This window comes from Silurus meridionalis, chromosome 25 (assembly GCF_014805685.1).
Source record: "Silurus meridionalis isolate SWU-2019-XX chromosome 25, ASM1480568v1, whole genome shotgun sequence".
Lineage (NCBI taxonomy): Eukaryota > Metazoa > Chordata > Actinopteri > Siluriformes > Siluridae > Silurus > Silurus meridionalis.
In genome coordinates, this window is record NC_060908.1 from 11,196,176 (window position 1) to 11,268,264 (window position 72,089).

Here is a 72,089-nt window from a genome sequence, read left to right on the forward strand (position 1 = left end):
CATATATATATATATATATATATATATATATATATATATATATATATATATATATATATATATATATAAAGAAAGAGAGAGAGAGAGAGAGAGAGAGAGAGAGAGAGAGAGAGATTTTTTGTTACATAAACAAATTATATTGATACATTAATGTTGGAAATATATATGGGCTTGATGTGAACACAGACAGAGAGAGAAAGGAGGCATTTATGTTGTGGCTAAAGACAAACACTTCTCTCCAGCCTAACCACAAGCGGTAATCACACCCATTCAAAGAGGAAATGGGTTTAATTGGCTCTATTCAGAAAGAATCACAATCTACCTGTGTCTCTTTCCCTCCTTCACGCTTGATTAATTATTTTCAAGACGATAAAAAAGCCATTTAATGATGTCTTTTGGTTCTGCCAGGCATTCTTGTAATGGCAGCCATGAATGTATCATTAACAACAATAGCAACTGCTATATTTACATCTCGTTGACAGCACAGCAAAATGTAACTTTTTGAAAACAGGTATACAGAATGTATTAGGGAGAAAACACAGTCAACATAGATATGAGTTATGTACACCCATATGTAGTTCTTGAGTTCTTATAAGTGTTGTCATTGTCATCATGTTACATGTATAATTATTATTAGTTTTTTTTTTGAAGGAATAATTTTCCTTCCTACATATATCTTCAAAAGAAGAGAAAGTCAAATTATTTTCTTCACATATTATTGAACAGAAATTCTGGTCAAAGCACAGATTCAGTCATAATACAGCACCTCTAGGGCAAGTTGTCAGGATCTTTCAGGCACACGGTGCGCACTTCCGGGTCGGCGGCCATTTAGCCGTTTTTCCAGCGCCTACAGGTATTTAAGGACACACAAGACTTTAGCTCAAGGCCAGATTATCTTACCGGCTCCTTAGCCCCTGAGATAACTCTTGACACCCTGCCTGCTCTGGTTCCTGTTCCTGTTCCTGCTCCTGCTCCTGTTCCTTAAAGCCTGTATTTTCTTTACTCCCTGTCACATCCTGCATTTGGGTCCTCCCATCCATTCACCTAGTCACCCTTTCCTGACAGAATAATCTGTCCGTGCACCCAGTCCCGTGTCCTGCCACATTACTGACACAAGTAGGGTTATGGGCTTTGTTTAAGGACCCACCAGTTGTCACTAAAGGGTATAAGTATTGCAGGGGCTTAAATTAAAATGTGTGTTGGATTTACAAACAAGCAGTTAGTAGCCTTATTTGGGAAGTAGGGCAGCCTCAGCACTACTAAGCCACTAATATATTCTGCTCTGGGTCTGCTGTATCATGGCTAACACTGCATTCTGACCTCAGTTTCCTAACAAGCTTTTGTATGCAAAGTAAACATTTTATTGTGCTATGGTTTATATGTGGAAAAAAAGCCTCTCTTGTTTTCCTGCTGACTAGTCATATTATATTGTTATACTGATAGATTGCCTAGTTAAAAAAATAAATTTATTTGCACAAAGAAAATTGGTGGTGGCTTTTTAAGAATGATGGAATGTCATTTTACTCCATCTTGCTACAAGTCCATCCAAATGTGCATTGAACTCAATATCACAATCACAAAAGTCTCTAAAGAATTCAAACAAAAAAGAAAGAAAGCTTTTATTATATGCAAACGTATAAATTTCTTCATTTTTTAATCATCCCCGTTTTGCTACAGGACAAGCTCTTCCACCTAAATGTGCCTGATTCCTCTTGCAGGTTCTTCACAGACTTCTTGTCTGACAGGAAACAGTATGTGAAAATGGGAAAACATGTTTCTGACTTCTGAACCAGTTCTGCCTACCCCAAGGCTGTGTTCTTTCTCTTTTACTCTTCTCCCTGTATACCAACAGCTGCTCCAGTCACCAGTCTGTAAAATTATTAAAGTTTGGGGCTGACACAACCCTCATAACCCTCATCTCCAAAGGGGATTAACCTGCCTACAGGTGGGAAATTAACCATCTGGTGGTCTGCTGCATTCAGGACAACCTGGAGCTCAACACTGTGAAAACAGTGAAGATGGTGATAGACTTCAGAAAAAAACCTAGCCCCACTATCATACTGTATGACTCTGCAGATGACACTGTAGATTGCTTCTGCTCCTGGATTTCTCAGGACCTCAAATAGATGCTAAATATCAGCTCTCTGATTAAAAAAGCACACAAGTAGTTGTACTTCCTGCAACAGCTAAATAAGTTTAACCTAGCAGTCAATGATGGTGCACTTCTACACTTTTCCATCTTTGAGCCCATACCTGCCTCCTCCATCACCAACTGGTACACTGCTGCCACTGCTGAAGACAAAAGCTGTGTCATCCACTCTGCTGAGGAGGTGATTAGCTGCAATCTGCCACCTCTACAGGACCTGTACACTTCCAGGACCCTAAAGTGGGCAGCTAGGGTTGTAGCTTACCCCTCTCACACTGGGCAGAATCCTTTTGAACTACTTTTACTTATCTCTGAATAATGACTTGAACTAAAGATCAGATGAACCATGATGTTTGCACGTCTTTTGTCCCTGTAGTCTATGCCCTCTGCTTTTTTTTTTTTTCCACTTTAAATGTATAGAAATGTATGCATCACAGTCATTCCCAAATCATCTTAATTTTCTCTTTGATGACAGGGAAAAAAATAAAACATGTATGAACTCTCTGTGATATTGTACTGAATATTTTTGCTGTATGTAATAATGCATGATCACAGGCTACACTCAGTCAGTCGCATGATCTTATTAAGGAATTATGGGTTTTTCCCCACAAAATGGTCCCATTTTTAGAAACGCAAAACTTTGATTTTGTTGACTTCTCACTGCCTAATTTAATTGATGGTTACTCTGGGCATTAACCTATAACATATTAAACTCCTTAATAAGGTCTACACCAGTAGAAGAAATTTTGACTATGACTGAAAGGCCCTGAAGCTTTTCCTCTGCTTCTAGAGTAGCACATTCTTCTTTATCAACATGCTCTCTATATATAATCATCCATATTATGGCAGCAGATGCAGTATTTTCTTTTGTTGGCATTTTTCTCAGTAGGAAGTAAGACTTAATGTCTCTCCCACGTCCTGTTCCAAACATATCAAACATCATTCTGTCAGCTTTGTGCCACATTCTGGGCTTTAAAAGGGAAACCAGGCCAGCCTTTGAAGTGGTATGTTATCAGGCACACATGTGCTTTGCATCCTCAAAGAAGCTGGGAGTGTGTGTGCACGCGTGTGCGTGTGTGTGTGTGTGTGCGTGTTCATTTTATGTGAGCCACGTGCCTTTTCCTGTTTCTATGCGTGTGGTCCCAAACTCTAAACCAGGATTTGTGGTTTTTCCTTCTTTCTCCCTCTCTGTCTTTGTCTCTCTCTGTCTATCTGTCTCTCTCTCTCTCGCTCTCTCTTTGTGTGTAAACATGCATAGGTGTGGGTGTGTTCTTGGATTTTATGAAGATTTTGTACCAGAAACAAACTATATCTGAAAAAAAAACAGAAAGTAAGGAACTGGGAGGAAAAAACACAGGAAGAGAATGACATCTCTGCCACTGGTAATGGTGAAATTGTTCATCGTTTTTGTTGTTATGGAAAGTGTCATTTTCTCTCTCTTTCTTTCTCTCTCTCACTCACACACACACACACACACACACACACACACACACACACACACACACACACACAAACACACACAAAAACACAGAGTCAGCCATGCAGGGTATAAAAACATTCAAATCTTAAACAGCTGTTGAATATGCTGCTTCTCTCTGCTAATTATAAACTATGTAGGTTTTTTGTTCCTTACACACACACACACACACACACACACACACACACACACACACACACACACACACCATCTGCTCGCATGCTGCTCAATTAAGGAAAACTCATTTAAGTAATGATAGAGGAGGAGGCCCGCCAGACTTCCATCTTAAGAGCTGATAGCATTTGCTGTCTCTGCTAAATGTGTTGTGTGTTTTATTATTTCAGAATAAATTACGTTTACTCTATTGCACTACATTATCCCATTCATCACTGGTAATCGCTTACACACACCCTTACACACATATACGCAAAGTAATAAGTCTGCTCCACAAAGCCCAGTCCATGCCATTATTGAAGATAAGCTTAAATTGAACAATAAAAAACAGCCAGGAAGAGGACTCAGAGAACATAATGAGCGTTGAGGTCAAGGGAAGAAAGAAAAATACACACATCCTGTGACCACTGTAAACTCTTGTTTTTTGCTAAGCAGATTAAATAATTTTGCTCCTGTCATCCATTCACCTTAAGTTTCTAGAAGGATGCTTTCTGCACACCACAGTTGTAAAGAGTGGTTATTTGAATTACCATCGCGTTTTAATAAACTTGGATAGTCTCCCCTGTCATCTATGATTTTTTTTTTTCATACCATTTAATGTAAACTTAATGAGATCTGTGCTTGAACTAGGAGTGTCTGAAATACTCAAGCCAAACCAAGGCATCAGCAGCCTTGCCACAGTCAAACTGACTGTCATTTGTTTCCCATTCTGGTGTTGAAGGTGAATAAATGATTATAATTAATATCCTAATAAGAAATTTTTCAGTCTCACTCCTTGTTTTAGAACTTCTTAAAAAACACTAAGCACAAGTCAAAAACATGTAGAGACTTCACCGACTTGGTAATCAACCTTTGGATTAGCTTCTAATTAATGTTGTCTTCCTCAAACCTGCCTTGGCCCCAATAAATCAATATCGCTTCCAGCTTCGGTAATTACTCCTCTGCTTCATTAGAGAGCGAGTTTTTGATGCACAATCACTGGAGTTTAGAGAAGGGGAAGCGCCTATGGAGTTATCCAAAGCGTTTGCACATTCCTTTTCCTCTAATTAAAGAGCAATAAACCAAACAGGTTTTTTTTTTCTACTTTGTGTCTCACAAATGGGTTCCAGAAATCCACAAGGTTATATGATGCTTTTCAGGGTTGGGAAGGACGTCAACGACTTTATGCAAACGCACAAACAAATACACCTAAAGCTATCCTTGGCACTGGTGCTTTTTATTTGCACTTCTAGTAGTTTTTCATTCATTTTGTCATGTTCACACTCCACTGATCCTGTGCGTATGGTAGCTGAATGCATATGCTGTCAGTCACACAAATGTGCTGTATATGTACTGGAATGAGTGACTGGTATTGAAATGCATGTGGGAAAGAACAGTGTCAGTAGACACACACACACACACACACACACACACACACACACACACACACACATTGTTTCCTCCCTGAAAACCAGACAAATGGTAAGATTTCATGCCACTTGAACCCTGTCAAGTTGTGACAGAGAGCAGAAAGTGAAATGCTATATCTCATTCTCTGAAATGTTTTGAATAGTTCACTTCCACTTCCTTGCTATACGCTGTATTTAATACATGGTGAAGACGGACAGCTTGAAACACCACTTAAACATGGTTTAAAATCCTCTAGTAAAAGTTGAAGTACTGACTATACTTTTTTACTTGAGTTAAAGAAAAAGAAGTTTGGCCTCTGCTATGTACTTTAGGAAAAAGTAGCCATTGCTACTTCCTGTTTTATTGTCATGCTGGTAACTGGCAACTGGTAACTTAATCGCACATTTTTATGCTCTAAATGTTTCTTAAATTAATACATTTCAAGTATTTAATATTCTAGTCAACAAATATGAATACTTTATGCAAATGTATGTTCATTATTTGTACTCAACTTAGAGCATGAAGACAACATATTCTTGAAAATGTTGGAAAGTAATTATGGTGTTTGAAAAGTATGTAAGTCATCAGGACACCAAACGGAACCTTTGCTATGTTTCCACACAGACGGTTAATGAGGTGATACTGGAGACACTGTATATCTAACTTTCATATGGATTACAATATTTGTTTTTAATTATTTTCAATAAAATTATTACCTTTAATTGGATCTTTAAATTGCTTCTAAAGCATATTAATGTATTTCAAGCTTTCTATTCATATATTTATTACCTCTGTGAGGCAAGTATTCACTGAGATTTTAAGAGTTGAGACTTGAGAGTTTGTTTTATGTATCTGACTGTGAAAAGAGATGACAGATCACGCACCCTGTCTGTTCTCTTTACAAAAGCAAATTAATCCAGGCTGAACATCCACCATATAGAACACAAACAGAGAAAAGATTGTGATCAGGAATGCATACATCTATGGTGTGTGAAAGCTAGGAAATGATACACCAGTGGTAGTTTGAAAAAGTCACGCAATGACAGGAAATACAGAAGGTTAATTAGCTGAAAACGGCGTGCAATGAGAAGAAAAATATTGACATTTCCCCGAACTGATTAAAACTAAAGTAATAAGTCTTGTTTTTAAAATGTAAGAAGTAGAAAGTACAGATATCTGTCTAAAAAAATGTAATGAGTGAAAGTGAAATGTTGTCCGAAAAATAAATAGTTAAGTAAAATATTGATACAGAAAAATCTACTTTAGTACAGTAGCAGAGTATTTGTAACAACCCTGTGCTGCTAGTTAATACCTTTAAATTCATCGGCAAGCCTGACCACCTCTATAAAAGACAAAGTTTTAGCAATTTACTTTTATGGAGTATTCAGTTGTGTCAACACAATTGTTGCTGCCCATCAATCTGGGAAGGTTTATAAGGCAATTTCAATGCAAATTTAGGCTTATAATTTTTCAAACATGGTGTTTTCATTTTGGCTCTATTTTTGTAAATAAATAATGACATGGTTTAATGTCACGTGTCGTTCATCTGAAGTTGTATTTACCTAATTCTAAAACCTGCTAAATACCAGATGATTTTTATTATGTCATGATACATAAAACCATAGGATTCAAAGAGGATGTACTTTCTTTAGGCTTCTGTACATTTGAATGCCATAGCATTTATATGAACCTACATTGGGAAAGTTAAATATTCTAAAAGTTTGAGAGACAGTGGAAACTCCAGTGTCCACCAGAATGCAAGGAGAAAAAATTGAGCGTTTTGTGTGTGTGTGTGTGTGTGTGTGTGTGTGTGTGTGTGTGTGTGTGTGTGTGTGTGTGTGTGGTCTAAATCATGAGCCCCTGGAGACTCACCTCTTTTCTACGACATTCTTCTCCTGTGTTTACATGGCTTACTTCTCTTTCCTTTCTTTCTCTTATCTTCTAATGTATTACAGGTGTGCTCAATCACAAGCAGACAGTTTAGTATTCCAGTCTGGGTGTGTGGGTGTTTGTCTGTGTGTTTTGCCATCCCAGTAATTTACATGTGGAAGTTCTGGATATCACTCTGGTCCATAAGTCATAAGTGTGATATTTCTTCCACAGAAACAGAACTTTACTGTATCATCGTTCATCTTTTGCAACTGCTTGGCAGATCCCAAACCTGGTAACACTGAGTGCACAAATGCACAGTTACACACTCACTCGTACTGTGTGTTTTGGACAGTAGGAGGAAATGGGAGAACCCTGAGGAAACCCACACAACTTTACAGCATGATTATTATTGTTTTAAATAAAATATAAATAATAGTACTGGTTTTTATTTAGAATTTTTTGTTTAGTATTTTTGTTTTTAGTTTGTTTTATTAGCTTTTTTTTTAAACCTGGAATCTCAAATTTTGATCTTTAATTCAGTGAACGTTCATTTTTTCACTGATTTTAGTTTTAGGTTATTTTAAGTTTTTGTAAACTTCACAGAGACAGTAACCTTAAGCTAAATGGAAATACGAGGTAGCAGAATTATGCTATAGGCTGCTATCTATTGAATAAGTAAGAGTCCACAACACAGTACATGATGTATACAGTCTAGCAGCTCATTTTTTGGGCATGAGGAAAACAATTATTAAATGACAATTTGGCATATTTTCTCTATAATTCTCCTTTGCAGTATATAGTGCAGTATATTGCATAACAAATCATTCTGTACAAGATTTAAACACTGTACACACTGTATACACTCACCCTTTGACTTTGATTGTCTGCTGTTCATGTTTTGTGTCTCTTTGTTTGCAGAGCCATGTGTATTTTGTTATGATTTGAGTCTTGCATCCATCCTTTGTCTTACCAGTGGTTTATCTTTCTAATGATTGCTCCGAACATTTTTAAATTCTTCTCTTGGTTAATTTACTCATTTACACTCCCATGTTTTATTGTTTTTCAGTCTCATTGTGCATTTAGTTTAATTTGTTTTCCATTTAAGTTTCTTGTGTCGAACCTCTGTCTCGTCCCCTTTAGTTCTCTAAGTATGGAGTATCTACATCTTCATAGATGCAGAGTATTTTTTTACTTATAACCAGCCCAGTGTGTAAATGCAAAACGTGGGAACCCCTAAAATGACCTCTTCTGTCTGAGAATATTCATGGATGATCATGGGGCAGCACGATTCCTGCCCCAGTGGCTCTCTATTAGTTTGTTGCAGTTCTGATGTTTAACCACTAGATGCAATAATAACTTAAGCAATACTATAGATTTGTATGTGCTTTTTGAAAATCCCATTTTACATTTAGTCCCTATTTACAATTACAATGACCTCCATTCTTCTGGGAAGATGTTCCACTAGATTTTGGAGTGATTTGATTGGAGTGCCCATTTAGCCACATGGGCATTAGTAAAATCAAGTACTGATGTAGGGTGAGTAGGCCTGGGGTCCAGTCAGCGTTCCTATTTCAAGTAAAGGAAAAGTTAATGCTAGTGCATCCAAAGACATCATATACAAAAAAAGTGTTCCTAAAATGACATTTGGTGAAAAACCACACGTGGTCGAAGAAGTCAGGTTTCCTAATGCTTTTGTCCTCAGTGTAAATAGAGCCATGCGCTTGCTGCCCGATGATGCAAAAACATCTAGAAAAGTGAGTAGTTTAACAGAACACTGGTTTATATCTCTGACCATGTTCAGCAACATGTTTTTAAAATAGGGGTGACTCAAGAGAGGTAATTAGCATTTGACAGTTTAAAATGAATGAGAATGTTATGAAGGTTCACAGTATTAGTTGTAATGCTCTTTCCTATGCCCCAGCTACTACTTGCAATACAAACAATGGATGATGATGATGATGATGATGATGATATATGTATCTCATCTTAAATTGCTTTAAAAATCGGCTTGAAGGTGTTTACAAGCTAGTGAAGTTAAACTAACCTCTCCCTGGCAGCTTTGATAATTTATTAATGAAGAGGGATATGCTGTGTGATTAGCTGAGCACGAGTGGAACATCCCTACATACGATTGGCACAGTGACAGTGTGGGAATTCAGGGCACCTCAGGAATCGCACAGAGATTGTGCCAACCTCAACGGAGCCACCACACGTGTTGCCTGGCAACAGGAGTGTGTGGTATATTGTGTTGCTCTAACACATAGGATGTGTGTCTGAAAGAGAGATAGAGACATTGTGATTTTGTGTCAGTGTGTGTTTAGTGCCTGTTTATTACGTTCACAGTACACTTACACCTTCTGTACTCAAAATTATTTAAGACTGAACTCAATTCTGAAATGCACACTAATATTAAGAGTTGCCAAATATTATCCTGCAAGAATCCTCCCATTCAAGCAGGTTTAAATAACTAATCAGCATGAACATGCATCAGAATTACTTTCTTCTCCACTGATTGGTAGTTTACTAGACCATCCTTTGAACTAGTGATGCAAAGTGAATCGGAGTCTTCCTGTGCAGTGTGTGTGTGTGCCTCGTAAAATGTAACGTGGTGTTTGCAGAGCCAGTAAAACTGGTGTTTCAGAACCTGCTGAAAGGGAGTTGCTTTAATGCAAACTGTCTTGTCACTGGGAAATTCACTTCCTGTGTGTGTGTGTGTGTGTGTGTGTGTGTGTGTGTGTGTGTGTGTGTGAGAGAGAGTAAGAGAGACAAAGAATAATTTTAAATCTTGGTGGGGACCAAATATCAATACTGGACTGTTAATCTAAATTATTGGACATTTAACTATAAGAAAAGTAGATTAAACTAAACCACGACACTAATAAATTATATGTATTTTATAAATATGTAGTTAAAAGTTCCCAAAACTGAAACACAAATGTATGTACAAATACACACATAAAAAAGATTGATTGGACACAATGCCCTAGACAAACTACATTTTGATTGATTTGTGGGAAGAGGGAGAAATTAAGTAACTAAATGAGCAAAGAAATATAAGCAGTAAATGTGAAAGAAAAAGGCATAATGAAGGGATTGAGTAAAGAAGGTCTTTTTAAATGGTCCTATTTCAAATCAGCTCCCACACTTTGGAGATAAAGGGACTAGTTGCCATGGTAACACAAGTGTAAAAGGGAAAGTATCTGATGGGCTGTGCCGAGTGGTTTATCCTATGCCACACACACACACACATACACGTGGACCAAAGCACACCCAGAAAAAAAATATTTCAGCCTTTCTTTTACATCTATGCAATGCTCTTAAGATACACACCCAATCTAATACTTCATCCAGACGAAAGGGGGCCTGTCCTCCTGCCCCAAAATATGTAAGAAATGCTCTCCAAAGTGGACAACTAGTGTTCTTAAAGTAAAAAAAAAAAAGAAAGGATGACACACAGGGGATCAATAAGGTCAATACTTCTTTTACAATCAAGAGGAAAAAACTCTTATGCTTTATTTCACCATAAATTTCACATTGTGAAAAGAATCACTTGTACAAAATAACGTTAACCGCCATGGTTGTGACAGAGCAATGACAGAATAACATGACATACAGAAGAGAACGATTACAGCCAAAGGCAGACAATGATTGAAAGTTTTATGCCACGTGCAAGCCTGTGACTCGGCTCTTGATCTTTCAGTCAGGAAAAAAATAAAGAGGGTCAGTGGGAGAGAAAGATAGAGGGGGGGGAGAGGAAAAACAAAACACTTGACAGCTACCAGTTCAAATAGTGTGTGTTGTTGGAGGGATGGAGGAGGGGGGGATTGTTGACCATTGCCTGGGAAACGCTACTTGAGACGAGGCATGAATGGGTTATCTGATTGGCTGAAGGTTTGTGTGTGCAGTGAACTGGGGAAAAAAACGAGGGCTTTCTGTTTGAGACACGAGAGCTTCAAAGGCAGCAAGCTAAAGCGGCACTTCATCGAGAAAGGGAGTAGGTGCAAAGGAAGAAGGTCTGGGAAGGAATGTGAAGCTTGACCTCTCTCTTTATTTTGCCTTATCGCTTGTTTCTAGCTCGCTATCCAATTCTATAGGAGTTTTTCTGCCCCCTTTATTTTGACAAAGATGATATATAAAGACAGCATTAGCTTGACAGAAAAACCATACAGAAATGCTTTTTTTCCCCACTAATAAGCTCTTTATGCTTGTGCTCACACTTTTGTTGGTTCCGTTATACTACGGTACCTTTCTTTTTTATATTTGCCCTACAGAGACAAGTTGCATGATACTAATGTACAAATATAGCGTCTTGTGAACTTTGGAATATAGCATTATCATCTTCATTGCCATTAAAATATACAGTATACAGTTTAAAGAACTCCAAATGTAGCCAGTTTCAGACCAAAAAAAAAAAACCTTCATAACACCATAAGGACCGGTAGCACAGGAAACCCTGAGGAAAGGCAAATGTACAGTCCAATTCCACACTTTCAACTTACATATTTTGGTAATAAAAGATATTAAACTTCAGGCTTAAGGACATTTCAATGTGTCTCCTACAATGCTTTAGATTTTAGAAAAAAGGAAGAGCAAACGTCTATGTAGAGGGTGTTAATAATAATTAACACCTGTCACCATGCTCAGGGACATCAGCGACAGTTCCAGCTGTTCTGAGAGCAGCAGCTGATGTCATGTTTCTTACTCCGTAGCACGTTGTCTTCTTCGGTCATAGCAAATTAAGACTGACACTAAGTTAGAATGTGCTGTGGCAGTGAGCTAAGGCCATGGCTTCAACCAAAATATAGTGGTTCATATTGCCTGTTGAAGTATGGCCAGGTTTTTCAAAAATCATCAAATCGTATTGCGTCTTTAGTATATTGACCTTTTGGTATGGGTTTTGGTGTAGCTGTGTAATTCTAGAATAAATTATAACTTGTTTGAATTTAAACCGTATTGGTTTGACCCTACAGTCCTCGGGTTATCGTGGGTTCTTTTTTTTTTTTTTTTTTTTTGCATCAGTTCACAGTATGCGTTCTTAACCCCCACAATAACCCTTCCCCCATGGGTTCCCAAACCAACTGCTTCATTGTATCCTGGGTAATCTGATGCTACAACATCATTCCTCCCATTCTTATCCAGGGTGATGACCCAAGACCCCAAGTCTGCTATGCTTTTCTTTTCAGGTCAGTCAAACTAGAGATCCAGAATTCTCTGACCCTTCCAAATTCGGCCACGTTACTGCCTGACGTGGACGTGTGTGCAAAAAGAGCAGTTCTTATATAACACAAAGCAGTATGGGCCATGCGTAGCACAAAACACTCGCCAGAAATTCTGTACAGCCAGATTTGCTGAATATGTATGCAAGCATAATTTTTTTAAAGCAATAAATATAAAACTAAGTTCAAATTAATGAGGCAGAAAAAAAATCTCATAAATTAGGACTATGAATAGACAGTTTTCTTTACAGTTCAGGTTGGTGTTGCCATGGAGACATTACCTCTCCGGCAGACAGAACGACTCTCACCTTTCTCTTGCTAGCTTTCTGCCTTTCACATTTTATATCGAGGCCGTACTTGTGAGAACAGAGCCACCAGCAAAAAGTTAAGCAGCCTGATTTTAAACCAATATGTTCTCTTTTCTAGACTTCATTCTGAGGCGTTGACACAACGACAGCGTCTCCGTTGAGAAGAAGAAAAAAAACTAAACAAAACAAAAAACCAACAGCTGCTTTCTGTAATGTTCAACATCCAGCAGAGTTCTCGGTGCACATGCTTATTATTTTTTGGAAGAAGAGTGAATAATATACATCGGTACAGTCAAGTGTATATTTCGCTCAGGAAAACGTGCTGGGACATGCTGATATTTTCCAAATGCAAACACATACACAAACACACGTCTGGTGTGTGGCTGATTGCAGGATGCCTTCTCACAGAAAGTTTAACACCAGGTTAAGTTCCTGTTTGGCAGGAACTGACCAGAGGCAGACAACGGAGACAAGCAGGTTGTCTATGTTTCATGTCATGCTGGGGAAAAAGAAAAAAAAGAGTTTTGTGCCTATGTCTTGTCTCTGCAGTACAGTTCCGCACAAGAAATGGACTTTATGAAAACAATAGAGCACAGTGAAAGATAAGAAAACTATTAGAGTCTTCTTCTTCTTCTTCTTTAGTTTGGAACTCAGTAATCTGTGTATTGTAACTGTGCCTTCCTCCTGTTCAGTTCCACTGGGTTCTTGTTGTGAGATTCACAGTAGTAGTTGAGCTTACACACTATTTTCATCCAGGAACAATATAGTGGTTACAACACACATATGACAAAACAAGCTGGACTCTAATTGCCCTTTTCAGATTACCAGTAGGTTTTGTTTGGTTGTCCAACTAAAAACGTCCCACGACTCCACCAAACAATATAAAAAAAAATTAAAAAAAAAAAAAAAAACCTTTACGCCATTCAAAAAGAAATAAAACAAAAACTGAAAGCTTCCCTGCTGGATATGTTCAGTATTAACATTGTGCGCGTGATGGAGGAAGAAGTCTTTTGATGAATTTGTACAGAAAGCAGGAAATCGTAACAGCTGGAATCCAGGACACTGGCGCAGGACTTCTGAAAAAGAAAACAGACAGCATGTAAGATTTCAAATCATTTCGTTCCGAAATTGCTTTGCCTATTAAGGCTTTAAAACCCACCGTCCTGACAGAACAAACCGTGTTTCTGCGAAATGGGCTCATAAACTATAAAAAACTAGCATTTTCCCAAAAGGCTTCAATTGCTGACACGTTGCAGGGAGAGAGGGGAAAAAAAAATAACACGTCTCAGAGATAAAGTCCAGATGCTCTTTCTCCAAAGCCAGGCCATTTGTTCACCTACTGTTCCTGTCATCCTCAAAGAAAAACATTTGGAGAAGGACAGGTCATGTGCTAGCACCTGTTTGAACAATAACCTTAAACCAATCGCTTTGTGAGTTTGATAACCTCTGAAAAAGAAAAGCCTTAAATGAAGCGCTACTTTCTGTAAGAACAGTCGTGGAAAGTAACAAAATCATTACACTACTTAAGTGATGAACGTCTAACATTTAAAGCATTTCTGACCTTTTAATAGCACTTAGACAACAAACACCAAAAGACGAGTGAAACATAATTTGAATTAGGCTACATCAGGCTAGCATCTGTGGAAGCTAACATTTCAGTGCTAAATAAATTTAACAAGTCAATACTGTATTAAGTGCTGAGGAAAATATCTGTATTCTGTACCTGACGGCTAACTATGAAGCTAGAAATATATATAAATTAGAATGACCTATCTAGCAAACAACAGAGCATGCTAATGAAAGTCCCTCAGCTAGTGTGACCTGTACATAGGTGTTCAGTTAAGCATAGCACCACCATTCTTTTTTTTACTTAAGTAAATTATTGTTGCATCGACAGCACTTTTAATCATTGTCTGTGCGTTTTCAGTTTTTCCTCCCAGACACTCAAAGAGGAACATATAGATTTTAAACAGGATGTAATCAGCTTTTGAGTCTACATTTTCAGAACAATAGCATTATAAAAACAATCTATCAGCCTCACACTAAATTACAGTCAGTGATTATGTTCTTTTGATAAACTGAATGGTTGACTTTATTTTTTTTATTTACTATTATTTAATTGTCACTAAAACATTTAAAGTCCAACAACTGACCAAACTTCCTGTCTTGTTGAATGAAAGACAGCTTAACATAGTAATATTATATCCTTTTTTTCCTATCCAATATGAAGAACATTTTGCTTTCTAAAAAAAAAAAAATCAGATGTTAGACCAACTTCATCTAAGTGTTATGGAGCCTGTGGAACTGTAAATTGTTTGAATGACACATGAAATGTTTTCTGTTTCCTGTTGCAACACATGGTGTTATATCATCACTAAAGCTGTTACAGGTATTAACTTTGAGACCACATTTCACTGTCCAAAATCAAAATATTAAGCATTTGTATGCTTTACAAATCACCGCAAATACTGTGGTTAGTACACTAGCATAAAATAAGGTTTGTTAGTGTTTGTTTAGATATTGCATTATTTTGCTGCCAACTTAAGCTACTTCAATCATGTTGATGTTTCCTCAAGGCTCCTGGTGCAGCAATTTTCTGGTGCTCTAACCGATATAAAACAATTTCTGCGAAGAAAAGTCTGTCTTATTGTAAGATAAAATCCATCCACCTATTGTCAATCAATCCATACACCCACTCATTATCCAACTAAGATATGGACCTTTCCCAGGGATTGTCCTGGAAACAAAGCATTCTCCCAGGCTCAAGTACTGTTTAAAGACAGCATGTAGTGATTTTAGTCAGTGGAACAGAGCTGGGACTAAGGATGGCCTTTCTTCTCCTCCAACCTCAGGTACATGACTCATATATGCCTTGCTTGCTCTTTGTTTACACAATCATTTGCAAATTCAAAAATATGCAATTCGCTGTCCGATTTTTCAGGTAGTTTTTATTTAAAATGCCCCAAAGCACTTGACAATCACCCACAAATTCTGTAAACTGTGCAAAAATGCACATCAGCATTTTTGTAGATTAACATTCTTAACATGTACAGGTATGCCATTTATTAGCTGAGTGAGCTAGACTAGCTACTAAGATGTTTTACAACATACTGTCATGTTTTACAATATGAAAGCTCTGTATTAAACTTAAACACACTTCAGTTAGTTGCAACTGCCTGTTGTGTAAAATTCTGGAACAGCTTATAGGTAACACTATAGATAGTGTAAGAACCCTCTTTGCTAGTTAGCAAAATACATAGCTACAGACCTGTACAAACTGACATAAGCTGGCTAGCTAACCAATCAACACCATTTGGTAAATGTATGAATTGTTGTTAATCGATATGGTGTTACATGTAGTGCAGCCTATACGGTTAGTTAATTTGGTCAGTTAGAAACGTGATTGTGTTCTCTATCCACCATTTGTGCCCATATTATATATTCTGGTAGGATGTGAACTGATAAGAAAAAGCAACTGACTGATTCATGAACTAAGCCTCACAGCATGCGAAGAGAACTGGGCAGTTCTGCTGACTGGCTATAGGATAAGATGTTATGAAGATTTATAATAATGACTGTGCTTCTGTGTGGGTGTGTGAAATTAACCAGGATACATTGATCTTTTTTCAGCAGCAACAGAAGAGGGAGTACGACTGTAGCTATCTTTCTCCCCGAGAACTAATGGGGGGGAAAACTGTCGGATATGCACAGGAGAAAGGCAAAGGAGAAGCTTTGTTTACTCTTCCTTTTCTAGTCCTCCCCCTCTCGAGTCATCCTCTTTTCCTCCGTTCTTCTCTCCTCCCACTCTTTTGGCCAGTGGTGAACCATTTCATTGTTGAGAAGTTGGGAGGGGGTGCAGCTGCTAAGAACACTTCATGGTAATTGAAATGCATAGGAATGTCCCAAAGAAGCAACGCAAAGGACCTCCACTTTGAAATGAACTGCCCTGTCGAGGTGGGCGGCATTCCAGTTACAGATACACACTAACACAATGGGTCACCGAGTAATGATGAATTGAATGCTCAACATCGGGGGGTCGAGAATGAAATAATAAACACACTTGGAGGTCTCACGACTCTCCTGCTTTTTCTTTTTAATTTGACTCACTCCTACTCCCTTTTGCCTGTTATCTAGCTGGTATGAGTGTGTAGGGGTGTAAATAAAAGTTTTGTTTCGTCTACTATAATGCAACTCCCTATTCTTTAAACCAGAAGAAAAAAATATAATTGCAAATCTAATACAAACTGAAAAGGTTCCATTATGTTGCTATGGTTTAATTGTCTGGATAATGAATGAAATCAGATAGCAGCAGAATACAATCAAATAAAAACTAGTTGACAGATACTTATGAGTTTTAGTTACAGCCCATATGCTCTTATACAATAACTTCCTTCCTCAGACATTGTGGAAGTAAAACTCATTGAGAATGTTTGGTCTTGTCTAGCTTGTTCCCTTGTGCCCTTTTTTCTTCCTCTTTTATTCATCCTGCAGAAGATTAAGAAGAAGTCATAAATTAGATGTAACCCTAGACTCTAGACCAACACTACCTTCACACTTCCCTGAACTGCTTTCTTTACTACAGATGTTCTTTACTTCCTTTTGCCTCATTGCCTTTGTTTAATAAGCACTGGCCATTCACTCATACCGCTTTAGTTCTCTCAAGGCATTTGCTTTCTCTAAACCAGATTAGCCACTATGTCTCCTATTAGCATGTTACATATTACCATTTTAACAAGCGAACTAGGCGTAATTATCTCTCGTCTTTACACTCTTTTCTTTCTAATTCTTACCAATGCATCTCTCTGCGCTCCACCATCAAAAAAAAAATTTGTCCCTCAGGGACAATAAAAGTCTTCTATTCTGTTTCAATTACACTTGGTGCTACACCCCATGCATTAATTCATCAGGACATCACTGGGACAACTCCGAAACACGCACACAGATCTTATTAAATCTAAACCAAAGAAATTGTTTCCTAGATAAAATTATGACATGTTTAGAAAGGAGAAAAAGCTCTTGAGATTCTTAAGCTCAAAAAATAAAAATACATACAATATATGGACAAAGATATTAGGAGAACTTTTCCAGCTATATTCCCCAAGCTGTTACCACAAAATTAAAAATGTATTTAATTTTTCCCTAAAAGAGCCAAAACTGCTTAGACATGACAACGACCCTGTGCACAAAGAAAGCTCCATGAGAATAGGCTTAACAAGAAGTGAAAGACCTTGAGTAGCCTGCTATAGTGCTCTGACCTCAACCCTACTGAACACATTTGGGATGAATTGGAACACTGACTACACTTCAGGCTTCCTCACCCTACATCAGTACCTGACTTTACTAACACCCTTGTGGCTGAATAAGCACAAATCTCCACAAGTAAACACCAAAATCAAATGGAACATCTTCCCACAAAAGTAGAGGTTATTAAAAAAAATGGCTACTAAATGTGGAATAGGAGGTTCAAAAATAACAAATAAATCTCATGGTAAGATGCCACAATAATTTGTCCATAGTATGTTGGAAGACTGCCTCCTTTTTTCCACAGTCAAAAAACGGAAGCATTCAAGCAAATAACTTCAACCATATAGCATTGTTGTGTGTGTTTTCTTAAATCATATATGTGTACTCCCAACATCTAACTGACCCGTGGACACTAACCACAGTGTGTAGTATCCTCTAAAGAAGGAACCACAGTAAATTATAGCTATACCAGAAATGTAGCTCTGCTATCATCTCTTTAAAAGGAAAGATGCATCTACTGTATACTTAGAAGTCACCTTGAAAAGCAATGTCTGTCGGCTCTTTTTTAAATAAATCCATTTTCATACCAAAAGTGAAAAACCTTCAAATAACCACATGAAATCAGAGAAGAAAAAAGTTGTAGATACTGAAGGACAGATTTGCAAATGTATTGTGACAGGTGGCTGATATCAAAAGCAAGAGGCCCCTTTGAGGAATCTAATTACACTGTCAATACTAAATTGGCTCTGATTTAATAAGCATATTTGTTTCTATACATAGACGAGGGCATGTATAACATTTCCTAGCAAATAACAATGTTCATTATTCAAGTACGAATTTGTTGCAATTAGAAACACATTTCCAAGAGCTATAAAAAACTTTAGAGATGAACCTCCAATGACTTTTACATAAGCAGACCTACCTTAAAAGATGAAGGAAGGTCAAGGGGACATGCAGCTTTCAGGCTGGGAGGTGTTTCCAGGTGCTAACAAAGGCAGTGGGGATCAAAGAATAGGGTACAGTGGTTATACTGTTCCAGGCATCCAGTGTGGGATCATAGCAGTCTAGCGTTTTGCAGCGCTGCGTTCCAAAATAGCCACCAACTACGTACAGTTTGTTTCCCGACGCCACTGCTTGGCAGCTCATTCGCTTAGCTGTAACATCACCTACTTTAGTCCACTGGTAGGTCTCGCTGCTGAATTTGTAGGCCGAGCAAGCTGAGAACTCAGTGTCACCACCCATGACAAAGATCTGGTTCCCCAAAACAGCAGCTGCTGTGTAACGCCATGGCTGTGGGCAGGATGCTGGGACAGTCCAGTGGTTTTCCCCCGGGTCGTAACACTGGACCTTAGGTAGCTTATCATGGGTTACACTTGTTCCTCCAAAAGCAAATAACTTAAGCTTTACACTGACTACTGCGGCATTGCTGACACCCTCACGTAGTGGTGCAACCATGCTCCACTTGTTGGCAACTGGGTCAAACTGCTCCACCTGCTTTAAAGAGACAGATGGTGAGGCTGGAAGACAACCAGTTGCAGCCGTATGACCCCCAACTACATACAGACAGTGGCGCAGTTCAGCTGAACCATGCCCAAATCTAGCTATTAGCATGGGAGCTGCTTTTGACCACTCTTCATGCAGGGTATCATACACCCAGACATCCTTGGACACACCGTTCTCTGAGCCACGACCACCAGTTACATAGACTTTGCAACCAATAGCACAAGCACTAAACTCTTTCCGTGGACTGGGAATATCTGCCTTTGGGATTATTTCTTTGGCCTTCTGGTCCACTAAATACAGCTTGTCACACATAAAAGTAGGACCACCTAGCAAGAAAAGGGCATGGCTAGTCTTACGGGGCCTGGCACAAGGACTGTTGACCACACCATCATTCTGCAGTATACGTAGCTTGCAGCGGATTGCTTCATCCACCAGCTCTTTGCTCTTTGGTTGCGAGTTGATAAGCTCCTCAGTGGAGACGTTCTCCATGAGGAAGATGGCTGGCAAAAGGGCTAGTCGAACAGTGCGCAACAGCTCTGGTAGGTGACAATGTCGCCGTTCTAAGTCATAGTTCACCCAATTAAGTGCAGATTCATAGACCAACCGCTCATCCTCAGTCTCCAGCTCTTCATGTGAGAGCAACTGGGCTATCATGTCCTTGGGCAGTTGAAGGAACTCCTCTGTCTTGCAGATAGCTGGAAAATTACTGAGACACATGCTCCAGGAAAGCTGGGACAGCTGGGTGCAGTGGTGGGCATCAGACAGAAGCAGCATGCCGAGGCAGTTGGAAGGGTGAAGGTTCTTCTCTAGGAACTCTGCGCAGGCATCACGAATGTCCTGGAACTCTAACATGTCACCTGCCTCCAGCAAAGACTCAGCATTTTCTTCATTGATGACTACTCGGGATGAGTAAGCGTAATCCAAAAGCAGTTCTAACACCTGGTTCACACAGATCAACACGAACATTAGACTCAACAAGGAAAAAAGATGGCTAATGGCTATAATGAAAATGGCAGTAATATCTGAAATTTATTTGCAGTACCTCTGGATGTATGGAGTCTCTGAAGTCAACCTCTTTGGCCTGGCTCTCTCTTAGCCCGCCACTGAACATTGCCTCAAAGTACCGACTGCAGGCAGCCAGCACAGCGCGATGGCATGGGAAGGAGCGGTTGCCAGCGTGTAGCAAAACATCTGTGAAAAGCCTCTGCTGCCGCAAGACGTTTAGGTGCATCAATACGCTGTCTGCATACGAGGACTTGTGGAAAAGGTAGATGTTCATTGAGCCAGTGCTGGCTCGAGATTTGCGGTTCTCATGGACACAGACAGACATTTTCATTGAATCCTATAAGACAGTAACAACAGCTGCAGTTAAAACACATGACATCTTAACACAGAAAAAAGTTCATTAACAAATGCGGGAAATGGGAAATGTCAAATGGATGCACAGAGGTCATTGTAAAAAAATTTTTAAAAAAAAATGAAACAAAGGCAATTAATCCAGCAAGCTTGGTGGAATGACTCTAGGTTTGTAGATTAGGCTACCAAAATAATTAGTCACATATGGTTACATTAAATTATAGACATCAGAAAAATCAGATTAGGAAAAAAATGATGTCATTCTGCAAACACACACACAAAAAACATTGGATAACACAGATTCTGTCTCTGATGTCTAGCCCCTGGAATGTGAGCCAGTTTAATCATTGCCAGGTGTTCAAAGGCAGACAGAAAGGGGAAAAAAAAAACGGGAAAAGAGGAGGACAGTATTTTTTGAAAGTAAACACTCCAATGCATAGTATATGGGGGAAGAGGCATTTGGTGCAAAGTCAACATTAAGTGTGTCAGTGTCACCGGCTGCCATCTGCTTGTGCATATAATGCGTGTTCAAATTCAATCTGTCGTCATTTCTATGTAACCGATATGGATCCCTAGGTCCTTGCCGGCTGTCATCATCCCTCCGGGGTTGATGTAATTGTGTTTCTGTCAGTGCTATACACAGCATAATGTAGTTCTTAACCGCTTTACTTCGGTGCCATAAAGTTGAAGTTTCTCCATGCCACCTGATGCTGTCTGATAACGCTTTTAAATGGGGTTAAAGCTGCAAAGGAGCATGCTGTTGACTCAAGTGATACTGCAGCAAAATTCCAGGGGCACACAGTATAGCAAAATGAATAAAATAAATAAATAAATAAAAAATGTACAATGCAATGGTGTAGTTTCATGCATAGAACTGAATTTAGATATAAATAGTGAATAATAAATTAAACTAATTTATTTTATTATACATGATAACTACAGGATATTTATATTGTTATATACTTATTCAATATTTTGTCCTATTCATATACAGTCATCAGGATTAAATGTGTGCGCGCACATATTGCAAATATTAAAATATAAGTCATCCGAGATTAATTAGAGGAGTCTATGCGTATTCATGTCAGATGTGCCTATAATTATTAAGCGTTACACATAATTTGTCGCAATGCATCGTCTATAAGAAGTTTGCAAACTGTTGATACAATTCTTTCCCTTCTGCTCTTGTTTGTTTTCACCGTGCTCGCGAGCCGAATTAGTGTCCATTAAAATGCACGTGCATAAATAAATAAATCAGTCCCGCAGTAACTAGAGCCTAATGAGAGTGAGTGAAATTTAATTGCGACTAAACACACACAAACACAAAAACACGCAAATATTTACCTCTTTGTGACAAAGCAGGAGTTCAATTCTGTCCGTTGCAGTGCGCGTGCATGCCAAAACCGCACAGAGACACGGCGCGTCCGCTGTTTAATCCCCGCGCGCCGGTGTTCCGTCCAGCGCGTGCAACACAAAATGATCAGGTATTTGATCAAAAAATAAAGAAAAGGTCAAGAAATGTAAGTTGGCGTTCCGGTCTTACACCGAGCTCGGGCAACACTTCCTGCTGTCTTCCAGGCGCGTGGAAGTGTGTCTTGTCCGTGGCAGAGGAGGTGTGTTTTAATAGAAACAGAAAGGCGGGGCGCGTGCTGGGAGAGGAAGCAAGAGAGAGAGAGAAACCGAGTTGACATGCAATAGGTTTTGTGATGCACGAAGCTGTTTAGAGATAGAGTGCTTCAACGCACAATCCATAATTTGTATTTGATCTCACATTCAACAAAACCACACTGTTAAAGAAAATGTATTTATTTATTTTTATTAAAACGGAATCCATAACATATTCCCATCCAAAACATTATTTCTTGCTAGTACACAAATGCAACAAAGTTTAATTCTTGAAAAGTGAAGAAAAGTAATGAGGAAGAAGAATTGAGACTTTTCCACAACTGGATGCATGCTAAGTGTGTTTAAAAATCTCATCAAAATAACACAATATTATCACAATAACAGCAGCAGTTCATAGGTACTATTGAGACTAAGTCAAAGGATTTTTAAGAGAAAGGCATTAAAATCTTTGAGCATATGAAAAATGTTTTATAAACAATCTTCTTGTACTTATCTATAATCACACATATACTGTATGTGTCAGTATTTTATCATCATATTTATCTTTAGTATTTTTTTTATCAGAAATCCAGCCCATCTGCATTTGCTCTTAGATTCTAAATCAGGTTGCACAACACTCATTTGGTTCCTTTTTTCATCTAACAAATTAGGAAACTGTGAAAAAGGACCCACACGCACTGAAGAGGCGTTAGGCCACTAAGTCAAATGCAACCTCTGGGGCATCATTTTCTTCACATTCAGCTAGTATTGATTGAAATTGATTGGCAGCCAGCATTTCTAGCATCATATTGCATGTTCTGATATCAATTAATGACTGATCATTTACTAATTATTGATGCATGTTCAAATTCAAAGACGCAAGTCTAGTGTAGTTCAGCTGTGTATTGTTTGCATAACTATGTGCTTATAATTGATGTCATCAAATAAGGACTAGTGATGATATACATGATATCAAAAAACACACAACTAATATACTCAGTGCAAACTGTTGAAATAAAACATTGGCCCTTTGCAGATGAAGCTTCACTCATCTCATTTAAGGTGTAACAGCGCCCCTTGCTGGATAACGTTTAAAAAGTATAAAAAGTGTTTCTAAATATATGCATTCATATCTAACCTTTAGTCTGTGTGACTCACTAAAAGTAAAAGTACGCGTGGCTTTTAATGTTACTTTAATGTTTTTGTATGGATGTTTGTTTTAATTTGCATATATTTTCCTATTTTATTTAATTAGTTTAGTGGCATTCAGTACCAACTGTCCGTAAGGTGAATTGAAGTTTTTCTGATCATTTTTTTTACAGTTTACAAGAGAAAATTACGGTGGCCGAGAAGTGCAAAACACATTAACAAATCCGAAAACAAAACAACGAATGCAAAAACAAAACAACAAATCCGAAAACAAATTAACGAATACAAAAACAAATGAACAAATTCAAAAACAAATGAACAAATTTAAAAACAAATTAACAAATCTGAAAACACAACGACAATTAAGACAAACCGGAAAAGGTAGGTATAGTTTGTGAATGGAAACTTACCGATCATTGGACGATGATTAGACCCACTAGTGTCGATAGATCACCTGACACCTGATCAACAAAGGAAAGTTCAGGAAATGTTGAGAGAAGAATGTGAAGCATTTGCAAAGGATGAGGATGATGTGGGGTGCATCCCATCACTGCAACTGAAAATTAGGCTGAGTGACACGTCTCCAGTAAAACGTACGTATGTCTCTGTGCCAAAACCACTACACAATGGGGTAAAAGCATATCTGGAAGACCTCTTAAATAAAAAATGTAAACAGAAGTCTCACTCTCCTTATGCATCCCCAGTTGTCTGTGTGCGGAAGAAGGATGGCAGTCTTCGCCTCTGTATAGACTACCAGGAGCTCAATCGCAAATCCATCCCAGACCATCATCCCATTAGTAGGGTACAAGACATGCTGAACAGTTTAAGTGGGAGTACATGGTTCTCAGTCCTGGATCAGGGAAAGGCGTATCATCAGGGGTTTGTGGAAGAGGGCAGCCGACCCTTTGCAGCTTTCATAACACATTGGGGCCTTTATAATTGGGTCCTGTCCTCGGCTCCTGCTGAGTTTTAGCACAGTATGGAGGAATGTTTGCTGGGACTCAGAGACAACACCTGACTTCCATACTTAGATAATAACCTTGTACACAGTAAGACATTCAAGGAGCATCTCAAGGATGTCAGAGAAGTACTACGCCGTTACCAGAGTCATGGGGTAAAGCTTACAGCTAAAAAGTGCGAGCTTTTTAAGGCTGAGGTAAAGTTCTTGGGAAAAATAGTGTCGAAAGTGGTTTACACGATGGACTCAAAGAGATTGGAGATTGGTGCGGTACTGTATCAAAGGCAGCAAGGGAAACTGGTAGCCATTGGCTCTGGGTCATGGACATTAACGGCTCCAGAAAAGAATTCCCTAAATACCTATATTACGCCACCTCCTTTGTGGTCTATACAGATAATAACTTATTGACATATGTTTTGTCCATGGCCAAGCTCAATGCCTCTGGAGGCTCTGGAGTAGCGAGAGTCCTGCACAGAAACTTGTTGCTGCCCTCTGATTTCCTACCTATAGACAATAGCGACCAGAAGGAAAACAAATTGCAACCAAAGAGAAAAAGACACACACGTCAAGTGAATATGGTGGCTGAAGAGGATTCAGGAGATGAGAATGACTGGAGATGCTTAAGGACACTGTCGACAAAGCAGCTTGCAGAGAGCACAAGCCAGTTGGGTCCAGAGGAGAATGAGCTCCAGTTAAGAGGTATGGGTGGAGAGCAAGACCAGGAGCTAGATGATGAGCAGGCACTGCCCATAAGGGAGGAATGTGATGAAGGGAAAAGAAACTCAGGAAAAGTTGCAGATGTAATGGGGGATGAAAATGAGATGGCAGATGCGGGAGAAGAGACATCATCGGACAAAGTAGACGATGATAACCCAGCTACAACTCTTCTGTCACAGAGAAAGTATCCTTTCAGACAAAGACATCCACCCACAATATTTACATATGATACATTAGGCAAACCTTCTATTGCACAGAGAGTTATATAATTTCATAGTTGTTGTGTAAAGTATTATTAGCACAACTCATTGTTTTTAAGTAAGAAACAGTTCATGGAGAAAGGGTTATGGACTTATGTTTTAGTTAATGCACATAAAGTACCAGTAAACAGACATTGACACATAGACTGTTAAAATTTGATGTGTAGTTCATTTTAATGGTTGTGTTTTGGATTTATGATGGGTTTAATGCATAAAGTCTGGTTTGGAGAAATGTTTGTGTAAATGCATCAAACTGCTCAATCTGCTGTGATGAATGCTCAAGAAGGCATGTTGTGCTAGCAATCTAACTGTAGGGGGCTCTAGCAGGATAAGAAAGGTGCAAGCAAGGACTGAAAACAAAGAGTTAAGGATGAAGAAAGAAAAGAGTTTTTGAAGTGTGAAAAGGTTTGGAATTAGCGCTTCCTTTTTTTGTAAGCAGAGAGAAAAAATTAAATACAATAAACAAACCCATCTAATCATGCACGTCTGGAACGTCATTTATTTCAGCATGCAACAAAACCATATCCCTTTTTTTAATTAATTTTTTTTATTTTATTATTATTATTATTATAAATTTTATGTGTATATATTTGTATTTTCATGCACCTGTTCTGTGCATTGTAATGTAAATTGTATATGGTTAATTGCTTAATAAAAACATAAAGAAATAAAGAATGAAAAAAAGAAAAAAAAGACTGTTGTCATGGATTCCCCTGCCATGCCCCCCTCGGTGGCTGTCAGGGATCCACCTGCCACGCCACCCTTGTTGAGTCATGCTGCCTCGTTATATCGTGGCGGCTTTGATTCCCGACAGCTGTGGCTCGTTAAGGATAAGACTATATAAACTCACGTTCTCGAGTCACAGGCTGTCGGTTCTTGAAGGTCATGCTGGTGATTCCCGTGGCTGCTTGACCGCCAGCATTCCCCGCTGGTTCTGTCTTCGAACTCCGTTCCCGTGAGGATTATTCTTTGCCGCTGGAGTTTACCTTCGTTTCAGGTTTTTGCTTTCCTTTGGAGATTTCCTTTCGTTGTGGATTACTTATCCCGTGCGGATATACTTTCAGTTCGTGACTCTCCATTTACTGTGTGAGTGTTTTGTTTGAGTTCAGAATAAAGACAATGATTGAGTTATTTTCGCTTCCGCGTCACCCGAACCCGGCTTTGAATTCCCCCGGAAGCTCCGTGCCGCTCCTCACGGTTCAGAACCACTGACGCCGGATCATGCGAGCGTGGCTACGCCACGGCATCGGCGAGTACGTGGAGGAAAATGTTTCCCAGTTCCCCTCCGAACGAGCCAAGATCACCTTCTGTATTTCCCTTCTGTCTGGTGACGCTCTTTCCAAGGCCAGCACGACATGGAGCGCCAAAGGGGGCGATTTTGGCTCATTCGCCTACTTCATCTGGCTTCTATTGGGGATGTTTGGAATGAATGAGGCGGATCTCCACTACAGCCCCCTCGTGTCTCAGATGGCTCCATCCCAGAGCTTCCACGAGCACGCGTCTCTGTCCCAAGGTTCTCCAAGGTTCGCGGCTCCGTCCCAAGGTTATTCAGAGAGCCCCCAAGTCTCCCTTTAGGCGTCGGTTCGCTCCGAAGTCTCCCTGAAGGCGTCAGCTTGCCCCCAGGTTCCCTACAGGGCAACGGGTCACCTCCAGGTTCCCCACATGGCGACGGGTCGCCTCCAAGCCTCTCTGATGGCAACAGATCGCCTCCAAGCCTCTCTGATGGTGACGTCTCGCCTCCAAGCCTCTCCGAGCGTGAGGACATAGACCAAGACCTCTCTTCAGGCACGTCTCACCTCCAGGTCCCTCAGAGGAAGACAAGGCACTCTCGAGTTTCTCTGAGGGCGTCGGTATGGCCCAACGCCCCACCGATAGTGTCATGGTGCCTCCGAACTCCGCCGGGGGTGTCGCTCGTCTTCTGATCTCCGCAGAGGTCGTCGCTCTGCCCCTGATCTCCTCTGAGGTCGTTTGCCGCCTCCAATTTCAGACCAGGGGGTCGTCCAGCATTAGACCTCCGCAGAGGACGTTGCGCTGTTCCAGATGTCCGTGGTGGGTGTCGCTCCGTTCCGGATCTTCGTGGTGATCTTTGCTCCATTCCTGTTCTTCGTGATGGCCGTCACTCCATTCCTGATCTCCGCAGAGGACGCCACTCCACCTTGGGCTCTTCCCGGTCTTCCCCTGTCCCACGGCGATGCTACCTGGGCCTTCTTTGACCCTGGGCGGTTAGAGAGGCCTTACTCGGAGTGCCCTGGCCCGCCTGGCGTAGGTGGGTTTTGGGGCGTCGGGTGTCGCCCCCGGGTGGGGTAATGTCAGGGATTCCCCTGCCATGCCCCCCTTCGTGGCTGTCAGGCATTCACCTGCCATGCCCCCCTCGGTAGCAGTCAGGCTGCCTTGTTATATCACGGCGGTTTTGATAGAGCTCTGGCTTGTTAAGGATAAGACTATATAAACGTTATCGGGTCACAGGCTGTCAGTTCTTGAAGGTCATGCTGGTGATTCCCGTGGCTGCTTGACCGCCAGCATTCCCCACTGGTTCTGTCTCCGAACTCCGTTCCCGTGAGGATTATTCTTTGCCGCTGGAGTATTCCTTCGTTTCAGGTTTTTGCTTTCCGTTGGAGATTTCCTTAAGTTGTGGATTACTTGTACTGAGCGGATATACTTTCCATTCGTGACTCTCCGTTTACTGTGTGAGTGTTTTGTTTGAGTTCGGAATAAAGACAATGATTGAGTTATTTCCGCTTTCGCGTCATCTGCCTGACAGTTGTACTTCCTGTATATTTTGAATGACAGGTGTCTCGTCCAATGATCGGTAAGTTTCCATTCATTAACTATAGATACCTTTTCCGGTTTGTCTGACTTGTCGTTGTGTTTTCAGATTTATTAATGTGATTTCGTATTTGTTCATTTGTTGTTTTGTTTTTGCATTTGTTATTTTGTTTTCGGATTTGTAAATGTGTTTTGCACTTCTCGGCCACCGTAGTAAGTCCCTTCAACTTGGAGATCTCCCTACTAGTCTGGATGTGTCGTTTGTGACATCACAGAGAGTTCCCAAAGCAATCACGTGATCGGCCTCCAGTCAATAAAACAGTCAGTGAAACAGCAAGTAAAACAGTCAGCATTTAGACCACCGCATTAAACGTCTTTCGCCAGAAAGAAAGATTCTGCACTTTACCATTAAAAACTCAATGTCCCCAGAGCTTTTCAACAACCCGCACACCCCTACACCATCTGTTGTTTACACGAGTTTGATGTCCGTTCAGGTTTCCGTGAAAATAAAAAGCGCAATATTCTCTTATCTCCCGGTGGGTTGTGATTCTGGTCCTCAGCTCCTTCATCTTGAGTTTGGGTAGCGGTAGTCGTGTAGCTGTAGCCTTTAGACCACCTCTCTAACTCCGTCTCCGCTGCCGGCTGCACCGCTCGTGGGTCTTCTCTACTGTATCTGATCATGTGTTTGTGTGTGTGTGTGTGTGTGTGTGTGTGTGTGCAATTTGTGCCATTAACACACATAAAGTTTGATTTAATCCTAACTTTCTTGTTTACAGGAATAAGAAAAGGTGAAGAACTAGAAGAAGTAGAAGAAGTAAGATAAATGGCAAGGAAAACAGAGGTATTAAACCAGAAATAAGACATTTAATTACACATGCACAAGTCAGTTGATGATTGTATTCATATAATACAGATCCAAACTGGCTGGAATGCTGTACTCAGTGTCTTATCAAATTCAGTGTGTCTTTTCAAAGTCAGGTGCAACTGGCCAAAGTAGATCCTCAGATTATATGCTTCTGAAAACACATTGGCTGCTCCAGTCACTGAGGGACTCCTTGATTACTCCCAGGTCTAATGGCCTGACTAGGTTCATACTAGTACTTTACCACCGTGCCACTGGTTAAAGAAAGAGGGCACAATGGCCCGTTTGGGATGGAAGCGGTTTCATCAGATGAAATGAACATGCTGCCATCCACATGCAAACATCGCCATGAATGAATGAGTGCTTTATCACACTACAAATGTTTCAGTAGTCCCTTACAGCTCAGAAGCAGCTTGTTGTCTCTTTCTTTCTTTGAGTGTCCTAAGTCACTCGATATGATTTATTTCTCTATAACAGAAAAGTAGGGGTGGTATGGGATAGTAAAGCATTAGCTTGGATTTGGGCAATGGCCTGCCACAGGGTCTTGCCACAGGGTCTTGCCACAGGGTCTTACTGCAGGTCTGCTCTGGAAGAAATCTTCGAAGAGGTTCTGCAGCAGTGATGCAGGATCAGAGCCCTCCATAATGTCTGTGTTGTCCCAAGAATTGGTGTATGAATGAGGGTGAGAACGACCCTCCATCTCCATTTTATGCTGTTGAACCTGAAATAGTAATGAATAATGACTGGCACCAGTGGAATCGTGAATATCCAGGTATCCTGTAAGTCAGGTTTTGATGGACAAAGGTCTGGTTAGACCCCTGAGTCCCTGAAGCCCTGATATATATATACTCTCACAATGACATGTGGTACATTCCTGTTCAATTGCAGAAGACCTCAGGTGAGCCAGGGGTTAAACTGCATTTCATTTAATTGTACAGGGCAAGAAAAAAGTAAAAACTTTTAATTGAAAGTGTATTTTGATTAGAATTAGTTGTTTTTATTGCCACATGTGTTCATGCAATAAAACTGTAAATGTGTATCTCCTGTTTTGTACATATCTCCAGATTATAGTAGAACCTGAACTTTTTAGTCCAGAACTGGTTGACAACTGTGACAGGAACAGGAACGCCAAGGAATACCTGTAACATGCCTGCTTTTTTCAATCAATCAATCAAGTTTAATTTATAAAGCACCTTACAACAACCAAAAGGAGCACAAGGTGCTTTCCAATAGAAACAACAAAAGACAACAAAATATAACAACACAATAAAATAGCAGTCGAATCAGAGGCTACGTGTCAAAAGTTTGTATAAATAAATGTGTTTTCAACTGCGATTTAAAAACACTCGATTTAGAAGTGATTGATTAAGTCCAGTGTAGAGAGCATTACAGTAGTCAATCCAAAAATCTGATAAAGGCATAAATAGCTTTTTCAAGGTCAGCTTGGGACAAGAATGATTTGACCTTGTTGAGTAGTCTTAGCTGGTAAAAGCTCACCTTCACTACTACACTGATCTGTTTATCGAAGTGCATACTTTTGTCAAAAATAACACCCAGGTTACGCACGGTAGGTGCAAACTGAGGTGTTAGAGGACCAAAACTGAGAGAACTGCTGGGTTAATCCGGGCTAAACATGATGTACTCAGTCTTTTCTTCATTCAGATGAAAGAAGTTCTGGGAAAGCCACTGTTTGATATCCTGAAGGCAATTATGGAGAGGGTCCAATGCAAAACGATTACTCAGAATCACAGGAAGATAGATCTGGAGGTCGTCTGCATAGAAGTTAAATTGAACATTGTGATTGGAGATGAGTTGACCAAGTGGCAACATAAAAAGTGAGAACAGAATAGGACCGAGAATAGAACCTTGAGGCACACCGGATGACAGAGGAGCAACCGAGGAAGAATAATCATTAAGCATTACAGAAAAAGTTCTGTTAGTGAGGTATGATAAGAACCAATTTAGCACAGCACCCTGCAGACCAACAACTTGTAGAAGATTAGAGATGAGGATGGCGTGATCCATGGTGTCAAATGCAGTGGTTAGGTCCAGTAACACCAAAACCACAGAGTTTGTACTATCCAGGGCTCCAAAAATGTCGTTATGGACCCTCAATGGCGCTGATTCTGTGCTATGTCTAGACCTGAAACCCGATTGAAATGTATCACCAATGCTGTGCAGTTGAAGGTGAGACTAAAGCTGGGCGAAAACAAGCTTCTCCACCAACTTAGACAGAAATGACAGGTTAGATATAGGGCGGAAGTTGGATAGTATGGCGGGATCAAGGTTGGGTTTCTTGAGCAGCGGTCTAACAATAGCGTGTTTGAGCAGCGGGAACAGTACACACACTAAAACAGCTGTTTATGAAGGAGACAAGGAAGGGACCTATGACGTCAACAGCCTAATTCAAAATCCTGGCAGGAACAGTGTCTAGAGGGCAGGTGGTAGGCTTCAGCTCATGGGCAGCTTTTTAAGGTCCACAAGAGTAACTGCATCAAAGTTCTCTAGAACACATTGCCCTGCACAAGTAGACATGGCAACAGCGGGGACTTGTGTAATGGTTTGCCTAACAGACAAAACCTTGTCCAAAAAATATTGTTTGAATGTTGAAGGTTGGTGCAGGTGCAACAGCACAAATTTCAAACCGTATGAGGAATGGTCAGAGATGGGAAAATCCATAACCTCGCAAGTTGACACAATCACCCCACGAGAGATAATTAAAATCATTAGTAGGTTTATTAGAGGGGCAGCAAACATGAATGTTAACATCACCACAGATTAGGATATTGTCAAACTCTGCTAGAAACTCTGTCAGAAACTCTAAGAACTCCATTAAAAAATCCTTGTTTAATTTGGGTGGCCAGTAGATTACTGCACAAAGAAAAGGACAGGGTAGTGTGAGCACAAATACTTGTAACTCAAAGCTGGAATACCCTCTAGTGAACAGCTGGCTGCACTTGATGGACTGTCTATGTATGGTGGCTGTCCCCCCGCCCCTACCCGTTTGCCACGGGGTGTTTAGGTAAAGGTAACCAGAGGGGAGGATTTACAAAAAAGGCACTGACGTCACCTGGGGGAAGCCAAGTTTCGGTGAGGATAAACAGATCCAGATAGTGAGATGACATCATTGAGGACAAATGTTTTGTTATTGAGCGATCTGGTGTTACAAAGTGCCATGCAGAACGTGGACAAGTTGACAGGCGGCGATGTCACACGAGGAATTGGACGGCGGTTTCCTTGGACACAACCCCGGGTGGATGTTTCAACACGCCGGGGACACGGAAATGGAACGCCAGTGTTGAAGCCAACCGGCCAAAGCTATCGGTAGCATTCCCGCGATCCTCTAGCATGAAATATTACAAACTCACATGACCACAACCATTCAAAGTGTCTCCTGCATTGGTTTAATATTTCCACGTAAAAAACCTTCAAACAGAGCACAAGTTCTTCTGTTCTATAAAAAACACACAGAGCAGACAAGTAAACTGCTGTAAACTGTAAACTACTGTTTTAATAGGAAGAGACGTTCAAACTTGATTACGGTCCCAACTTTTATCCTACATTTGAAATTCTCTTTGATACTGAGGTTTAAAAAGTCACATTGAGCTTTTTGGATGTAGAGGCAAAGGAGGTTTTGGAAACCTCGTGCAGTCAAACTAAGAAGTAAGCAAATGTTAACATGTAGGTTCAAATCATTAGGAGCAGCTTGTATCTGTAGATTGGCTAAGGGTTCATTCCCCCAGAAGGGAAATTCAGATGTCGAGTGATTACAGAGAATAAAACATCCCTGCTGGTTAATGAATGATAAATGCATGATTAGGGCCATTTCCAGGAACTGTAGCTGTATGTTATTGATATAATCACCAACTCGCAACTTTTGTTTTGTCTCTTGTCACATCAGGTACAGAGAGAGCCTCAGCCAGAATAGACACAACAGGTAAGGCTGTCTGGGGGGAAAAAAGTAACCCTATTTTGTTTTACTGGGAACCCATTTAAACATTAAAAATATTTCTATGAACATATTGTCATGTAATGATTACATAATACTATTACATAAAACTCAAACATTCAAGCAAAACCTGGGCAGATCGAAGTTCTGGTGCAAAAAAAAAAAACGTACAGTTCAAACAAAGTTTAAGCAGAGAAGCAACACTCTATGCGAGTCTACAGGAGGAAGCGTTATTCTCCTTTAATTATTCCAAGAAGATAGAAAAACGTCCTCAGCAGGGCAAGGAGGCAGAGCGAAGTCCTCAGCATGGCACATTGACTAAGCAACATCCTACAATGGTGGGAGATGATTGTATTAATGTTGGCTGGCCTTTTCACAAAAAACTCACACAAAGCCACTCCCCTTCTCTGTTACTTCTAGAACCCATAGTTCCTAACTCCACGGACTGCAAAATATATCTGCTTCATCCATCATTTGGGTTTCTCGTTCTGTTTTCAAGATTAGATGTTTTTATTGTACAAAGTGAAAACAATCAACGAAAAAAGCAAGCAGAAAGCTGAGCAAAATAAACCAAACCTGAGAGTGAAAAATAACAACATGGGAAGACAAAACAAGAGCCACAGGGTGCAATGAAGGGTTATACGTGGTAATTATAGAGAATGAGAACAGGTCTGGAAGGTCATGTATTGTGACATTGCTGTGAACAATGAATAGAATGGTTTATGTTTTATGTAATGATTTGAGTATCTTCTATATTTTAGATGTGGAGAGTTTTGTGGATAAACACAGAGAGCAGCTCATTCAGAGGGTTTCTTCAGTAATGGAGATAGCAGGTGGTCTAAAATGCTGGAACATGATTAGTGATGAGATGTACAATTACATCCATGTAGAACCATCATTGTATAAGCAAATGAGACTCCTTTATGATGCGTTCCACTCAGGAGAAAGAGCTGTGAAAGCCAAATTCTACAAAATCCTCAAAGAGAAACAGCCTTTCAAAGTGGATGATCTGGAGTCTGGATCAAGCTGGGCTTAGTGGACCATGCACATCTTCATAAAGACTGCATTGTTTTAGACAGAATTATACACTTTGTCTGGTCTTTGGCACATCATTGGATTTTGTGTTGGTGGTTTGAGGGGTTTCCTGTTTTTAAGATTTTGTTCCACAAAGTGTGAAATGTTGATATTTTTCTTAACACTTATCAATTGTCTTCCTTTATTTAAATCTATAAATATATAACCCAATGACAATGACAACTGCTGTGTCTTTATTATACGGTAAGTTGAATATTTTGATTCATTAAATATAACATACAGCTTGTGAAATATTGCAAGCTTATGGCTGTGTGTGTAAAACGCCATTTTTGTTGATTTAGGAAATGTTTTATAGTGTGATTAAAAACAATGAGTTCATAATGAGTTAATTTTTGTAATAATTTTGTTTGATGGAGAGTAACATGGTAATAGTCCTCAACATGATTATATAATTACATGATTTATATAATTATATATTTACATTTACAGCATTTAGCAGATGAAGAATCGTATTAATAAATAGATCAACACTGGTTCACAAGGTTGCAGACTGAAAGTGTTATGAGGAATTATACATTTATTAAGACTTTTTTAATCCAAAAAAGTGCAGAATTGGATTATATTGTAAAACCCATTTACTTTTCCCCTGCTCATAATTAATTGCAACTTATTTTTTTTGTTCTAAATGTACCTTAAATTAATACTTTTCAAGTTTTTAATACTCTAATCAACATAGGTATGGACAAATATGGATGCTTTATGGAAATGTATGTTTATTATTAGTTTTTAATTTTTTTTATTTTAATAGTTCAATTAAAACAAAAACCATTAACTTTTCTACTTTTTACTTTTATCTTAGAATTGTTTCTTTTACAAACATCTAATATGTTGTATTATACGTATGTGGACTTATAAGTCCTTGATATTTGTAAAGGCTGAAGGTTTGTGGACACCTGGCTATCACACCAAAAAGTTTTCCCTTTTTAATCAAACAGTTTTTAGTTGGGTTGTCTTGAACAATTTCCACCCACACTCACAAAAAAACCATTCTATACCACCACGTTCACATTTTTTCTAGTCAAGTTCAAATTCAAATACAAATTTTATTTGTCACATTGTATACATTTTATACAAATCTAAACTGCAAAACAATGATTCATATAACTCACATGGACAAACCGGAGTTACGTGACAATAGAAAATCCAAAAGTTTTCCCTTGTGAATATTGAATACATTTATTACCCTATTGCTCTTATAGTCTGCATGGTTAACTGGTTGTGTTCAAGTGCCTGCTGTTTCCTACATTATCAGTTGTTTATGTCGTGTGGAATAAAAATATATTATACTGGTTTTACTTAAATGGTCTTAACCCCCAAAACATTTAGGCATCCGTTAATTGCATAAGTCATTGAGTGCAAAATGGTTAAACCAGTTGTCAAAATTTGTCAAGCTCTTCTTATTTACAGTTCTCTTTGTTTGTAAATGTGTGTTGAATTGATGAATTGCGCAGATGAAACTTGATTGTCACTAATGTAGCTGCGTGACACCTTCAGATCAACCAACAATCAACTAGTTGTCTAAAATAGGTCAAGGCTGAATCTCGTGAACCTGTAATTGGCAAATATATATAAAAAGAGCAAAACACAGATTTACAATTGTTGAAAATAGATGAAAAACTAGTAAACAAACATGGTTGAGAGCCAAGAATAAGGATGCATGCTGGAAGGGTAAGGAGGCAAAATAGAGGAAGAGGAAGAAGATGCCAAACACATTTCAGATGAAATTAGAGCCACTATTGTGGACCATGTTGTCAATCATGGCCAATGGTCAATGGCTTAGGCGGGGCAGAGGTTACGGCCAAATATTGGAAGATCAACTGTGTCTTCAATAATTCAAACATTTGGTAGAAAGAACAGGAATGTAATCTATCAGTGTGGACTGTGCTGTTATAGTGTGTGTATACATTCTCTTACACATCTAAGTATAAATGTATTGCATTAGTACATTTTTTCCACGCAGGACTGCAGGATTAACTCATGGGGGTGGCAGAGGACCCCTTTTCACACCTCAACAAGACTATGGTCTATAATCCGAGCAAACAATGCCATTAGGCTGAGAGAAATACAAAAAGCTGTTGTAGAAGATAATAATGTCTTTGAAAACATCCAGTCTATCGACAGGGTGTTGAAGAGACACCACATGAGCATGAAACAGCTCTACCGCACACCATTTGAAAGGAACGGTGACAGAATGAAGGAGCTACGGTACCGGTATGTACAGGTAAAACATCTATGAGAATACAGTAAATAATTTATATAAACTTCTTATAGTGACATATATACTACAGCATGTGTGACTTATTTACATTTGCTATAGCTGTAGGAAAAAACATGCAATATGTGTATATTTGATATAACTGTATCTTGTGAAATGAAATGAAAATACATAACTAATTGGTTGTCTTCTGGGTTGCAGCGTTTAATGGAATTGGAGTCAGTAATGTGCAAATTTGGGCTGTTGAAGTTCATAGATGCCACTAAGAAGAAATTCAGCCTTCTGCATTTTCAATAATTGTAATCCAAAACATAGTTTACATCAGGAAATACTCAAATAAAGCATTGTCATATTGAGAAAATGACTAAACATTTGGACTTGTTTGTAAACAATGACAAAAGCACATGTTATTCTGATAACAATGATATGTTCATTGACACAAATACTTACTAATGATTTTGAACAAAATAATGGGACCTTTAAAATTTACTTTGTTTTTAATGTTGTATAATGTCAGTTTATTTATTTTATTTATATTTCAAAATGTAATATTACATGCAGCATTGTTTTATTGTTCAAATATGGGTTTGTTTTCTATCCAGTGAATTAATGTGTTAAATGTGGGTGTATTATTGTTGGCCAATGACTGTTGAGCTAAAGGTTAAAGGTCATGTAACGACAAGAGTTTTAATGCGGAGTAGAGAGGAGGAGCAATGCACATGATGAAAGAGACTGCGTGCAGGCTGTGTGTGCTTAAAAGAACAGAGGTTAACATCTTTGGAGACTGAGTATATTCGTTGAAATATTAAGTTCCAACATGTAATGAAACTGTATTTATTTGATTTTGTTTGATTTTCTCAAAGTTTAATGTTATTTCACTTCACCGCCTGTTTATAAGATATTATCTACGCCATCACGTGTAATGAAGGCCTAGGGGCTATCACATAGACAACGTGTGTGGACAGTGACTGCAGACGGGAACTAGTTGGACCTGGGACTTTGTTTGCGACTGGACATGTTGTGTTGTTGCTGGAGTAAAGATTGCGTGTTTACCTGACTCGTCACGCATGGTAACCGTGAGTTGACGCTGTTCCCGTTTCATCTTGTTTTCCTTGGATGGATGTAAGTGAATCTATTTTCCAAGTTTGTGCTTAAAATAATTTGTCATTAACACTTTACACTGCAAATGTGCACCAACTGGGTCCCAACGAAAAACATTATTGTATGTGACTGAGCTGTTAGTTCATATAAACTGCATACAGAACTGAAAGAGTTATTTTTCTAACTTTACTCTGTGTCTCACTATGGGATTGCTTTGGGCATGACTAACTACAGAAGCTCCTATGACACCACATCTGTCTTGACAGACAGGTCGACCTGAGATGCCGCCCCAAATGCGAGAACAGTCATACAGGATCGTGAGTGGCATCGCGAAACTCAGTATAGTGTCCGCGTAGAGGCGCGCTTTTCCTTTTTCCGACCTGCAGATCATTCAATTACATGGTAGGGACTTAGAAGCGTCAAGCTAATTAAAGGCTTCATGCGTCTTGATTTTCTCAATACTCAGCCATGTCAACGGTCATTCCCCCCGCCAAGGGGAATGAGTTGAGGATCAGGGAGGTTGCATCCCGCCCATTTTAGAGAGACGTCCCTTCCCGGCCCAACAGTTGAGACCCCAGAGTGCGGGCGACTAACTTGCATGAGGTATGCAAGCAAGCCCAGGATGCGGAGAGAGTTGGAAGAGACTTTTATGGCGGAAAAGGCTGCCGTCTGCCCAACCCGCAGCTAGATTTTGGAGAGGATGGGGCAACAGTTTGACACGGGAGTGCCCAACATGGCACTCTGGGATGAGATTTGTGTGGTGAATGACCTAGTTCTGGGCTCTTTATGAGCCCAGGGCTGTGGCCGCATGATAGGCTTAGCTGTGTCAAGTGAGAGAATGTTATGGCTGAACCTGTCAGGCTTAGGCGACACACAGAAAGTGGAGGTGATGGATGCTGCTTACGACCCCGCTAAAGGTCTGTTTGGTCCAGCTCTCGAGAAAATGAGAGAAACCAGCACTCTCAGTAAACAAGAGGACAAAGCTTTCAACCTCTGTTTACCTCGCAGGCTGATGCAGAAACCGCCCTCTCAGCCAGCATGACAGGTCTTTGCTGCAGCTGTGGCTGTGAGAGGGAGACCGGTGGGTGCGAGGAGTGCAAAACCGGCTTTTAGCGGGCAGTGCGAGACCGGCTTTTAGCACTGCCTGGTTTGGGAATTGCGTCTCGGCTCGCAAGACCCTACAGAGGCTAGTGAGGCCAGCTGAGAAGATCATCAGAGTCTCTCTCCCCTCTATTATGGACATTTACACCACACGCTGCATCCACAAAGCCAACAGCATTGTGGACGACCCTACACACCCCTCACACACACTCTTCACCCTCCTGCCACAAGGGAAGCGGTTCCGAAGCATTCGGGCATCCACATCCAGACTGTGTAACAGCTTCTTTCCTCAAGTCATCAGGCTTCTTAACAAAGAACTGAACTGAACTGAACTCGCACACAAACAGACACACACACACACACACACACACACGCACACGCATACACAATCACACACACACACACACACACAACTGTGTGACTGATCTGAACAACCTGGACTCAACACACATTCGTACCCACTTCGCACATCCATGTCTTCAGTACCACCCACATCACTCATTACCATAAACTGTTTACATGCCGTTTTTGCACATCTTATCTGGATTGCAGCTATTTGCTCTTTTGCACAACATTTTGTTTACATTTTTGCTACTGTTCACTTTATCTCCTTACAGCATTTTTACTGGCGGAGCTATTTTGTGTTTTGTGCATTGTCTTGCACTGTCTTGTGTTGTCTTGCACTGTCCTGTGTTGTCTTGCACTGCCTTTTGTTGTCTTTGCACTGTTTGCACCAGGTTGCACACGATGCACTTTATGTGGCGAGGACACTTACTAGTCCTTAGCCCTGTGTTTTCTGTTCTGTGATTGTTGTTGTATGTAGCATCAGGGTTCTGAAGTAACGTTGTTATATTTTACTGTGTACTGCGTCAGCTATATATGACAATAAAAGCTTCTTGACTTGACTTTACTAGTTCACCCTTGTAGAGCTCCATTTATAGTAACGTCTCAGAATATTATTTTATTTTTGTACCCTATGCTGTTGTCTTGACTCTATCATTCTGCATTTACTGTAGACTAGAGAAAAGATTGTGGAATCTTGAGAAACTATTGGTGTGTGCGTTTTAAATAACTCATGTTATATTTCCTCCTTATGTTCTGATATAAAACCCCCACTCTTCTTGAGATACTGATGTAGGTGAGGTGAGGAGACCTGGTGTGCAGTCAGCATTCACATTCATCCCAAAGGTCTTCAGGCTACCTTAGCCAAAGAGCTTCAATGCTACCTTATCCAAAACGTCCAATACAACTGTTTCCCACACATCACCGCACCACAATGAAGTACACCTTGTGTTTGTTTGCATACCTGTTTCATGTTCATTAGAACATGAACGCACACTGTCCTTTAATTTTGTCATCTGATGCGTTTTTTGTTACTCTATGATTTTTACCTTATTTCGCGTTTAGGTTATGGTTTTTGTTACTTTGAGCATTGTTTAGTGTTTGGTTTCAATCTGTTGGTTTCAAGTGTTTTCCCAACTTTCATCCGCTCTCCTAATTAGTACATTAGACAACATAAATCATATGCCTCATTTATCCTGCCAGTTTCAACCCATTTCTTTGGCCAACTGGTTTGCACTGATAAAAAATTCAGGAAAGAAATGTAACCCTGTGAACATTGCTATATCATTATCCTTGTATGTTTTTATTTTATTATTATTATTTTTGGATATGTTTCAATATCACTTTGTACATACGTAAGAAATTTGAATATTGCATGTAAAGTGAGGGGGGGTAGCGGCGCGAGAGCTTGAGAGAGAGTGGTTTTCCTGTTTGCTTGTTTTTTGGACTTTCTTTGCCGGCGGAGAAAAAAGACTGGAGGTTTTCTCTGCAATTTTTTTCCGTAGAATTTCGGGACTGAGTTGTGTTACAAACTGCCCCGAAATGATTTACGGACCTCGTGTTCGAACCGGGACAGCTTCACGTGTTAAAAGGGAGAGGAGGCTGACCTTCCCGAGTGAGGAGTGAGTAGCCATTTTTTGGCGGGAGACGTGTAACTTTTCCTCAGCGTCGGACTGGTTTCTGGATCCTGCTGAAAGACCGACCAAAACCTACATGTAGCCCTTTATCTGTGCGAATTGGTGAGTTTTCACCGTAGCAGAGGAGAGAACTGAGTGAGTAAACAGTCTGACTGTTCATTGCTAAATTCAAATTTCATTCCTGAATGCCTGTAAGTGCACCAACGGATTTGGGCCCCAACGAAATCCAAGCGCTTGGTCAAGGACACTTTACACACTGGCAAGGTGAAAGTTTGTTTTTGGGAATTGTGTTAATTGGTATATTACAGCAACTAGCTGCTGAATTTATTAGGTTGAGTTTTCTACCAAGCTGTTTCTGATTCCTTTTTCAGTATATAATCTACTGACATTTGAAAGAAAATAGATTTGTCCTTTTACCCTACACACAAGGGGAGATTATATATATATATATATATATAGTTGTTCTTTTAAGCTTCAGGGTTTTTTTCTTACAAACTTTTACTTTTACTTACTTTTATATTTGTTGCATTTGATTTGAACAACACTTATTAGTTTTTTTGTTATTAAACTTTTTGGAGGCACTGTGAGGTAAATTATAGATTCAGTAACACCTAGATTACAGATAATCCAGCTAACTCACCATCAATCACTGGAGCCCAGGCCCTGTTGGTTTGCGCACCATTACTAGTAGTGTACACAAATCTTTATACATGTTGAAATTACATTTACATCTTTTAAATCATTCTCTTAATAGAAAATTTAAATTAAATATATATATATTTTTGTTTTCGTTTAGTAGGGTTGTAAAGATGGACATTTCTAAGACTGGTGAATGGGGTCGTCAGGCAAAGATAGATCCATCTCAGTGTTTGCTATTTAGTGATATCCCAAAAGATGTGAGGGACGAGACTATTGCAGATGTGCTCAATACAGTGAAGGTATTTAATCGTACCAGGGTCCATGGTAGACGGGGAGATCCTACAGGGAATAAGTTGTTCCTGTTGCTTGAAACTAGTAATGATATTGATTCAGAAACTGTACCACCAGAGATAGGTATTCCTAATGAGGTGGGGCCCTGGAAGGTACATGTACCTGAAAGAATGGTGGCAGATCCACCTGTGGGAAATGCTGTGTTTCAAGAGAAGTTGCTATCTATGCTGCAGCAGGAAGGAAAGTCACTGGAGGATGTAAAGGCTATGTTGGGCCCAAGTCAGTCCGCCAATGTAAATGTAAATCTTGACTTGGTGAATGCTATTGATCGCCTTGTAAATAAGTGTATTCATGTGCCCAGTGACCCGTCAAGTTACAGGAGATTAAGGGTATTTTCAGGTGTGAAACCCTGATCATCTGTACACCAACGTTCGTTAATGTAAAAGCAAATTCCGCCACCTTTCGTTTTTCCCGATAGATCCTTTACGCAATCTGCTCGGTGTAAGTGGAAGCCCGAGAGAAGTAATCCACTGTCCAGGATTGAGTGACTGAGCCAAGTTTCAGTAAAACAAAGAGTAAAACACTCTGTCGTAGCTTCACTAGCGCGCCAGCACCTTTCCCCGCCGGCATCTCCTCCATGTACCATAAAGAGTAGCTGCTGCTCCAACTAAGATCTCCAAAAAACTTTCCGGGTTTGTAAAAACTGGTGAAAAAGTGTCTGGAGTGAACTCTCCGATGTTGAGCAGTTCTTCTTTAGTGTAAGTTATTAGGGTAGGGTAACCAAACACACAGACAATAAACAAAAAGAAAGTACTAGAGAGAGTCGTGCTGAGGCTGCCATCCGTGGCGCCATCTTGGATCATAATATAATAAAATTTCTAATTTACATGTACCGTAAACATCTGATGGTGACCTTTCCTTCTGGTAAAAAAATCCCCTGATCATGCATTTTACCACTTGAAAAACAGCCAATCCTCCCCTGCAATTTTCACACCTTTTTGTTTGTTTGCTTGTTTTGTTTTTTTTCCTTCCTTGCCAAAATTCCCTTGTCTTTTCATATACTGCCTAATCCCTTAATTCTCCTTAGTAAAATCTTAGAGTTGATTTTCTGTATTCTTAGCTTTGTATTAATTTAATTGATTTTTCCAGAATTCATTAGTTTGTGCTATTTCAAAAAATTTTATCCGTGCAAAATATTCCTATTTTCTCTGTCTACATCTTTACGAGTTTCCTGTCCTGAACTTTTTCTAAATCAAATCTTGCCTAAATCTTAACTACAAGCTTCCTTACCACTTCCTGTATGTTTGTGTGTCTTGGTTATTGAACATCTTTTACCACTTGTTTTCATGAACTGACAATGTGTAAGTTCTGTGCCTAATGCTACCTTGCGCTTCTCTTTAAGATTTTATATATATATATATATATATATATATATATATATATATATATAAATAAATATTAGGGATGCACCGAATATTCGGCTGCTGAAAATGGCCCAAAAGTGCAGTTGGTTGTGATGATGCAAACAGAAACCACGCCTGCAGCAACATGTGTGGACATATTTAAGTATATCTGAGAAAGACCCACGGATAGCGATTTGCAAAACATGTAATGCCGAAATTTCAAGATGGGGTGCGTCTGCAAAGACTTTCTGCTCGTCGGGTTTAATTTATCACCTGAAATCCAAACATCCCGATCGCTATGCTGAATATGAGAGAAACGCGGCACAGAAAAGCAAAACCTCTCCGAGCATGCGCACTCCGTCTGTGGTGAACGTTTTTGATAAGGCAGGAAGTTTCCCAGTGATAGTGTTGTATTGTATCTTTAAGCAGTTGCACTTGTTCTGAATGCACTTTGTTTTTATGAAAGAACATATTTAATTGTACAACCTTTCAGCAGGCCAGAGGGCCTGTACATTATTTAATGTACACATGAGTGCATTTAAGTTAAACATTTAAGTTTGAATTTTAATTTATTTTATCCTGTGCTGCAATGTGCTATAAATAAATATTTTCATAATTTGTAATTGATTTATTCTTTGAAACTTTAATATTGATTTATGCAATTGAAATGCCTTGAAACGCCAAAGCTGTTTCCCATGCAGTGTTTTATTTGGGAAGACTTGGCATAATGTTAACTTAACATTAACGGCCACAATTAGCATATTGTTTAGCTGTGCATTTACTAAATGAGCACTGTGCTACGTCCGAACTGACCCCACTGTATTTTTTTGTATAATTAATTCCTATTCTGTTCTTAAATGTCTTAATTAATTTTAAATAAAATTTTAAACCTTTTTTTAATTCCTTGTTTTGCTTTGTGATTGAACCTGAGAAAAAATAACCATAATGACGCAGTCTCCATGCTACAATAATAATGATAAAAGCAATTTGACTATTATTTGTGTCCCCTTCAAAAATTGCTCATGAGAAAGTTGTTTCCCAACCCCCTTACTGTTAAATGAAATTTACGCCCATGCTCATATACAAGATTCACATGCGATGCGGTTCCTCGCTTAGGTAACCTTTAGACACCAGACAAAAATACCCTGCGGTTTCTAGCCTAGCTAATCCGCTTGTTGTTGTTGAAATTTTGCACACTCTGCAAAACTGCATTTGTTGTTCTCCAATAAACCCATCATTCTCATCACAACTACCTTTATTTTGTTTTTATTATTTTTGGTATTCTACTCCATTTTTATAACTCAAACTAGCTAAATTTCTCTACAAGGTGGGCATTGCCCTACTGGAACAAGTTTTGGGTCTCCCCTGAATAATATGGGTGTGACAATCAAGGTGCACAAACTTTTTGTTAATAAAAAAAAACAAAAACAAAGTAAAAAAACCTTAGATTTCCATTCATTAAACTTTTCATATTTTCTCAGAGCTTTTCGAAGCTTGGTATCTGTATCTTTCCATTTTGCACTGCTTCATTGTCCCCAACGATCCTGAAAAAACTCCTAGATGGAAACAAGCATCCTTGTCTATTTCTTTTGTTTTCTTGTATTCTTCAAAATTATATTCATAGTTGGAGAAACAGGTAAACAAAATTCTTGTCTTCTGTGAAATCTATATATTTGACTCTGTTCTTGTGCTCCAAATTTGGCTCTCGCAGGACATTCATCTCATCCTTCAGTTGATTATGGTTATTCTTTATCATGCATTTAACAGCAACCTCGGTACCATCATCCCTCATTCCAATATATACACAGGTTTAGTCGGCTCCACCTCCTATCTTGTATTTATTCTCTTCACATGTGAAAAGTTTCCCCCGTTTCCTAGGCTCATCAGCTCAGGATCTTTAAGGAGGGCCTCGGATTTGCTTCTGTATTTGTTGCTGTTTTTCTGCCACTGTTCATCAAGCATTTGGTATGTTTCACTGGCCACTTTTGATGAGCCTGTGCTTTCTGACCAAGACTTCATTAAACAATTCACAAATCATCTTTAAATAACGATTTTGATCAGAAACAGTTTGTGCTAAATATTCACAATTCTTTCACAATAAAAAATCAGATATACTGTGAGTATCAACGGATCGAGTTTTAGATATGTAGTTTCCTTTCATACACCTATACATCACTGTATAGACTTGAGCTCCTGAAATGGCCATCCAGTTCTTCGAAAAGGTGTTTTTCCTGTTGCATGAGGGCTCTACAAAATGCTGCTTTGCTTTGCTTGTTGTTTAATGACTGATAGATTTCTCTCATCTTCCTAATCCTGGTACTCGCTGCAGTGATTTCTTCATATGCTTCTCTACTAATATGCATTCACATTCATCATAAAGGTCTTCAGGAGGATTGGAGCTTTATTGCAGGGTATCCTCCACTCCAACTCCTCTTAAGAAGCATATCTCCATGGAGCTTTGTGCACTTTATGCTGGAACAGGTTTGGATCTCCAAGTTAGTAGTCTCCTAGAAAATATTCAATGCTACCTTATCCAAAGACGTCCAATACAACGGTTTCCCACACATCACCGCACCACAATGAAGTACGCCTCGTGTTTGTTTGCGTACCTGTTTCATGTTCATTAGAACATGAACGCATACGGTACACACACTGTCCTTTAATTTTGTCATCTGATGGGTTTTGTTGTTACTCTATGGTTTTACCTTATTTTGCGTTTAGGTTGTGGTTTTGGTACTTTGAGCATTGTTAAGTGTTTGGTTTTAATCTGTTGGTTTCAAGTGTTTTCTCAACTTTCATCCACTCTCCTAATTAGTACATTAGACAAAATTAAAACATAAACCTGAATGTCAGTGCTCAGCTTGTACCCACACGGTCCATCTACATTCCCATTCAGGATCTCTGTCGCCTCCCAGCCTCGGGTCCCAGCTCTTGTGGTGTGCGCTGTACTTGCATCTTGGCTTATTTTGCGACTTAGACCAAAGTCAGCCAATCTCACATTTCCATCAACATCTGTTTAAAGGATTCATAATTATTTTTCTGGAATTATACATGGTGTTTACTGTGATCATGAGCTGAGCAGTTAGTGAGAAGTTTGGTAAATGAATAGGTAAAAAAGAAATAACTACCAATTAAAATATTGGTGGGTTTTATATCTTGGTGGATGATACCAGCATCATGGAGGACTTTCAATCCAAGAAGCACTTCCTTTATTTTCTTCAAAGCATCCTTGTCCGTTTCTTTTTTCTTGTATTCTTCAAAATTATACTCGTAGTTGGAGAAACAGGTAAACAAAATTCTTGTCTTCTGTGAAATTTATATATTTGACTCTGTTCTTGTGCTCCAGCTTTGGCTCTCGCAGGACATTCATCTCATCCTTCAGTTGATTATGGTTATTCTTTATCATGCGTTTAACTGCACCCTCAGTACCATCATCCCTCATTCCAATATATACACAGGTTTAGTCGGCTTCACTGTTGCATGACGGCTCTACAAAATGCAGCTTTGCTTGTTGTTTAATGACTGATAGATTTCTCTCATCTTCCTAATCCTGGTACTCGCTGCAGTGATTTCTTCATATGCTTCTCTACTAATATGCATTCACATTCATCATAAAGGTCTTCAGGAGGATTGGAGCTTTATTGCAGGGTATCCTCCACTCCAACTCCTCTTAAGAAGCATATCTCCATGGAGCTTTGTGCACTTTATGCTGGAACAGGTTTGGATCTCCAAGTTAGTAGTCTCCTAGAAAATATTCAATGCTACCTTATCCAAAGACGTCCAATACAACGGTTTCCCACACATCACCGCACCACAATGAAGTACGCCTCGTGTTTGTTTGCGTACCTGTTTCATGTTCATTAGAACATGAACGCATACGGTACACACACTGTCCTTTAATTTTGTCATCTGATGCGTTTTGTTGTTACTCTATGGTTTTTACCTTATTTTGCGTTTAGGTTGTGGTTTTTGGTACTTTGAGCATTGTTTAGTGTTTGGTTTCAATCTGTTGGTTTCAAGTGTTTTCTCAACTTTCATCCACTCTCCTAATTAGTACATTAGACAAAATTAAAACATAAACCTCATTTTTCCTGCCAGCTCCAACCCATTTCTTTGGCCAACTGGTTTGCACTGATATCGTCTTCATCATGACTGTTTTTTACCACTTTGCTCAGATTGCCATGATTTTTAAAGGCTTGTATACCTGCACTTGCAGGAGTTTATTCCCATACAAAGTGATACATATTTACAGTGTGCCTAATAATAGTGATAATATAATAAGGGATCCTGATCACCAATGCCTTCTGATACTGTCATCACTGATCAGCAAGTACATTTTCCAACACAACAGTCCCAAACTCAAGAGCATACCAAGTTACTGCACACAAATGACAAGATGTATGAAGTGTGTGCTGGGATATGGCCTTGTTAGACCTCTTTGCCTGCTTGTTTTAACTAGAATTGTGTTACTTTGAGGTGTAGAGTGGGAGCAAACTGGTTTGTGACTTTAGTCTTATGTTTGGTCATTTTAACACAAATTCTACCCTTTTAAAAAGAGAGGAATGAAAGTGCTGATGACTGAATTCTACATTGTTTTAGAACTCCTACCTGTTGTCGTCCCAGAAATAAGGACGCTCTACAGCCTCCTTGGCCAACAACCTCTCTTCTGGTTTAGGTGCCAGCTTTTACTCAATCAGATCTTTGGCTTCCACATCAGTCTGTTCATCTAGGTGGTATTTTCCATCGTGAATATTTTTTTCTACTTCAGACTGTTTGCCAAAAGGATGATCACCACCAGAGAGGATGTAATACACCAGCATTCCAGCCACCTGCAACCACAAGCAGGTTTTATAATTCGGTACTTGTGGTGGTTTAACCAGTGTTGGGTTTTGCAGTTCAATAATGAAACCTGTGAATCGTTTTTAATGACTTTTTTCTGTTTTCTTACTTTCCACTGATTGAAACTTTATAGTTTAGGAGACAAACCTGAATGTCAGTGCTCAGCTTGTACCCACACGGTCCATCGACATTCCCATTCAGGATCTCTGTCGCCTCCCAGCCTCGGGTCCCAGCTCTTGTGGTGTGCACTGTACTTGCATCTTGGCTTATTTTGCGACTTAGACCAAAGTCAGCCAATTTCACATTTCCATCAACATCTATTTAAAGGATTCATAATTATTTTTCTGGAATTAAACATTGTGTTTACTGTGATCATGAGCTGAGCAGTTAGTGAGAAGTTTGCTAAATAAATAGGTAAAAAAAATAACTACCAATTAAAATATTGGTGGGTTTTATATCTCGGTGGATGATACCAGCATCGTGGAGGACTTTCAATCCAAGAAGCACTTCCTTTGTTACTTTCTTCAAAGCATCCTGGTCCATTTCTTTAGTTTTCTTGTATTCTTCAAAATTATACTCACAGAGTTGGAGACACAGGTAAACAAAATTCTTGTCTTCTGTGAAATTTATATATTTGACTCTGTTCTTGTGCTCCAGCTTTGAATCTTGCAGGACAGTCATCTCATCCTTCAGTTGTTTATGGTTATTCTTTATCATGCGTTTAACTGCACCCTCAGTACCATCATCCCTCATTCCAATATATACACAGGTTTAGTCGGCTTCACTGTTGCATGACGGCTCTACAAAATGCAGCTTTGCTTGTTGTTTAATGACTAATAGATTTCTCTCATCTTCCTAATCCTGGTACTATCATTCTGCATTTACTGTAGACTAGAGAAAAGATTTGTGGAAACTTGAGAAACTATTGGTGTGTGTGCTTTTTGAATACCTCATGCCATTTTTTTTCCTCCCCATGTGCTGATATAAAAACCCACTCTTCTTGAAGTACTGATGTAGTTGAGGTGAGGAGACGTGGGGTGCAGTCCGCATTCACATTCCTCCCAAAGGTCTTCAGGAGGGTTGGAGTCTATTGTAGGGTATCCTCCACTCCAACTTATTATAGCGAATGGGAGAGAAGAGGGAAAAACCATTGAAAAAGATAAAATGAGTATATAATTTGAATAACAGTTTGCCCGCATTGTTTGTTGCACAAAAATGATTTTTGAAGAGTCAGTTGGGATGGAGTCGGTTGTTCTTGAAGACAAAGCTTGCTGGAAGATCTCAAAAGGATTTGAGCTCTTGTTCGGAAGAGTCGCTGCTGGGCTGTTCTAAGCGTCCGACTCTTCGGGCCCCGGGGGTCCGAGCCTTTCCGGTCAAGCAGAGTAAGCGAGCTTGCTTTACTTGACTGAACCTTGTTTAGTTGGGTTCAAGATGTTTTAAAGGTCCTGAACCCCACCCATCTTTGGGGGAATGGCCAATGCTATGGCCTGAACTTTTGGAGGGAAAAACTCCCTTGGTTCATGCATCTGTGGGCATGGTTTCCGGGCTATACTTGCTTTGGAGGACTTTAAAGTTTTATCCAAAGTGTATTAAGACGGTATGGTACCTTTCGTGGTCAAATAAAATGCACCATTGTTTGAAAAATAAGTAAGAGATAATTTTGTGGTCATTTGGATACTAAACATGAAAAGGAATGACAGCATAAAGGCAGAGGTACATTACATACATAGATCAGTAATCAAAGTGTAACTGATTACTACGATATTGTATTCTGGTGTATATAAAAAAAAAAAAAAAAAAAAACACAACAAAATGCACTTTTATTAGGAAAGTGAAGAGCAGATAATTTTGTATACATTTTGACAGGCCCTAAAAGGACATACAGCATTAGAACAGGTGTACATTAACATACCGGGACCAGTAATTAAAGTATAACTGATGTTAATACAGTGTTGTGTTCTGATACATAAATAAAATGCACCCTTGTCAGGAAAGTAAAGAGCAGATAATTTTAATTCAGTCAAGCCTTAACAGAAGAGAACATTAAAACAGGGTTACATTATTAATACTTTTAGAGTACAACTATAGTTGAGGAGGAGATACATACAAGGCATCGGTTTATGTCATGGAATGTGGAACTTATTTATTTGATTAGAAAAAGAGTGCCCCATTGTGGCGTGCGTGCGTGCGTGTGTGTGTGTGTTACGAACAGTCATACTGGAGCAGAGTTTCGAGAGTGGATTGTTTCATGTTTGAGGGTCCCTGTGAATTCAACCAGAGAGGCCAGGGGGTTATCTGGCTTTCGGGGTGGTGTGTGTGTGTGTGTGTGTAAGGTATAGAGACTGGCTTGTGTTATCAGTCTTTGGGGGGATGACACTGTGGTATACAAGCTCTCAATAAAAGTGTAAGCCGTGGTGCTCATCCTTTGATTGAAAAGCAGATGTCGAGGGTTAAAAGGAAATTCCTGAGACATAAAGTCTAAATGGCACTTGCCAGACGCTACACCATGTTAAGAAGCATATCTCCATGGAGATTTGTGCACTTTATGCTGGAACAGGTTTGGATCTCCAAGTTAGTAGTCTCCTGGGAAATATTTAATGCTACCTTATCCAAAGACGTCCAATACAACTGTTTCCCACACATCACCGCACCACGATGAAGTACGCCTCCTGTTTGTTTGCATACCTGTTTCATGTTCATTAGATCATGAACGCATACGGTACACACACTGTCCTTTAATTTTGTCATCTGATGCGTTTTGTTGTTACTCTATGATTTTTACCTTATTTCGCGTTTAGGTTATGGTTTTTGGTACTTTGAGCATTGTTTAGTGTTTGGTTTCAATCTGTTGGTTTCAAGTGTTTTCCCAACTTTCATCCGCTCTCCTAATTAGTACATTAGACAACATAAATCATGTGCCTCATTTATCCTGCCAGTTCCAACCCATTTCTTCGGCCTACTGGTTTGCACTGATAAAAAATTCAGAAAACAAATGTAACCCTGTGAACATTGCTATATCATTATCCTTGTATGTTTTTATTTTATTATTATTATTTTTGGATATGTTTCAATATCACTTTGTACATACGTTATGGTTTTGGATATGGTTTTGGAAAAGAGGATTGTCGGCACGAGAGCTTGAGAGAGAGTGGTTTTCCAGTCTTTTCCGTTTTTTTTTTTTTTAACTTTCTTTGCCGGCGGAGAAAAAAGACTGGAGGTTTTCTCTGCAATGCTTTTCCGTAGAATTTCGGGACTGAGTTGTGTTACAAACTGCCCCGAAATGATTTACGGACCTCGTGTTCGAACCGGGACAGCTCCACGTGTTAAAAGGGAGAGGAGGCTGACCTTCCCGAGTGAGGAGTGAGTAGCCATTTTTTGGCGGGAGACGTGTGACTTTTCCTCAGCGTCGGACTGGTTCCTGGATCCTGCTGAAAGACCGACCAAAACCTACATGTAGCCCTTTATCTGTGCGAATTGGTGAGTTTTCACCGTAGCAGAGGAGAGAACTGAGTGAGTAAACAGTCTGACTGTTCATTTGCTAAATTCACATTTCATTCCTGAATGCCTGTAAGTGCACCAACGGATTTGGGCCCCAACGAAATCCAAGCGCTTGGTCAAGGACACTTTACACACTGGCAAGGTGAAAGTTTGTTTTCGGGAATTGTGTTAATTCATATTGGTATATTACAGCAACTATACATTTGAAAGAAAAAGGATAAATATATATATATATATATATATATATATATATATATATATATATATATAATTTTTTTTTTCTTCTTTTAAGCTTTAGGTTTTTTTTTTCTTACAAACAAAAATAAGTCACTGTTTAACTACTTGTATATATTTTGCATTTGATTTGAATATTTGTATTTGAATGTGATTAACTGTGTTATTCAGTTTTGTCTAAGTAAGAGTAATAGTAAACACCTACTGTTAATTCATTTATTTTTTTGTTATTAAACTTTTTGGAGGAACCGTGAGGTCAAATTATAGATTCAGTAACACCTAGATTACAGATAATCCAGCTAACTCGCCATCAATCACTGGAGCCCAGGCCCTGTTGGTTTGCGCGCCATTACTAGTAGTGTACACAAATCTTTATACATGTTGTTTTTGTCGTATTTTATTTTAGTCTGTGGAATGAAAAGTAAGTAAATTAGCTGCAGTTAACAAAACATATATATAAAAAAAAGAAAACTAATGGAGTTCGACTTACTCATGTACCAGTCTGTTCCGGAGGAAACGCAGCAGGCCATGTAAATCATCTGGGAGGGTTTTTTTTTTTTCACGATCTTGTAAATCTGCAATCTGTAAATGTAAAATATATGTTTAATTATCTAACAAATTTAAATATAATTTCAAGTTTTGATTAAAAAATAAAAAAATCAGTATGTGAACCCCTGACCATGACATGCATGTGGTGTTCAGCATCTCATTCAAAAAATGTACTCTACACTATTAGGATTTGTGTTCACACTGCTACAAGAGCTTTGTGCACGTGGGCATTGTCATACTGGGACAGGTTTTGGGTCTCTCCTTCTGATACTGTCATCACTGATTCCCTAGCAGGTAAGCAGCAAGTACATTTTCCAACACAACAGTCCCAAACTCAAGAGCATACCAAGTTACTGCACACAAATGACAAGATGTATAAATGTGTGCTGGGATATGGCCTTGTTAGACCCCTTTGCCTGCTTGTTTTAACTAGAATTGTTACTTTGAGGTGTAGAGTGGGAGCAAACTGGTTTGTGACTTTAGTCCTATGTGTTGTCATTTTTACTACAAATTCTACCCTTTTAAAAAGAGAGGATTGAAAGTGCTGATGACTGAATTCTACATTGTTTTAGAACTCCTACCTGTTGTAGTCCCAGAAATAAGGACGCTCTACAGCCTCCTTTGCCAACAACCTCTCTTCTGGTTTAGGTGCCAGCTTTTACTCAATCAAATCTTTGGCTTCCACATCAGTCTTTTCATCTAGGTGGTATTTTCCATCGTGAATATTTTTTTTCTACTTCAGACTGTTTGTCGAAAGTATGATCACCACCAGAGAGGATGTAATACACCAGCATTCCAGCCACCTGCAACCACAAGCAGGTTTTATAATTGGTGGTGGTTTAACCAGTGTTGGGTTTTGCAGCTCAGTAATAAAACCTGTGAATCGTTTTTAATTACTTTTTCTGTTTTCTTACTTTCCACCGATTGACACTTAATAGTTTAGGAGACAAACCTGAATGTCAGTGCTTAGCTTATACCCACACGGTCCATCTACATTCCTATTCAGGATCTCTGTCGCCTCCCAGCCTCGGGTCCCAGCTCTTGAGGTGTGCGCTGTATTCTTCTAAATTATACTCATAGTTGGAGACACAGGTAAACAAAATTCTTGTCTTCTGTGAAATCTATAGATTTGAATCTGTTCTTGTGCTCCAGCTTTGGCTCTCGCAGGACATTCATCTCATCCTTCAGTTGATTATGGTTATTCTTTATCATGCATTTAACAGCAACCTCGGTACCATCATCCCTCATTCCAATATATACACAGGTTCCGTCGGCTCCACCTCCTATCTTGTATTTATTCTCTTCACACGTGAAAAGTTTCCCGTTTACTAGGCTCATCAGCTCAGGATCTTTAAGGAGGGCCTCGGATTTGCTTCTGTATTTGTTGCTGTTTTTCTGCCACTGTTCGTTAAGCATTTGGTGAGTTTCACTGCCCACTTTTAATGAGCCTGTGCTTTCTGAGGAATGATAAAAGAAAGCTATGAATACAGTCTTACTGAACCAAGAATTCATTAAACAATTTACAAATTCTTTAAATAACGATTTTGTTTAGAAACAGTTTGTGCTAAATATTCACAATTCTTTCACAATAAAACATCAGGTCTACTGTGAGTATCAACGGATTGAGTTTCCTCAGATGTATAGTTGTATGAAAGGAAACCAGGATTATACATAAACATTTTATTAATACATTTTGGCCGAATTTTGATTTGTAAGTTGAAAATCACTAATGCTAATATGATGCTGGGAGATACAGAGCTTGTCAAAAGTTTGGAAACACCTTTCAGGGTTTTAAAAAACATAACATGTTCCTTTTGTTTTTATGCAACAAACTCCAGTAAAAGGAATCAGTAAAATTAGTAAAAGTAAAAGAATCCTGAACCAACGTGGCTTCCATTTCATACTTCAACACCATGCAAGTCCATCTGGACGCGACTTCACCGTACAACAAGACGATGAGCGGAAGTGTATGTCTGAATTCTGAAAGTGTTGTTTAGAGAGCAAACAGTCGTCTGGAGTGATTTCTATCATTAAATGACCTGCCTAGTCACAGCACTTAAATCCTTTTCAACTGCTCTGGGATAAACTGCATCACAAAACTGTGCAACTAGTGAAGAATTTCAGCTAAATGTTTGGAGAAATGAACTGTCCAGATGCTGAGTGTGTAAAGCTGAAAAGAAAAATATTTTTTAAATGAAAATAAAGAGTAATATATGGACATCATAGTTTTACCAAACAAATCTATAAATGATAAAAAAAAATATACAAAATGATATGATAAGCTCCTCAGTATAGACACTATATGGACTACAGTGGACTCCAGCAGATTCTAGCTAAATGTGGATTTTCCTCAAACCATTACACTTATATTTATGGCATTTGGCAGACATTGTCCAGAGAGACTTACAATTATATCATCTGGACCCTGAGATGGTGCTGAAATGCTACACGCTGGCAGGTGCTCCAAGAGCTACAGCATGCAGTGCTCAGCATGTGAGAGGGATCGTTTCTGACAAGCTGTAGTGAAGCATTGCTGCCTCACAGCTGGGTTTGATCCAGAGTTTGGGGTACTGTCTATGTGGAATTTAGCATGTTCTTCCCATGTTCACAGGTGTTCTTTTAGTTCTGGTTTTCCTCCTCAGTGTCTAGAAATTCCTAGGTAGGCTCTGAAGTACCCCACTGGGGTGCAGTCTCTCAATCCTATTAAACATCTGTGAACTTTGACTGCACCCCAGGCCTCCTCACCTCACCTTCATCAGTACCTGACTTTACTAACACCCTTGTGGCCGAATGGACACAAATCTCCAGAAACACAAAATCTAGTGAAACATCTTCCCAAAAGAGTGAAGGTTAAGTTGCGATTTGCTGTTATATTATTGTTTGTGCTGAGATTTGAACTCTTAAACTTAAACTAAAAACGAATTTTTCTGTTTACATTTTCACATTTTATAAACATTCAAGCCGTTGGTAAACTCGGGTACTGGGACATTATGGGACAATAATGATTTTAGACTACAAATGAATGTATTATGGGTTTTATTGTATTGCAATAAGTGAGCCATTAAAAATCATAATTAAATATTGCTTCTTTGCTCACAATTCACACACACTATACTGTATATCTGATGTGAAGGATCATCTTTTTTTGTTGTTTCTATTTTTAATATATGATCCTTAATTTGTAAATGACATTTAAAAATCAACCTACCGATCTCACAGTGTGCGAGATGCAGACGACGGATAGACTGTTCAGGACACTCAATCTTGTACAAAAGTCCTGCAATCTCCATTTTTGGGTAAAGTCTTGAAGAGTTTATTGTCTCTGCACTTTTCTGTACAAGACCTCACCTCATCTTCCATCTCGAACACAATGCTGGTCAATTTGCACTCTAACTTAGCAGTTCCCGGGGGGGTCGCGGAGTGGAGGGCGGGGGGTCGCAAGATGGAAAAAAAAGCCACACACAATTGGAGAAACTTTACATGAGGAGATGTTATTTTGTACGCAACTGGAGGGGTCATGCACGGGCGAGGACATTTTCAATAAACTGGACAGCAAACTTAAAGATGAAGGACTATCTTGGGGTGAGTGCATATCCGTGTGCACAGACGGAGCTGGGGCAATGCTGGGAAAAAGGAAAGGACTAAAGGCACGAGTCCTCCAATTTGCACCTCACCTCAATTTTACGCACTGTATCATACACAGAGAAGCCCTCGCGTGCAAAACCCTGAATGCAGAGTTTAAACATGTTCTTGACACTGCTGTAAAGATTGTTAATTACATAAAACCACGTCCACTGAACACACGACTGTTTTCCACTCTCTGTAATGAAATGGGATCAGAGCACAAAGGCCTGCTCCTGCACACAGAAGTCAGGTGGCTGTCGCGAGGAAATGTGCTGAGACGCCTGTACGAGCTGCGGGATGAGGTGCGCATTTTCCTCACAGAACAAAGATCCCCACTTGCTGAGCATCTGTCTGATCCTGACTGGGTGACAAGACTGGCATATTTGTCATGTATTTTTGAAAAACTCAACGGACTTAATGTGTCCCTGCAAGGTGAAAACACAAACATCTTGTACCTTAATGATAAAGTGCAGGCATTTGCGAGAAAGCTGGTGCGTTGGAGAGAGAGAGTGGAAATGGGACGCATAGACATGTTTTCTGAACTGGAAGAATTCATGGAGGAAAATGCACTCAGTGTTAACAGCATCAAGGGGTCCCTTTTGGATCACTTTCATAAGTATTTCCCTGAAGGAGACGCTCTCGACCAATATGACTGGATAAGGTCACCATTCAATGTAACCACGGCAAATCATCTGGCGTCAGATATGGAAGATGCGCTGATAGAACTTTCAACCGATCGAACCCTAAGGACGGCATTTGACGGCAAGACGCTCGATGAGTTCTGGGTTTCTGTCGCGCTGGAATATCCACAGTTGTCGAAAGCCGCGTTGGATGTACTCATGCAATTTGGCTCAACGTATTTATGCGAAAAAAGACATTCTCCGTGCTGACTTACATTAAGAATAAACACAGGTCACGGCTTAACGTGGAAGATGATCTGCAGGTGGCGATCTCCAAAATTGAACCTAGAATGGACCTGCTTTGCTCCGCGCACAGCGCCCATCCATCACGTTAGGCGTTTTTGAATACAAAGTTATAATTATAATTGTTCCAAGGCGCCAGCCAACGCTGTATGTGTGTTACAGACAGCTTGTTCGTATTCTGTCTGTAAGCATTTCACAGTTATGGGATGTATTTGTTTTTAATTTGTTAATAAAATAGCCTGGCTTAGAGATTGTGTTCCTTTTTGTTTGAGCTCTGTCAGTCTGTAACCAAATCGCAAATCCTCACAAGCTGCTGGAGGAAAACACAGAGAGGAGAAAGGAGGGGGAGGAGGGGAGGGGGTCGTGGGTCGTCAGCAGTCTAATATTAGGGGTCGCGGTCTGAAAAATTTGGGAACCCCTGATTTACATGAACAATAAAATGGCTGTTTAAAATAGTGTTTGTCATACACAATGAAAAAACTTAAGTAATATAGAAAATTAATTTTTTTAATTGAATTCTTATTAAATGCCAAAAACAAAGACTATTTAAACTTAAGTAATATAGAAAATTAATTTTTTTAATTGAATTTTATTAAATGCCAAAAACAAAGACTATTTAAACTGTGGGTGTCGCTACGTCCTGTAATCGTCATTCACTGTTTTTGATGATTTCTGCAAAAACTCTGCCCCTGTGTAAAGTCCAATATATTAGCGGCGTAAGTTACGTGGCCGAGAAGTACAAAACACATTAACAAATCCGAAAACAAAACAACAAATGCAAAAACAAAACAACAGATCCGAAAACAAATTAACGAATGCAAAAACAAATTAACAAATTCAAATAAAAATTAACAAATCCGAAAACACAACAAGTCAGACAAACTCTTTTTTTTATTATTTCGCTTAGTGCACCTTTAAATATAAGAAAATAACAGAAGTAAACAGATGCAAGGAGAAACTGGAATTAATCAAAAGCTACTTTGGGGAAAGACATTCATACGCAATGATGTTGGAGAAGCTGCAGTATATCATGACATAAAGATTTACACTTTTACATATACGTTCCAACTTTCTCCTGCCGTAGACTGTATTACATTATCTTTGGACTTGTAATGAACAATAACAACGATGACTTTCTTGTTAATAATATACTTCTAATGGGAAAATTTTATATACAAAATCGAAATACTTGAAAGTGAAAACAAACAAACAAACAAGTTTATTTCTTTCACAAAAGCCCTAAAAGTGATTAAAAAGAAAAATGCAATGAATCTTTTGTCCTTTATAGAAAAATATGATTCACTGAATAAACCATAGCCCTGTTTATTTTTATTTTTTTACTTTTTATACTTTATAACCTCCTAAGACCTGAGCTTTAGTTTGGCTTGCATTTTAGATTTCTTTCAGTTATTTGGGGTTAGGAAGAACCAATAATTATAATAACCATATATTTTCTTTGAACATGAAGCTCTTCTTGGAAAAAAATTGTGTCACTTATGTGAACACTCGGTCTGTATCTACAGAAAACAGTAAAGACACCATTGTGCACAATGTCCACGTATGTGGACACCCAGGTCGTAGGAGGTTAATTGTATTATTAGTATTATAAATTGTTTATCTATTTTTTTACTTTTTCCCCTAAATATGTGTATATATTTGTATTTTCATGCACCTGTTCTATGTATTGTAATGTAAATTGTACTTGTTATTGCCATGTTGTTTGTATATGGTTAATTGCTTAATAAAAACATAAATAAATAAATAAATAAAAGACTGTTGTACTTCCTGTATATTTTGAATGACAGGTGTCTCGTCCAATGATCTGTAAGTTTCCATTTACAAACTATACCTACCTTTTCCGGTTTGTCTGACTTTTAGTTGTGTTTTTCAGATTTGTTAATTTGTTTTTGCATTTGTTATTTTGTTTTCGGATTTGTTAGAGTTTTGCACTTCTCGGCCACCGTAGAAAATAGTGAAAATAGTGAAACACCCATATAATGCTCATAAAGTGCAGAAAAGAACAAAATGACAACAAAATGGTCAGTAGCACACACACATCAACGTTACCTCTGTTTGTAGGATGCTATTCATTTTGTTCTAATTTACCTGCTCTTGTTGTCTTGATTTGTTTTGGACAAATAAGTGATGTGGGGGGTGGCTAGTCAATTTGTGTGTACAACTGACATAAATAGTCCATGCATGAAATTACTGTAAGAAGTTGCATTTATCCAATTTGATGCCTATTATTTTGCAGGTCACATCAGTGAGTCTACTTATTTATATATTTACACATTTATGAATAAATGCATCCAGTTTAAAAAATTAGGTCCACTGAACAGTTCATACCTCCTCAACCAAATCATTTTCCTTACCTAGGCAGCGTTTCGACTTTCTTGCTGTTACATTCTGTTCTGTTTCGCTCACACATTTTTTCAGCCTAAGTGGAGGTGTGATCAACTGCTGTAGCCACCACACCAGCTGGAGCACAGTAGACATCACTGGCTTGAACAGCACAGGCACTTTATAGGAATTCTGAGTGTTCATTTGGAATATTATTAGTTACGCCTGGTGCCAAAGCTTCAAGCTCAGTTCTTTGCTAAACTCTCCACACTCTGTTCTTAAGAACTGAGGCAAAACTTGCTTTTGGGTGGGGATAATCATGTGACTAATGCCAGTTAACCCACTTTGCTGCTTTATTCAGCCACCGAATCATCAGGTGCCTAACAGGCTTCACAGGCAGAGCATTGAAATTTTCTTGCAGCTTTAAGGTTGCAGGTGCTGTTTTACAATTTAAACACTTTTAGTTCATGTATACTTTGTTTTCTTTTTCTTGTTCTCAATTATGTAATGATAGAGTCATGCAAAAAGATATCTGAACTGTGCTATAATGTGTCATGGTAGTGTGAATGACCGCAGAACTAAACTACATATCAACCTCAGTATGTCACGTCACTAATCACTTATACATGTTCCATTCCTGTTTCACCAGGATTACAACCACTTTGCCTCTACATGACTGCATTGTGCCAACTGTAATGCTTGGTTTAGGAGGGATAATGGTATGATACTGTTTTATAGATGCACCTTCCTGAAGGAAAATCTTAATGTTTCAGCATACCAAAACATTTTAGACTATGCTTCCAACTTGCACAATTGCAAAGTCCATAAAGACATAGTTGAATAAATATGGTGTAGAAGAACTTTACTGGCCCACACAGAGCCCTGAACTGAACCCAATCTAACACCTTTGGAATGAACTGGAACCAAAATCACCATCATTGTCTGACCTTGCAAATACCCTACTGGATAAAAAGGTAAAAATTCCCAAAGAAACATTTAAAAATGTTGTGGAAAGCCTTCCCAAAATAGTGGAAGTTGCAAAATGGGGACAAACTCCATGTTAATTAGTATTTTGAATGCAATCTTACTACAATCCCTGTTAGTGTAATGTTAGTTCCCCAATTGTTTTGTTAATCTTGTCAATTATGGATTTTGCATGCGGCATTGTTGTATTGATTTTTTATTTTATGTGATAAAATGTATTTAAAGTTCATTATAAGTTTAAGATGTCACCTTTCTCATGTAGTAAGAACCAAGGTTTGTCAGGGGGCTGGCTGGAGGGACCCAAATGCAGGATGCTGACAGAAGGCTTCAAGAAGAGTCTTTTAATTAGAAAAAAACTGTGCAAATCCCAACAAACAATACATAAAACAAACACCCCACAAAAGTCCAAAAACATATCTAATAGTCCAAACATGCAGCAAAGAAATTTAGGCAAAAGCACAGAACAAAACCAAAGGCAGAGCAGGAAAACAAAACAGAGAGAAAAACCAAAAGCCATACAAAAACAAGCAGGCAAAACCAGGGAACAAAAGGGTAGGAGAAATCTCCAACAAAATCTGGGCAGAGCAAAGAGATAATCCAGCAGAGAGGGAGATTTCATAGAGTCCCCATAACCCTCCCAGTCAACCAGGTATTGGAGGCCCCTTCCCTGGCGCCTGGAGCGCAGAAGGCGGTGCACAGTGAACGCAGGACCCCTATCAATGACCCGAGTGGATGGCGGGGGGAACCAAGGCACAGGCTGAGATGGATTTGAGTCTGGAAACATGGAAGGTAGGGTGGATCCGGAGGATTCTGGGGAGTTTGAGGCGGGCCGCAACAGGGTTGATGACTTTAGAAATGGGAAAGGGGCCCATGAAGTGCGGGGCAAGTTTCTTGCATACAGCCTTGAGAGGGAGGTCCCGGGTGGACAGCCAGACCTTCTGGCCTATCCAGTAGCGGGGCACGAGACACCGTTTGCGGTTAGCCCAGCGGGCATAATTATGGGAGGATCTGAGTAGGGTGGCCCTGGCTTTTCTCCATCCTTGACGGGGTCCAGGCCGAACGGAACAAACGCCTTCACTTCCTGATTGAAAAATAACGGAGGTTGGTAGCCATGGGTGACCTGAAAGGGCGAGAGTCCAGTGGCGGTGGTAGGCAAGGAGTTAGGGTTAGGGTTAGGCATATTCTACCCAAATGAGCTTGGACGCCTAGGTGGACGAATCCTCAGACCAGTCCAGTCCAGAGCCCAGTCTCCAATTCCTGGTTAAGTCTCTCTGCCTGACCATTGGTCTGTGGGTGAAAGCCGGACTATAGGTTGACAGAGAGTCAGACACAATATTGCATGGGAGGCGGTGAAGGTGAAACACATGTTGGAGCAGGAGCTGTGCGGTCTCCTTAGCAGAAGGTAGTTTGGCGAGAGGAATGAAGTGAGCCATCCTAGAGAAATGATCCACCATGGTGAGAATGGTTGAATGCCCAGCTGAGAGAGGGAGGCCAGTGACATAATCAAGTGCAATATGTGACCAGGGGTGTCTGGAAATAGGAAGAGGTCGGAGCAGTCCAGCAGTGGCCTTTGGAGCTCTTGTGTTGGGCACAGCTGAGGCATTCAGCAACAAAGTCAGGGGAGTCTCTATACGGGCAGTGAGCCACCAGAATCGCTGTTTGAGCAAGGCAAGGGTCCGAGAAAGGCCAGGGTGGCAGGACATGGGAGAGTTGAGGCACCACTGGAGCACCTGGTATCGCAGCTAATCAGGCACAAAGAGCCTCTGCTGAGGACAACCCTCAGGAATGGGCATACCCGAAGTGGCCTGAAGGACCTTCCTTTCAATGTCCAAGCAGAGAGCAATGATTGTTACGGAAGGTGGGAGAATGCACTCAGGTGGGGAGTCTTCCTCGCCAGGGGAATGTAGTCGGGAGAGTGCATCAGGTTTACCGTTTTGGAACCTGGACGGTAGGCTAGGGAAAAGTTGAAACGCCTAAAGAAAAGCCCCCAGCGTGCCTGATGGGGGTTCAGGCGTTTGGCTGACTGCAGGTACTCTAGATTGCGGTGATCCGTCCAAATCATGAATGGCACCGTGGCCCCCTCAAGCCAATGACGCCACTCCTCTAAGGCCAGCTTGACAGCCAGGAGCTAACGTTTACCTACAGGGTAGTTCTGCTCGGCTCTATTCAGGCGACGGGAGAAAAATGCACACGGATGAAGCCAGTTGTCACGGGCATCCCTCTGAGACAGGACTGCCCCCACCCCTAGATCAGAGGTATCCACTTCCACCACGAACTGACAAGTGGGATCAGGCATGGCCAGGACAGGAGTGGAGGTGAAGCGGTCTTTAAGTTTCAAGAAAGCCTGTTCCGCCTCAGAGTCCCACAGGAACGGCCAATGGGTGGAAGTGAGTCGGTGAAGGGGGGCCGCAATAGAGCTGTAACCCTGGATAAATCTCCGGTAAAAGCCTGAGCATCCGCAGGGTCAGTTTTGGCCAGATTATTCTGTCAGGAGGATGGCTGGAGGGACCCAAATGCACGACGCTGACAGAGGGCTTACCAGTCTTTTATAAAAGAGTCTTTTAATTAGAAAAATCTGTGCAAATCCCAACAAACAATACATGAAACACCCCACAAAAGTCCAAAAACATATCTAATAGTCCAAACATGCAGCAAAGAAATTCAGGCAAAAGCACAGAACAAATATAATCAAAACCAAAGGCAGAGCAGGCAAACAAAACAGAGAGAGAAACCAAAAGCTATACAAAAACAAGGAGGCAAAACCAGGAACAAAAGGCAGGAGAAATCTCCAACAAAATCTGGGCAGAGCAAAGAGATAATCCGGCAGAGAGGGAGAGTTCATAGTGTCCTTAAATACAGGGCAGCACAAGAAAACCTCAAAATGGCTGCCAACTCGGAAGTGCACACCACGAAACCGGAAGTCCGTGACAAGGTTCTGTTGTTTATCCATGAATAATTGCGCACTGACTTGTTTCTGAAAAAGATACTATTCCAAATAGGAGTTTCATGTGGCAAATTTGATCTGAAGGGCCTTTTTCAAAGGCTCAGCAGCAGCAATCTAGTCCTTTTAATCTTTGAAATAAATAATGGTGTAAACCAAACCCAAATACTGTTTGGGGGAAAGTTAATTATAAGAGCACTAGGATATTCCAGGACCAGAATTGGAACCCTGTGTCCGATGTCAGTGAAGATTTAACCTCCTTGTGTTATTTATGTATGTATGTGTGTATGTGTGTATGTATGTATGTATTTATTTATTTGTAACAGTAGTCGTAGTAATAGTAAAAGTCATAGTCCTGTGCCTCAGCCCTGTACAGGGTGTCAGGCATCTTTCAATATTGAAATTGTTATATTAAATGCAGTGGATTTTTCTATAATACTTGGCCTTTTTTTTAACTCAAAAATGTAGCTTAGACTGGATTAAAATTTTAATTAAAGTTAACCTAGCCAATCTGTCAGGCCTGATAATTTCTCACTGTTTTCTCACAGATACTATTTTTTAACCAAAAGGTCTAAAATAATACTAAACCATGGTAAGTTAACAGAACAGAGGAAACATGCATTTTCAACATTGCTTTTCAAAATATTGATTTTCTTCTGGCTTCATTTGGGAAGGATTTTGTTAAAGACAGAGGTGATGAATATGAATTGTTACAAATATAATGATAGCTTTATTGGGTCACAAATTTATTTATATATTGTGTCATGTAAAATGAGATGTTATGGGATTGTCATTAGCTTTAATAGCTTATTGTTTGATTATATTCTCATTTTACTTTGAATAGGCTCTCAGTGAATATAATAATCAAGGTGCAATTATGCTACTAAATAAAACTAAGCCCCTAAGCCTGAAAATCAAGCCTCAAAGTCATAGTTTGTGAAATTATTGGCTCCTGACCATTTTATTCAGCTTTAAATGTGGCCTTTTGCTGCTGTAGCTCATAAACTGTAGCTCATATAATCATGGTATGTGCATGCTGAGATGCTTTTCTGCCAATCAATGTTGTAAATAATGATTATATGAGATATTATTATTCTTTCCAGGCAATTTAAACCAGTATGGAGATTTTCTCTCACTTTCCTTAACTCCTTTCTTACAACAAGTAATTTCCACCCATAGAACAATGTCTTTTTGCTGAGCAAAGTTCAGCATCTTCTTAAATAATTAAACTATCCATACCATAACCACATAATCTGTATGGCTGTGCAGGTGCGCTGGGGTTCCTAATAAAGCAATTAAAGCAGATGTTAATCAGATTTATGTGCAGGTGTAAAGCCTCATTTATGTTTCTGTAGCTTTTGGTTTTTAGTGACACCCAGCATGGTTTATTTCAACGTGCTGATATGTGTCTGAAGAATCAGCGTAACACCTATTCCATTCAAAGGCATTCAGTGTCCGACGATTGGTATGTTTTCACACTGTCAAATATCTTAACCAAGATAAAGACAGGTTCTTAGGCTGTATGTGTTAGTCATGTTGCTCTGCCTTAGACTTTCTTACATCCTCTGATGACCTGCTGTAGTTCTCTGTAGGGTCGCCAACCATCTTATTTACTTTGTGTGTGTGCGTGTGTGTGTGTGCGTGTGTGTTGAGTGCAGTCGGTCATTAAGGTCATACTTCAAATGTTCAGCTGCTTCTTCTGTAACCTCTCTCACACATGCTCACACACATACAGTTAATTAAGGCCCTGGCATGATCAGTACATGCTTAAGATGTTTTTTCTATATTGGTTTATACCCCCTGAGACATTCAGTTAAAAGGTAATATTAATCCCAGTTAAACTTCACACAGGCCAGAATGATTAATGATGTTAGGATACATTTGTGACAGTTAACTCTTTATAAACTACACAATAAATTTTGCATGATTATATTCTGCATATAACTGTGCTTCTACAGGTTTTAACATTAATTTCCATCAGTGATGGTGCAAGAGATCCAGGAGAAAGAGTTATTCCTGGAGTATTATATGCCAAGCAAACCAGATATGGACCGTGCCAAAAGATGACCACACTCCAGTTTGTGTGCTTTGTTCTTTAATTCTCTCTCTCTCTCTCTCTCTCTCTCTCTCTCTCTCTCTCTCTCTCTCATTCACTCTCATTCACTCTCTTTCTCTCTAACCCTAACCCTAGTTCTGGAAAAATGGTCTACCATGCTTTTATCCGAATAGTGTTCCATCAGACTGCATAGATGCAGCAACGAACACAATAGACAATTACGGAGTAGCATCATTACACACACACACACACACACACACACACACACTCTCTATTTGGTGCTATTTGTGTATACACAAATCTTTCTCAATTTAGAAATTAATGCTAAATCCAAGTTAGGACCATGATTTCACTGTTTTGCATTATTGGCTGTAAATTTGATATTAGCTGTAATGATTTCACACATTAAAAATGTATATGCATTAATACATTTCATGTGCTCTCTTAGAGGTCTGGTGATTGCATAGGTGGTCAGAATGTTTTTCTCTTGCTGATGCAATGCTGTGTGTTTTTGCTGGTTGTTTTTCACATCACGGATGTTCTGCCAGGGGAGATTATTGTAGGGTTCTGACTTTCCTCAACACTGAATCTGACATACTGCTGATGCTAATTTACTCAATAAGTGTCTGCACTCATTCTGTCTCATGCTTTTCCAGGTAGACAGAGATGTTGTTGAGTGTGGAGTGACCATAGAGTAAATGAGAAATAGCATAGTACTGCAAAAAATTTTAGAGACTAACTTATTCCACAGGACCTGTGAAGGTTTTCTGGTGGTATCAATAGCGGCAGATTGTTAGAGCCCCTGTGAATCAAACTTGTTTACCCAGCACAATCCACAGATGCCCAAATGGATTGAAATATAGGGAATTTGGAGGCCACGTCAACAGTCATACTGTTGAAGTCATACTGTTATTATTCTCAAACAATTCCTTAACAATTTGGCACCATGGAGGCCACTTGCACGACATAAATGATCTGCTCTATCTTTCTCCTTATCTACATATATAAAGTGTGGCCACTTTATTAGGTACACCTTACTAGTACCGGGTTGGACCCCCTTTTGCCTTCAGAACTGCCTTAATCCTTCGTGGCATAGATTCAACAAGGTACTGGAAACATTCCTCAGAGATTTTGGTCCATATTGACATGATAGCATCACGCAGTTGCTGCAGATTTGTCGGCTGCACATCCATGATGCGAATCTCCCGTTCCACCACATCCCAAAGGTGCTCTATTGGATTGAGATCTGGTGACTGTTGAGGCCATTTGAGTACAGTGAACTCATTGTCATGGTTAAGAAACCAGTCTGAGATGATTCGCGCTTTGACATGGCGCGTTATCCTGCTGAAAGTAGCCATCAGAAGATGGGTACACTGTGGTCATAAAGGGATGGACATGGTCAGCAACAATACTCAGCTAGGCTGTGATGTTGACACGATGCTCAATTGGTACTAATGGGCTCAAAGTGTGCCAGGAAAATATCCCTCACACCATTACACCACCACCAGCCTGAACCGTTGATACAAGGCAGGATGGATCCATGCTTTCATGTTGTTGACGCCAAATTCTGACCCTACCATCTGAATGAAATCGAGACTCATCAGACCAGGCAACGTTTTTCCAATCTTCTTTTGTCCAATTTTGGTGAGCATGTGCAAATTGTAGCCTCAGTTTCTTGTTTCTTAGCTGTCAGGGGTGGCACCCGGTGTGGTCTTCTGCTGCTGTAGCCCATCCGCCTCAAGGTTCGACGTGTTGTGCGTTCAGAGATGCTCTTCTGCATACCTCGGTTGTAACAAGTGGTTATTTAAGTTACTGTTGCCTTTATATCAGCTCGAACCTGTCTGGCCATTCTTCTCTGACCTCTGGCATCAACAAGGCATTTGTGCCCACAGAACTCCCGCTTACTGGATATTTTCTAATTTTCTGACCATTCTCTGTAAACCCTAGAGATGGTTGTGTATGAAAATCCCAGTAGATCAGCAGTTTCTGAAATACTCAGACCAGCCCGTCTGGCACCAACAACCATGCCACATTCAATGTCACTTAAATCACCTTTCTTCCCCATTCTGACGCTCGGTTTGAACTGCAGCAGATCGTCTTGACCATGTCTACATACCTAAATGCATTGAGTTGCTGCCATGTGATTGGCTAATTAGAAATTTGCATTAACGAGCAGTTGGACAGGTATACCTATTAAGGTGGCTGGTGAGTGTATATATGTAGAGAGAGATACAGAGAGATAGAAATAGAGAGAGCAGATCCTTTAGGTTGCTTGCGGGCTTTCTTGTGAGCCAGCTTTAGAAGAGGCTTTCTTCTGGGAAGACGGCATATGGTCTGAGCACTGACAAGTGGACCTTCTGCTTCTGCAACCACTAAAGCATTGCTTCTGCACCAAATTCTTTGATCAACCCTTGCAAAGCCTGTTCCAAGAGGAACCAGTATCGGAAAACTCAGTTTCAGGCTGTTACGATCTTCTTATAGCCTCAGACATCTTTGTGGACAGCAACAATTCTTATTCTCAAATCTTTAGAGAATTCTTTGCCATGAGTTGCTATGTTAAACATCTAGTGGTCATTTTTAGAGAATTGTACTCAATGCAACACATTTTAACTGCTCGAATACAAGATACACAAATGTGTATGTTCCTGTCAAGCAGACAAAATCATGAACATAATGAATAGGACATGTGGCTTTGCATGGTTAAGCTACTTACAGCTATTATCACTTAGGGTGTACTCAAATTTGTTGCCAGCTATTTTGACAATAATGACTGTATGTTGAGTTGTTTTCAGAGGACAATATAATGACTACTTTAAAATATATCCAAGTTTCATTTCTTTAGTATTGTCTCTTGAGAAGATCTACTAAAATGGTTGCTGAAATGTGAGAAGTGTACTAAAGAGATACTGTATATAAAATGTACACATGATCTTCCCACTTCGTCCAGGCCTGCCTCTGGATAGTGTTCTTCGATTGGAGGCCATTCTGTGCAGCTTGGGACTGTTTCTCATCAATGCCTTGGGTGCTTCTAAGGCTGGGCGATAAATCGATTTTATCGATTAACTCGAATGTGTAGTTTACATCGATCTGTTTTAATAAAAATCGGTTTTCTCTTTAATGTCCGCTGACGCTCCCCTCTGGGCTCCCATAGTTTCGAACGAACTCAACTCCGCCCCCTCCCCCCGCGCGTTTGCCATAGAGATACACAAACAACATGGCAGCGAGCAGAGAAGAACTCGTTCCAAAGAAAAGTTAAGCAGCCGCATCTTGAAAATACACGGCTAAGCAGCCGCACTTTGTTTAGTGTTGCGCGTCCAATAGCACACTTACGGTACGGGTGGTGGAAGCGACCAAAATACATGTAAAGACACTTCAGAACGGCGTTTCCGTTAAGAAACAGAAAAATCAGATCATTTAAATCACCATTTTCAAACACTCATAAACAGTCATTTTACTGTGGAGTTTTTAAGAAAAGTAAAGGCAAAATTACTCCAAGCATCACTGCATTTTTAACCATGTTCCACATTCAAACACTCATAAAACATTTTTCTTTATAGGTTTGCTCAATCTTTCAAATGATTTTTATTTACAGTGTCCCTGTCTATTACTCTCTTAAATTTTATCTCATTTTACTGTGGAGTTTTGGAGAAAAGTAAAGGCAAAATCACTCAAAACCTCAGGTGCATTTTCAATCATGTTCCACATTTAAACACTCATAAAACATTTTTCTTTGTAGGTTTGCTCATTTTATGTTATGTTACGTTCTATTTTCACAATTTACAAAGGCAGGGTCTGCCATCTTGTATTTTTGGCTTGTTGTTTCTGATTGCACTTTAACCCAAAGTGGGTTATAATCCCAGAAGTGTAAATAAACTTTATTAAATAAAGTTAAAACTTAAAAAAAAAATAAAAAAATTTGTCATATGCAGATTGATTTTAAGCAGGGAGGAAAAAATCGATTTAAATCGCAAATCGGATTTTTTGTGAAAAAATCAGGGATTTTTTTTTTAGGCCATATCGCCCAGCCCTAGGTGCTTCCATGAAATTCCAAAGTAAGAACGGGAGCTTTGAGGATGGATCGGACTGTAGTTAAAGTCAACAGACTGCTACATTAACTCGGACTACCTTTCGCTTCTGATCACCATCACTGCAAGAACATATTCACTTTTAATCACCACATTATCTGTGTAAAGCTGCTTTGAGATAATGTTCATTGTTAAAAGTGTTAATACAAATAAAAATTAATTGAATTGAGTTAAACTAAGATAAACTGATACTGAGATACTGTAAATGAAATGTACACGTTAAACTTTATTTTCATTGGAAAAATCCCCCTGTTGTATTCTGGAATGGTATCTTTGTTGGTTTCACCTGGAATAAGACTTCAGCCTTCCCTGCTCTAAAACAACAACAAGCCATTAAGCTTCCACCTCCATATTTGACTGTGGTGTGCAGATTGTTTAGTTTTTAAGTGTACCTAATCACTTAATAAAGGCATGCCCTAGACCTGGATTTGTGTTGAAGTTAATGTTCAGGTACATTAAATGCAAACAAAGCAACACCACATCACCTCCACCAGAAAGCAGCCCTCACTGAAACATAGACTACTTGTTTATATATCCTTCTCCTTATAACCACAACTCATTCTTTGTGGTTTGAAATATATTTGAAATATTTAACTCCATGCCTAAATTGAAGTTTGCTTCTTCAGTTTTCTCTGACTTTACCAAAACATGCCAGTAGCTTGCTGTTCAGTATGACTATGCATATGAATGTTTGTAAAGGATGCCTTGTAATAGACTTTTAACCCATCCTGGGTGTATTCATGGCTCAGGCCCAGGCCCTGACTTAGAAGTGAATAAATACTGATTAATAGGTGAAAAAGATAAGTGAAGTTCTAAAATTGTGAGGTATAACTTTCTTTAAAAAGCAGAAAGGGCCAAATACTAAGGTGCATGCACATTTAAGCAAGTTGGTTTTCATGGTGTGTTTGTTTCCAGCCATTCAATGCACTGGTGTTAAGGTCACTGTTAAAACCATTATTGTTTAATCAAGTTTTATAAAACAACCTATATTACATTATATAATATTCTCCAGATTATTTGTTAAAATAAGAAAATGTATTATGTATGAATATGTATTACATTTTCCCTAATATTTCTATAACAATATTTCTATTCAATCAGATTTCACATCACGTGTTGCCAGGGTCAATGAAATCTGCGTTTAGCCTTTAGAATCAGCAGTGTGGCTAACATAGGAGAAGAAATTATTTTGGTCACAGAGACACGTACAAGAATATATACAAGACAGACCTTTGAAGAAAAGCTGGACATTGTAAGGAAAAGTCGACCAAAACAGTTCAAAACACCTTTTAAGCCATTTATGTTTTCTTTCCTTTAGAACCTGCACAAAACACACAATTTGCCTTTATTTTAAATCCCCAGAAAAATCATAATAAACAGAAAAAATGCACAGAAATCTCAGGATCATTTTATGAGGTTAATATTACTACTTCTGCTAGAAGTGGAGATGTATGCGGGTGGGGCAGTTGTGGCTTCAATGAAAGGAGAATTGTTGAATTGTGTTCATTGGGTTTATTGCTTTTAGTAATATTTAATATATAATATAGTAATAGTTAATATTAATGCTGTAATATATTGCATCAATTCTCACTGTATGAGATTCTTGTCTGTGATGCAGCACTCTGTTATACAGGTACTGCGTTTCTCTATCATTTTGATGGTGTCTGTAGCTGTGGCATCATAATGATGGTATTAAGAGGATTTAGGTAGGACACCACTGAAGGTGATTTTATATATATATATATATATATATAAAATGAGTTTCCTGAGGATTTGAAATGTTTTCGTGCAAGTATATACAGTATAGTAATATATTGAAGTCAGCTTTTGCCCCCACTAAGATGGCGGCGGTGTTGGTCTCACCGTCCGCGTGATCGTTTCACGTGATACCAAGACCAATATCCTGATTGGTCAAGAGGTTTAGAGGCGGTGCCAAGCGGTCAGCTAGACAAAACCTCCGGTCGCGTGCATGAAGTCAGCTGATTATAGATCACCGTAATGAGCACAATGCGCGCGCTAACGCTGATTGCAATATTATTTGGGACGATATTATCGACAGTTCCAGATTGTAACGGCTGGCTGTTTCAGCGTGTTGGAGAGAAATACCGAGAGTCAGAAGAAGTCTCGTTGTGGCCGCTGCCGCAGAAATACAAGACGAACCCGGCTGCGTTCAAACTCAGCCCTTTCAGTTTTCGATTCGTCCACGCGAAAGATTCGTCCGCGGGGCCGAGCTGCAGCCTGCTCCAAAATGCCTTCCGCAGGTGAACTTACAACCAGTGATTTACTAATACTAATTTTCGTGTTTATTTTTTTTTTAGTCAAGCAAACCGGAAGTGCATTTTAAGTAATTTTGTACTATTTACTTAAATGCAATTTAGGTTTATTGATACAGTGCTGTTTAACAATGAATCATTGTCACCCAGCAGCATTTCAGAAATCCGGATATAAATGTAGATAAAATCTCATGCATATGAAGAATCAAGGAAGTGGTAAGGGAAAAACACCCTTGGATGATGAAGAAATCTTAAGAGAAAGTCTATCTATTTTTCCACAACTGATTTCTTGCTATCTGAACATATTAATAACTTTAATACTGAAACCTGGCAGCTGTAGAATCACACTATCCAGAAAATCGAGAATGTCTTCTCTTGCTCATAAAGGATGCAGATGCAGATGGCGGCGCGGCAGTAGCTCGCAGCGGCCTCTCCGGATCCAAAAATGGTGCTTTCACCATATTTAGCCCGACCTTCCACAATACATGGACACCAGAGTCAGCTGTGTTCATGTGTACGACCACCAGACACTGTTACAGTACAGGCATCATGCAACCAACAATCTGCATGATGATCTTATCAACAACCTTCGCGACCTCGGCTTGCTGCGACCTCGGCCACATAGACCAGGCCCCCAGCCCTCGGTGTTACCTGATGCCGGTGGCCGGGAGAGGAGACCTCGAAAGCGCTGTTCGAGGAAGCGGAAGCGCGGCAAACGGGCGGGTGTCCGTGCTAGGCTAAATGCTAACCCTAGCCGGCCGGCTCTCCCGTCCATTTTTCTTTCAAACGTCTGCTCCCTGGATAATAAACTGGACTACATCCGACTCCAGCAAACCACACGGCGAGAGTTTAGAGACTGTTGCGTCTTTGTTTTCACGGAGACGTGGCTCAGCGACAGAGTTCCGGACGCCGCCATCCAGCTAGACGCGCTAACCGTGTTTCGAGCCGACAGAAACACAGCTCTGTGC

General features: G+C 39.6%; 1 protein-coding gene and 1 long non-coding RNA gene across 6 annotated transcripts; one reads left to right on the top strand and one right to left on the bottom strand.

The window, feature by feature from the left end:
• Positions 1 to 10,538: 10,538 nt before the first annotated feature.
• On the bottom strand, positions 10,539 to 22,280 carry enc1 (ectodermal-neural cortex 1). 2 transcript variants are annotated; one of them, XM_046839393.1, is made up of 4 exons: positions 22,030 to 22,280; positions 20,372 to 20,671; positions 18,749 to 20,268; positions 10,539 to 13,658 (listed from the first exon to the last, which is right to left on the bottom strand). In XM_046839393.1, exons 2-3 carry the CDS (start codon positions 20,663 to 20,665, stop codon positions 18,787 to 18,789), a joined length of 1,776 nt encoding a protein of 591 aa, XP_046695349.1. In that variant the 5' UTR covers positions 20,666 to 20,671; positions 22,030 to 22,280; the 3' UTR covers positions 10,539 to 13,658; positions 18,749 to 18,786. The 2 variants fall into 2 exon arrangements, with proteins under 2 accessions (XP_046695349.1, XP_046695350.1); XM_046839394.1 differs by lacking the exon at positions 10,539 to 13,658 and adding an exon at positions 15,511 to 17,067.
• On the top strand, positions 22,085 to 34,189 carry LOC124379215. 4 transcript variants are annotated; one of them, XR_006924388.1, is made up of 4 exons: positions 22,085 to 22,169; positions 28,917 to 28,981; positions 32,904 to 32,939; positions 33,713 to 34,189. It is a non-coding gene; the product is annotated as an uncharacterized LOC124379215 (long non-coding RNA). The 4 variants fall into 4 exon arrangements; XR_006924386.1 differs by lacking the exon at positions 22,085 to 22,169 and adding an exon at positions 26,208 to 26,460; XR_006924387.1 differs by lacking the exon at positions 22,085 to 22,169 and adding an exon at positions 26,208 to 26,371.
• Positions 34,190 to 72,089: the final 37,900 nt, after the last annotated feature.

Excerpts from the sequence above, each read along its gene's own strand:
- enc1 (XM_046839393.1), bottom strand. The coding sequence starts at position 20,665 with ATGAAAATGTCTGTCTGTGTCCATGAGAACCGCAAATCTCGAGCCAGC. Across the intron at positions 20,269-20,371 it reads GAGACTCCATACATCCAGAG|GTGTTAGAACTGCTTTTGGA; the intron begins GTACTGCAAATA and ends TGTGTGAACCAG.